A 71563-nucleotide genomic window follows, 5' to 3' on the forward strand; every position below is an offset into this window, starting at 1 on the left:
ATATACATAAACCAAGTTTAACAATGCGCTACAGTTCCTTTCGTTAATGAAATTTCTTTATTGGGCAAAAGAGTTGTATGGACACTACCTACACAAAAACAGTCACCAGACATACATCTAATATGAAATTGTTTCCAGAGAACGCAACACTTCGATACAGCTAAACTTGATGAATCATCCGGAAGCTTAATGGACAGCAAAAAGTTCAGTTAAAACGGTGTTAAAGGAAAACTTAGAGGTCATTAGAACTGAGCAAGCACAAAACAAAGGCAGCGAATTCCGAGAAATCAAACGGAAAAAAAAAATCAATAATTCATAAATTTCAAATCCTGTGTCACTCTCACGGCAACAACCGTCAAACAAAGCAGGCAAAAAATAATCAAAACATATATGAAATTAGAGATGCAAGTATTCAACCTAATCGGAAAGCAAACCACGTAATCCGTGGCCGGAAAATTGAAACAAACAACATGAAGAGAGAGAGAGAGAGGAGTTTACCGATCGGGTCGTCGGAGGTCGGTGGAAATGAAAGGATGGCGGTGACGGTGTGTCATGAACCGTGGATTGGAGATGGATGGGAAAGCGTCAAATGTGATTTGAGTAGTTGAACAAGGACGAAGCGATTTGGTTTTTAACTGAAAGGAGAATGAAGGAAATTTTGAGAGAGAGAGAGAGAGAGAGAGATTTGGAATTGGAATTTGGAGAAATGACAAGAGGGTGAGGGTGGGGTTGGGGCCTGGGGCGGTGGTTTTGTCTGTTTGGTCAAGGAAGTAGAATAGAGGCGGTCAAAACTCAAAACACGATAGAGGGAGAGAGAGACTGAGAGAGCCCAAAAATTTATGTGTGGATTTTCATAATTAATTTATTGATTTTGTCTTTCTTTTCAACTTTCAACAGTCTTGTTTGACCGTTCAAACCTCTGGGCCTGCCCGGCCCTGCCCCACTTTCCACCTCTTTATTGACGATTTATAATGGTAGTTGGACACTCGTTTTTGCTCCATGACTTTTTCTTGCTTCTCTCCTTTGCTGAATTTCTCGTCCAATTTTTTTGAAATGTTTAAAAACTTTAAAAAAAGAAGAAGAAGAGAGACGCTAACAAGTCTTGAAATCACTTTTAAAATTATTAAAGACATATTCTATATTATTTTTTTATAATTTTTTAATATTTATAAATAATTTTATTAATTCAAAAGCGCTTTTGTCTTTCGAATTACAATCTCAAACAAGTAGTTAACTTTGTTCTTAAGCACAACAATGTTAGTAGGTATGGGTGGGTTGATGCTTAAACTATCTTACCTGAACCGACCGATTTTGTTTTGTCACGCTCATTGTCTAGATGATACTTTGAGTATATATTATGATCATAACTAATGCATGAACTCGTCTACTTAATCTTCAGAATGTATCAATATTGATTTTGTTCATATCGTCAAAAAATATTGTCCAAAAAAATAAAAATAAACCATCAAAAGATTGTATAGACCTAATTACATAACTCATTTTTAAAAGATAATATCGTCAAGTCTTCATTTCTTAACTAGTTTGATTATCATTTGAGATAAGATGCCAATATATTGAAAATATTTGCTCTAAATCTTACATGATGTTCTCTTCACTGCCTCTCACGAGAGAAGTTTCTCAGCAGCGGCTCTATTCCTTCTACTGAGAAGGGGGTCTTTTGTCCTCCCTCTCGTCTAAACTATGGTGGTGATGGCGGGTTTTCTCGGCAGTATCCCCTAAACATAGGCTTTCGCCTCATTCCCTTCGCGACTGTCGTTGGTTGTGATGGCAGTGCTGCAAATTATATGGCTGATCGGACTTGGCTTGGAACAAGGGCGGTGATTGTTACACTCTATAGTGGTGGCTAGTTCAGCCCGAATGTTGGTTTTTAGCCTTCGTCTAAGGGCAGCGGCTTTTCCTAGGTGGAATTTGTTCCTTTTAATGTTGAGGTATGCGACGGTGGTGAAGGGTTGTTGCAGGCCTTGGATCTGGTGATCGGCGCTGGCCTCTGTTGGGCGCAGTCTTCTGGTTCTCCTTCAGGGCACAGTGGAACTTGGCCTTGAAGGCTCCTAAGGTTTCCCTGTATTGGCCTCTTGCTCATCGTTGGGGCTTTTGGGCTCGACTTTAGATGTTGGGCTCCTTGTGGGTTGTACGGGCCTCTTTTTGTGCTGAGATTGATTGGAGCTTCTCAATTTGCGTTATGCTGATGAATGAAGAGGGAGTGGATTGTGACACATCATCCTCTACTCCAAATAATATTAGCTTTGGAGTTTCTAGGTTTTTGTTTATAATAATAGTGCGTGGACTTTCTAAAAAGTGTGTACACTGGGAGTATGCCGGGTTCTTATTCTTGTTTAGAATAGAATTTTAGCATGCTCTGAGGAACGATTCTTTTTGTCGACTTCATTGGAGTGTTTCATTTTGTACAGCTTGTTGAACTTAATGAATGGATTGATCTCTTTTGATAAACAAAAAATCATTTGAGATAAAGTGGTTTCATTCATACATATATTACTATTTGGAACACATACAATATTATTTATCATAAAACTTCTAATCTTGCTTCTTTTCCTTCTATATACTTCGTCTATTCTTTCTACCACCACAACACATCATCCACCTCCACCTTCATATACAATAACATCAGTCTTCATCTTCGACAGTTATATATGGCTTTATAAAAGAATTGTATTTATCAAGCATGTAAACATTGTTACCATTGATCTACTATTCACATCCTATAGTATAACTTATTTAATGTTTCAGTCATGCAATTTGGTATGGTGGACCTATCATACATCTTAGTACAGTGAATCATTGAATCATTGCTTAAGAGTTAGTTAAAGGGTGTAGATCTATAGTATGGTGTGCTTTTCTTTGCTAGTACAATTTTAATGAAGAAGAGGGTGCAACTATATTTAATTTCACATATTGAAAAGTTTTTAAATTAAATAAAGGGTTAAATACTGTTTATTCCCTAAACTTTTACCCAAAAAACACTTCAGTTCCTATCCTTCTAATTTCACACGTTTACTCTTTGTACTCTCAATTTTGAACCAATAGGTCCATTCCATTACCCTCCGTCCAAAAACTCCGTCAAATTACTGACATGGTAATCATTTAGCATCAAAATGTCCATTTTACCCTCACTTATTCTTTATTTATTTATTATTTTTTTTTTTTCCTGTTTTCTCTTCTTCCAACACTCTCATTTTCTTCTGCTTATCGCCCCTAACCAAAGCCAAACCAGCCCACACTGCTCACTCACACCTCTACCAAAACCCACCTAGCCCCAAAGCACCGAAGTCTCGAGGAAGGTCGTTGTAGCAGGTTAGACCTCCGGAGCTTTTCCGATTCAATTTATTTCAGAGCTCTTTGATCAAGAAGATCGATATGGGTCTCGATTGATGTGGGACATGGAGGAACCGGATCTCAGGGTCGAATCCCCGCGTCGTCTTTGCTCAGCCGCCATCAAAAAATATCCCCAAGCCCACCGGTCGATTAATCTCTAGAAAACACTTGTTGACCACCGAGAGGAAATAGCTCCACCTCCACCGCCTCCATCCCCACCTTCGACCACTTTGCCTCACCCTTTTTGACGCCGAGACCGCCGACCTCACCTACAAAGATCCACCCGAATCAATTTCGAAGCTAAAGAAGAATAAGAAGAATTGAATCACCAGGGGTTCTATGTCGCTAAAGCTTCTGATGAGCATATGAATCATTTCATGGGCCTCCAAATTCTCGGTCTTCCGGGTGCCGGGTTTTCTTCTAAAGCAGGTCGATGTCGAGGCAGAAGAAGACTACTGTGGAGGTTTTGGTAAATGAATTTAAGAAGATTTGGGCATGGAGTTGTTTGGCTTGGGATTGGGATTTGATGGTACTAGGGTTTTTGAAGAAGATTTTAAGCAAGGTTTGGATGGAGCTCATGGGTTGTTGATGGAATCATTTTGGTTTTCTTTTCTTTTTGCCTAATCGATCTGGGTTTGGGAGAAGAACTGTTTCAGTTTTTCTTTTTCTTTTTTATTTGGATTCGGTTCAAGGATAATTTTCTGATTTTGTGAATGAAAAATTTAGTTGATTGTGTGTCCAGAAATAGAAGGACCAAATGATGTGAGAGTGTGAGTTGAGATCGGGAAATGTGGGTGGGAGGTTGTGGTTGGGAGAGAGAAGAGGTTGGGGGTTTTAGAGAGATGGTAAGCAGTAAATGAAAAAGATAAAAAAGAAAGAAAAATTATAAAATTAAAAAAAGAAGAAAAAATAAAGGAAAAAAAATGGAAGTGAGGGTATAACGAACATTTTAGCATGGGAGAGATTGTCACATCATCAGCTTAACGGAGATTTTAGATGGAGAGTAACGGAATGGACCTATTGGTTTAAAATTGAGAGTATGAGGAGTAAACGTGTGAAATTAGAAGGACATGGACTGAAGTGTTTTTTGAGTAAAAGTTCAGGGAGTAAACAGTATTTAACCCTTAAATAAATTTTTGGATAGATTACCATTTTTCTGGGTACATATAGAAAAATCTAAAACTAGACAAACAATTCATAATAAGAAGTAGAGAAAACCCTAATTAGGGTTCAACATATGAAAACCATAATGGTATCCACTAAGGCATAGACTTTTAATCTAATTAAAGTTGGCAAGAGAGAGGAGTGGAATATTGAAAGAGAGAAGAAATTAAAGTAGATATGCAGACATAAACTAAAAAGAGACGCAAAGTCTCAAGGATTTAAATGATCGACGAAAGAATATGTCATTGGAACCACTGCTCAAGAGACAACAACAAAGCGTTGGTAGCAGCTAGAGGTAATTTTGACACTAGATGCTGCTGCTCATGGGGTCTTGATATTTTAATAAGTTTTATACAATGATATTTTCCTTTTGAATCTTAATAAATGTTTTGTTCAAATCTCACAAAAGAAATGAGAGAATTTGTTAACCAAAACTCAAGCCATATTTTGGAAAGGTTAGTATTGAATAGTTGACAGACAACTATTTGGAATTATTGTCAAAGAGAGAGATAAATAGGACCCTAAAATCTCATCCAATTCATTCTCTACAAGTAACGATCTGTTCAAGTATATCTAGATTGTATGTCTGACCCAAACTCTAGTTATTTGTCCAAGTTGTAAAGGGTTATTCTCAGAGATATCTTATTCAATGTATGATTCAGTTTCCTTGTAAGACTCAAATTCTTTGGTTGTAATCCTCTATATAAAGAGGCTCATATTATCAATGAAAGACACAGTTTATTCTCTCCCAATTCAGTTTTCCTAAAACACGTTATCAGCACGAAGCTTTAACCCTGAAACAAATAGCTAAAACCTAAATCCGAATACAAAACCTTGAAATCCTTTCTTTCTCCACTGCACACCTTGAAGACCTTGACCCAAGAGTCCAGAACTGGCGGTGGAATTCGAAGAACTAGCCAGTAAATTACCGAACCGGCCCCAGAAGTAGAAATCAATCCTCTTCTTGCCACTAGACTTTGTCAGACTCAGTGTATTGACCTGAGGATTCCATAACCTGTCAAATAATTCCAAGAACCAGCCTAAAAAGCACCAAACTGGCCCCAGAGTCAATGAACCGGCTCTGTTAGCCTCTCTTGGATAGCCTCGCCAGCGCACCATGTGCTTGCCTTCGCGCGTTCCGACCCCTCAATTAGCCTCACCAACCCTCGCCTCGCCGACCCTGTCGCATAGCTAGCTTCGCCCAGCGCCCTTGCTTGTAGACCCTCGCCGGCCCCTCCTAAATCAATCTGTTAGCCTCGCCAGCGACAACCCCCATGCATGTCAGCGACAGCTCAGCACATTTATGCAGCAACCCCAGCACAAGCAAGCAGCAGCGTCGCTAACCCCTCGTCGATCCCCCACTAACCCCTTGGTGAGCCTCACTACCAGCAAGCACCAGAAACCTCCAGAGACTTTTTCCGGCTACCTCTGGCAACTTAGATTCCAACCAAATTTTTCGGCAACCTATTTTCATGTATTTTTTATAAAACGTTCCCTCTTTCAGTACTTTCAATCCCTTTTTCTTTTCTAGGGAACTTGTAACCTCCCTTCTTCTACCTCCATTTCATCTTTCATGGGGAGACCTAAGCCGAACTGTGAGGGTTCGTGCTATCTCCAAGCTTGGAGCTTGTTGAGAAATCTAAACTTAGAGTTTGTAGAGAATTTATAATCGACCACATACACATTATTGTTTCGATCTAATCCAATACCTCTTGGAATTGAATTTCTTGGGAGTGATGACGCTCAAAAATTCCTAATTTATTGGGAGCGATCATGCTCAGAAATTCTCAATTTCTTTGGAACGACTGCGCTTAGAATTTTAGGTTCCTCTGAGGAACAATTATTTTTGTCGACTCCATAAGGGTGTTTCGTTTTGTATAGCTTGCTGAACTTAATGAATGGATTGATCTCTTTTGATAAATAAAAAATCATTTGGGATAAAGTGGTTTCCTTCACATATATTATATTAGTATTTGGAACACATACAATATTATTTATCATAAAACTTCTAATCTTGCTTCTTTTCCTTTTATATACTCCGTCTATTCTTTCTACCACCACAACACATCATCCACCTCCACCTTCATATACAATAACATCAGTCTTCATCTTTGACAGTTATATATGGCTCTATAAAAGAATTGTATTTATCAAGCATGTAAACATTGTTACCATTGATCTACTATTCACATCCTATATTATAACTAATTTAATGTTTCAGTCATGCAGTTTGGTATGGTGGACCTATCATACATCTTAGCACAATGAATCATTGAATCATTGCTTAGAGTTAGTTAAAGGGTGTAGATCTAAAGTCGGGTGTGTTTTTCTTTGCTGATACAATTTTAGTGAAGAAGAGGGTGCAACTATATTTAATTTCACATAATGAAAAGTATTTAAATTAAATAAATTTTTGGGTAGATTACCATTTTTATAGAGAACATATAGAAAAACCTAAAACTAGATAAACAATTCATAGTAAGTAGTAGAGAAAACCCTAATTAGGGTTCAACATATAGAAACTGTAATGGTATCCACTTAGGCATAGACTTTGAATCTAATTAAAGATGGCAAGAGAGAGGAGTGGAATATTCAAAGAGAGAAGAAATTAAAGTAGATATGAAGATGGAGACTAAAAAGAGACACAAAGTCTCAAAGATTTAAATGATCGACGAAAGAATATGTCATTGGGACCGCTGCTCAAGAGACAACAACAAAGCGTTGGTGGCAGTTAGAGGTAATTTTGACACTAGATGCCGCTACTCATAGGGCCTTGATTTTTTAATAAGTTTTATACAGTGATATTTTCCTTTCGAATTTTATCTTAATAAATGTTTTGTTCAAATCTCACATAAGAAGTGAGAGAAATTGTCAACCAAAACTCAAGCCATATTTTGGAAAGGTTAGTAATGAATAGTTAACAGACAAGTATCTAGAATTATTGTCTAAGAGATAGATAAATAGGACCCTGAACTCTCATCCAATTCATTCTCTACAAGAAACAATCTGTTCAAGTATATATGAATTGTGTGTCTGGCCCAAACTCTAGTTATTTGTCCAAGTTGTAATATAGTTATTCTCAGAGATATCTTATTCAATGTATGATTCAGTTTCCTTGTAATACTCGAATTCTCTGATTGTAATCCTCTATATAAAAAGGCTCCTATTATCAATGAAAGACACAGTTTATTCTCTCCCAATTTAGTTTTCCTAAAACACGTTATCAGCACGAAGCCTTAACCCTGAAACAAATAGCCAAAACCTAAATCCGAATACAAAATCTTAAAACCCTTTCTTTCTCCACCGCTCACCTTGAAGACCTTGACCCCAGGAGGCCAAAACTGGAGGCGGAATCATTAGAACAGGCTAGAAAATTACCGAACTAGCCCTCGTAAGCATAAATCAATCCTCCACTTGTTCCCCGCCTTCCAGACCTCCTCTAGCCACCAAAATTTGTCAGACTCAGTGTATCGACCTAAGGATTCCAGAATCTGTCAAATAATTCCAAGAACAGGTCTGAAAAGCACTAAACTGGCTATGTTAGCCTCGCTTGGATAGGCTCGCCAGCGCACCCATGTGCCTGTTTTGGTGCGCGCCCCTTGCTGACCCTTCAGTTAGCCTCGCCAATGTTGGCCTCGCCGACCCCCTGTCGCACAGCTAGCCTCACCAAACTCCCTCGCTTGCAGCCCCTGCAGCGGCCCCTCCTAGATCATTATGTTCGCCTAGCCAGCGACATCCCTTGTGCACGCCAGCGACAGCTCAGCGCACGCATGCAGTAGAGTCGCTGACCTCTCGACGATCCCCCGCTGACCCCTGGGTGAGCCTCTTTACCAGCAAGTACCAGAAACCTCTGGCAACTTTTTTCAGCTACCTTCGGCAACCCAGATTCCTACCAAATTTTTCGGCGACCTATTTTCAGGTATTTTTTTATTAAATGTTCCCGCTTTCAGTACTTTTAATTCTTTTTTCTTTTCTAGGGGACTTGCAACCTCCCTTCTTCTATATCCGTTTCTTCTTTCATGGGAGACCTAAGCCGAACTGTGGGGGTTCGTGTTATCTCTAAGTTTGAAGCTTGTTGATATCTCCAAACTTGGAGTTCGTAGAGAATTTATGATCGACAACATTCACATTATTGTTTCGATCTAATCCAATACCTCTTGGAATCGAATTTCTTGGGAGCGAATACGCTAAGAAATTCTCAATTTCTTAAGTGCGACTACGCTCATAAATTTTTATTTTTTTCGTGGTAGCCTTTTTCACTCCGAAACTAACCTTTTTTCTTGTTCCTTTTTTAGGATGAGTAACCTGAACAAATTGGAATTTGCTCCATTAGGGACAACAAGCTCTAAATATCACAAGTGGGTTCATGATGTCTGCTAGCATCTCAAGGCTGAAGGAATCCTGGAAACGATTCTTGAGCCTAGCTAGGACGTGCTAACTGTTGAGCAAGCTCAAGCTTTGGAAGTAAATAGAGCAACCTTGGAGGCAAATCAGGCGAAAACCGTCATCCTAATGACCCGTCATATGGATGATTCGCTCTAGTATATGAGTATCTGAATGAAGATCGATGAAGGCTGTGGATCTCACTCGAAGAACGCTTTGGCAACGTCTGTGACTCCCTGCTTCCTGACCTAGAAATGAGATGGCATAATCTCTACTTTTGTGATTTCAAGATAGTTCTTGACTACAACTCGGAAGTACTTCGCGTTAAATCCTTAATGGAATTTTGTGGAAAAGAGATCACAGATGCGATGCTGATTGAGAGGACTCTTGATGAAAACAAAATTCTGTTGTGTGAGATTCATAACACACAACAGAAATAAAATTATCTCTATTGTTTGAATGAATCAACAGAAAAGAAAGATAATTCCACTTTGGTTGTGTGTTACTTATCTCAGACAATGAAGAAATAATTATAGTTGTTGCATATTATGAATCTCAGATAACAAAGAATGAATTATAGTTGTTGTGTGTTATGAATCCTAGACAATAGCTAAAATTCTTCTTTTGTTGTCTGAATGGCCATGTCAATACCGATACATCCCCGCGCATGCCATGCCAGGCACATGCCTACGCAGAATTCGCACAACAGAAATAGCTATTCTGTTGAGCTAACGATTATTGCACAATGCTGAAATCAATATTGTGTGATTGAAAAATCACACAACACTCGCTTAGATCCCAGTAAGGTTGGTCATCAAACAAAACAAAATCACCGTCATCTGATTAACTTATTGTAGTAGTGTACATATTAATCTCAAGTTGCACAAGTCAGATCTAATACGTTTAACTGTTTCAGATATAATATTTGGAAGCCCTTTCAGATCTACATTGGATTTTGTCAAGAGATTATGAATAAAACCATTTCCTACAAGCCACATTTTCTGTTTCCTAGGATGTCCAGCTGGAACATCAACTAAATATCTCCCATAATATAAACTAGGGACCACAAATAAAGTTGAAGGGAGACCATTTCTATATCCAAATCCTCCAATAAGATTATGGAAATGAAACCACTTAGATTCTTTGAATACTAGAGCAAGGACTTTAACACTTTCTGGGTTTTCAAGATATAATATATTGGGATTGTCAGCTGAAGCAGTTTTCTCTTTTATATGTGATCCATACTATTCTTCTATTAAAGCATCAAGGTATTGAAGCATATAATTTTCATTGCTTTCATAGAAAGCACTTAAACTATTATCTAAAATAACCTTATGTTTGAAGGCCAAATTTCTATCTGTTCTGTATCCAGGTTTCTGAAAAACCTTTAACAGTTGATTATGAACCACTCTTTCTTCCCATAGTTGCGGACTGGTTTTCCCAAAAAGGGTTTCACCTACTTTTTGGCAAAGCAGCTGCCATCAACGAACTTGATATGCCTTTATCGTCTGCCGTTTTAGATGGGTAAACCGATCCTTCACCCAGGGATAGATCAGTTATGGCTACTCTCATTGGATGCTGATAGGAGCATAATTATGCGATAATAATGTTGTTAATTCTCATATTTACTTTGTTAGTTTATCTTATTTTCTGGTTAATTTAGTTGTTTTTATGTTTATTAGGTTTTCCGAAGCAAGGAAGGACTGAAGGAGATATGTGCAAATGATGGAGAATTGTGGACTCTTGATGAATTAAGGAAGATTAAGGCAACAGGAAGAAAAAAATATCAACAATCAATTCTCTTGGCTGCTCCTATTGGATAGAATGATGTCAATGAAACCTAAATCAATCAGAACATTAATCAAGGAGCTTTCCATTGAAGCGGTCAAAGAGAACAAGATTGAGAATGAATTTTCTGATATATTATTCATCTCACAGTGGAGGTATATAAAGAGGATTACAAGAATACAATTGACTTACGTCACTATTCTCTACCACACATAGAAAAGGTAAGTACTAACTACGATACAATTACAATATATTACATTCCTAATATTATGCCATAACTCACGTTAACACTCCCCCTCAAGTTGGCGCATATACATCAATCATGCCCAACTTGCTTAGTGAGTCATAAAACGCCTTCCTGGAAACTCCTTTGGTAAGTATATCTGCAAGTTTCTCTTCAATTGGAACAAAAGGAAAGCTAATAATTTTGGCATCGAGCTTCTCCTTTATAAAGTGACGATCAACCTCCACATGCTTAGTATGATCATGCTGTACTGGATTCTGTATATGTCAATAGCTGCCTTGTTATCACAATACAACTGCATAGTACTTTTGAGTTTGAAACCCAGATCACGTAATAGATTTCTCAGCCACAACAATTCACACACTCCGTGAGCCATACCTCGATACTCGGCCTAAGCACTAGATCGTGCCACAACCTTCTGTTTCTTACTCTTCCATGTAACCAAATTACCTCCCACAAAGGTAAAGTAACCGGATGTCGACCTCCTGTCTGTAATGTTGCCAGCCCAATCTGCATTTGTGAAGCCACAAACCTCAAGAATGTTGTTGTGTTTAGAAAACAGTACTCCTCTTCCTGGAGCTGACTTCAAGTACTTTAAAATTCGCATAACAGCATCCATGTGACTCTCACTCGGGTTATGCATGAACTGACTCACTACACTCACTGCATATGCAACATCAGGTCTAGTATGAGCCAAATAAATCAAGCGCCCAACTAATTTCTGATAGCGGGCTCGATCAGTAGGTACCTGATTTGGATACTAAGCTAAACAATGATTCTGCTCAATGGGAGTATCAATAGGTCTGCAATCCAACAAACCCGTCTCTGTCAACAAGTCAAGAACGTACTTCTGCTGGCACAGGTAGATCCCTTCTCTCCCCCTGGCTGCCTCAATTCCTAAGAAGTACTTAAGTTCACCCATGTCCTTCATCTCCATCTCAACCATATCATTGCCAGTGATTACCATATCATCCACATAAATAATTAAAGTTGTTACCTTGCCTTGTTGATGCTTAAGGAACAAGGTATGGTCTGAGTTGCTCTGTCTGTAACCAACCTTGCGCATGAACTGTGAAAATCTTCCAAACCAAGCACGAGGAGAATTTTCTCAATTTGCATACAAAATCACCAGGAGAAGCAACTACATACCCAGGTGGAAGGCTCATGTACACTTCCTCGGCTAACTCTCCATGAAGAAATGCATTCTTGACATCAAACTGTCGGAGTGGCCAGTTTAAACTAGCAGCAAACGAGCAGAACCCGAATAGTATTCATCTTGGCAACATGAGCGCGCAAACATTTCATCGTAGTCTATACCATACGTCTGAGTAAACCCCTTTGCTACAAGGCGTGCTTTATACCGATTCACTGATCCATCTGCATTATGCTTCACGGTGAACACCCAACGACAACCTACAGCCTTTTTGCCTTGTGGTGGTGGCACAAATTGCCAAGTATTATTCTTCTGCAATGTCTCCATCTCTTCCTCCATTGCCTTCCTCCACTTTGGATCCCCCAATGCATCCTGCACTTTGTTAGGTACTGATACAGCAGAGATTTGATTTACAAATGATTCATATGACTTAGACAACCTCCTAGTGGAAATATAATTGGCTACTGGGTATTTTGATTTTGCAGTAAGAGTAGGTTCATATCTTTTGGCTGATTGACCTCGAGTGGTCCTATTTAGTAACACATATTGTCCAACATTAGACTCATTACTACTAGTACCAGTAGGTGGACATACCTCAAATGGATGATCTTCAGTACCAGGAAGTTGTGGGTCAGGGGTAGAAGTGATGGCAGGAGGGGCAGTTGTATCTTCAATCTCATGTCCAGTGACTGAAACTGGTGTCTGGATGTATGGAGTTTCTGCTTCTGGAAGAGACTAGCTAATGGTCTCAACTGGATCCGTCAAAATACCTACTAACCGCGTGATTTCTTCCCCTCTTTCTGATTCCTCCCCCTCTCCATGATACAACTCTTCAAAATATGAATTCTCCCCCTGAAGAGTTGTATCCGAAGAGGAAAAATAACTCATGTCCTCAAAGAAAGTAACATCCATAGTGACATAGTACTTTCTGGTAGGTGGATGATAACATATATACCCTTTCTGATAGCCTTCGTAACCAACAAACACACACTTAAGTGCCCGGGCATCCAACTTAGACCTTTGGTTTTTAGGGACATGGACAAAAGAAACACAACCAAAGACACGAGCTGGAAGATTATGAAATGAAGGTAAGGAGACATGAGATGCAAGAACCTCAAATGAAATTTTTCCCTGAAGGACACTGGATGGAAGACGATTGATAAGATGGGAGGAAGCATGTACGGCATCGCCCCAAAGATACTTAGGCATATAAGCACTAAAGAGGAGGGCACGAGCCATATCAACTAAATGACAGTTTTTCCTTTCAGACACGCCATTTTGTTCTGGTGTGTGTGGACATGTAGTTTGGTGAACAATCCCATGAGTTTTGAAAACTCTTGGAAAACATAATTAACATATTCTCCCCCATTGTTAGAACGAAGGACTTTAATGGTGCTATGGTATTGTGTTTGAACAAGAGGGCGAAAGGTTTGAAAAGCTGGAAATACTTCATCTTGGTTTTAAGAAGAGCAACCCACGACAATCTCATACAATCATCAATAAACAACACAAAGTATCTCATACCCGACACAGTGGGTTCTCTAGAAGGTCCCCAAATATCAGAATGAATCAACTCAAAAGGAATAACACTTTTATTAGAAATACTAGGAGAATAAGTAGCACGATGACTCTTCGCAAAAACACATGTTTCACAATGTAAAATAGACTCATCCACACCAATAAACAAAGTAGGCATGGTTTTTCTCATAAGACTAAAAGAGGGATGCCCTAAACGGAGATGCCACAACCAAATTTCACTTAGCTTATCAGAACTCGAAGTCAAAGCGGTGTGGGACTGTGCTCCTGGTTTCTCTCCTACATATGTCTGATCCATGTGGAACAACCTGCCCCTCAAATACCCCCGACCGATTATCTCCCTGGTGAGAAGATCCTGAAAAATCACATATATAGGATAAAAGGTTACGGAGCATTTAGACTCAGTATTCAACTGGGGAACAGATATCAAATGGTGAGACAAGTCAGGCACATATAACACATTATGAAGTTCTAAGGTGGGAGTAATACGAACTGACCCTGACCCTAACACAGGAAAGGCCTCACCATTGGCATTGGTTACATAGGACACTGGTGGGGAAGACAATTCAGTAAAGTACGATTTGTCATAAGTCATATGATCGGAGGCACCAGAATCAATAATCCATGTATCAGAACCAACAAAGTTAGAAACCTTTAAAGCCATACCAATTTTACCTTGACCAGCTATAGAGGCTGTAGGAGTAGCTCCTCCTGCTGTATGATGATCTTGGCCAGCCACTCCATAGAAATCTGGTTCTTGGACCAACTGAATCGTAGCCACTTTCCCCTTAGGACGATAACCTTGCTTTTTAGGTTTAAGGTGTGGGTTCAACTTCCAACAAGTCTTCCGAACATGCCCAAGATCATTGCAATAAGAACATTGAGGACGAGGGCGGTTGGTGAAGCCTTGTGGAAACCTTGCTGATGAAGTGGGGCTGAACTCTGCTGCTGAAGGAAAGGTGCCGGTGACTTGGCCTAAATGGCTTGGCTAGATACTTCAACCTGTACATGTTTGACACTTTCCTGCTGAGACTCATCCTTGCGGATGTATGTAAAAGCTGTGTTCAAACTAGGAGGGTCTGGCATTCTGAGCAATTCTCCCTTGGCACTGCTATGTTTCTCATCAAGCCCTCTCAGGAATACATGAACCCTTTCTATCTCCTTCTCCTTCTGGTACCACACAAGATCTTCCTGATTCTTGATCTTGCAAAGACGCTTCTGATCAATTTCCACCCATACATTCTTCAGCTTGGTGAAATACACAGCTACTGGTTACCCATTCTGTTGCATACTAGCAGCTTTACATATCAATTCATGAACCTGTATAAAATAAGACTCATTGGTATACAGATCCCCCAATGTCTTCCATATTGTTTCAACAGTCTCACACTCTTCTACCAACTGTAAAACATCTTCAGTCATGGGTTTGAACAAGTTAGGAGAGCCATCATCATCCTCCCACTTAGTATAGGCATCCACATCTTCCTCACTAGGAGCTTTGGTTGTTCCATTCACATGCCCCATCTTCTGTATGCCACGAAGATGGACAGACATAATCTTCTTCCATGTTCGAAAATTGGTACCATTGAGTTTTGGACCACCAAAAGAACCACCATCTGAACTTCGAACAGAAACCTCAATCTTTGGGACCTCATTGATCTTAGAACTCGGTCCTTCACTATCATCACCACCCATTGCAACAATACAGTAGTAAAATTCACACAATCACAGAATATGCAGCGGAATGAAAGAGACAGAAGATTCCAAAATAATACAACCTTTTTTTTTTTTTGAAACCTGTTGCACGGTTTGACTTATTGTTTGGGCGATCTGGTAATCAAGGGTGACTTCGGTCTTGAACAGAGGAAGGCCGAGGATGTTGGTCGGTCTTGTTGTTTGGGCGATCTGATGTTTGGGTGACTTTGGTATGAGAACAAGGGACGTGGTCGGGAATAAGGAACGGGGCCGGAGACTGGAGGATCGATTGGACTGGGTTGTTCTGATCGGACTGAAGGGACAACCGGACTCGATCTAGGCAGCGACGTGGACAACGGGACTCGGACACGCATTGGACAGAAGCAGGTGCGGCGTCGATCTGGGCAGCGACGGCGTCTCCGGAAGTGAAGTCAATCTGGGCAGCGGGGTAGAGGAGAGCGACGCGACCTGGATGAGCGATAAAGAGATCTGGGCAGCTCCTTGGTTTGACTTGACAAAGGTCGGTCTCTAAATGAGACGAAGACTAATCTTGAATTAAGGAGGGTAGAGAACGACAAAAAACAACCCTAACAAAGGGGTTTGGTTTTGATCAATTCCTCGGATTTGAGGGAAAAATTGGACAACTAAGGAGACAAAGTCCTCTCGGATCTTTGCTCTGATACCAAGTCAAAGAGAACAAGATTGAGAATGAATTTTCTGATATATTATTCATCTCACAGTGGAGGTATATAAAGAGGATCACAAGAATACAATTGACTTACGTCACTATTCTCTACCACACATAGAAAAGGTAAGTACTAACTACGATACAATTACAATATATTACATTCCTAATATTATGCCATGACTCACGTTAACAGAAGCCAAGGAGTTAGAGTCCTAAAATGAAAGAAGAAAAGTGTTACAAACTGAATAAAATCTCTCCTTGGACGTTCAAGAAACCTACCATCTCACATACAAAGAAGCAGAGATGCACCAGAGCTCAAGAAGAAGCAAGACTACAAAACCACACTAGAAACGATCGATCGTTGCTTTCCAGAGATCGATCGCTGATCCGTATTTTCCAATTTTTTGATTTTTGTTGTCTTCTTTTTCGATGAACTCCTTTGTGTGCTTTAGTCCGATTATGTGTAACTAAATTTTCAGTAGTTAGGGGGCAGTTAAAGCCACTAGATATGATCCATAACATGCTTTGACATTCAATTTGTTTTCCAATCAATAAAGTTGAGGTTTTGTTTACAGATTTCTCATTGATGAATTCTATATTTGTATGCTTTGGAGGCCTACTTAGTATGCATGCTAGGGTTCTAATGCTTTGATTGTTTGATGCATGGATCAATAGTTGGATTCCTTAAATTATCTAGAGAAGTAATTGGTAGTTTTCACTAGCAAGTAGACAAAACTCTAGATTTAGCAAGGCGCTAAATTATTTGCGATGCCTAGTGATTGCTCAAACTCTTTTCAAACTTAATGATCTCTGCATATTTAATCTAATAAACATACCTTTAGGTTGCATTGTTTGGGAATAGTGCAGGTGTAGAGCAATTCCTGCCTAGTTTACAAAGTAAGAAAGAGTAATAGGTTGTGTTCAAGCGTACTGAGCCAACCTGAGCGTACATCTTCAACCAAGTTAATTGGTAGTAAATTGGACAAAGTGTGTTGTGTGTGATTGTTGGGGATGGATACTTCCTTCCTAGCTAGTTTCATCATCGTGATATCAACCAATCTCAAATCTGTTTCAGTTTTATTTTTCTTTCTGTTTTCTGTTTTTCTGTATTTTATTTTCATAGTAAACGAACTCTAAAAATTCCCAAATTTTTTGTACTGCACGCCTTTTGTGTCCAGTACATCTCTGTAAATGTTCATATTTTTCTGGGTTGTTTTGATTAGGTTTTTAGTTTGCTTTTCGACTTCCGTTCAGTAGGAGCTGCAGTCACGTTTTTGTGACTGTTGTTCAAGCATTTAGTTTAACTTAATCCTCTGCGAGAGACCCTTATTTCCCTACACTACAATCGACATATTTGCAGGAGAATAAGGAAAATTAATAGCTTTAAATTTAGCTATCAATCGTTGCCGGGGATTACTTTTTATTCTAATTGCTTCTACTAGTTTGTATAATTTGATTTTTCTTTTAATTAGTTTCTTACTTAGTGTTTCTTTGTTTGTGTTTTCAGGTGTATGCTTACTCGTAGAACTGCTCAAGGAAATCTTACTCCCTTGGATTCAGAGATAGAATGCACTTGCAAGTCGAATTGGAAGCAAACGAAGGAAACTAGTTTGCCAATTGACGACACAATGGCAGGTTCTACTTCCTCACAAGGGGAGGAGGATGAGAAAACACTACCAAACTCACCTACACATTTAATTCACGAGGATGAAGAGGAACCCCCAATACTTGACATGGGTGAACTAAAGCCATTGAAAGAAGCTTTTGTTCCTACAGCTTCGGAATTCCCCTCATGCATAGTTTACACACCACCGGGCAATCAGGCCTTCTCCATTCCTGTGAAGCTCCTTAACTTGTTGCCTAAGTACTCGGGCACACTATCTGAGGATCCTAATGTTCACATTAGGGAATTCTTGGATATCTGCAAGCTGCAAACTATTTAGAACATCCAACCAAAAGAACTTAGGTCACTTATATTTCTCTTTTCTTTAAAAGATGATGCAAAACATTAGTTGTACTCGTTACCTACAGGTATCATCACAACTTGGGATGAAATGGTTAAGAAGTTTTTGAAACAATATTTCCCTCCTCAACTGACAAAACGACTAAGGAGGGTGATTCAAAACTTCACTCAAAAGGATGGAGATACACTATATGAGGCATGGGAGGAATTTCAGGAGTTACAGAGGAAGTGTCCCCATCACAACTTTAGTCTGAATGGCCTTGTCTAATTTTTCTATGATGGGTTGGACATAGCCAATAGGGGTAGCGTTGATTCTGCGTGTGGAGGTACTTTCATAAATAAAACCGGTCAAGAAGCATATAATCTGATTAATGATTTGGCCGACAACAATAGAAAATTCTACACAAGGGATAAACATACAAGAGGACATGGAGTGTATGAAGTTGATTCAAGGAATCAAATGGTGGTTGTGGAAAGAAATCTTGACATGTTAATGAATACCTTAGGCAATGGCATTAAGGCAACACCTTAGGTATGCTCTATTTGTTCCTATTCTGATCATACTACTGATAGATGTCCTATGTTTGCTATGTCTGAGGAACAAGTGAATTACATGGGGCCATAAAGGCCCAAACATGACCCTTTCTTGAACACGTAAAATCCGGGATGGAAGGATCACCCAAACTTCCTTTGGGCCGGTAATGACAACGTGGTTGGACCTACTCAAGGCGTCTACAATGGACCACCTGGATTCCAACAAGGGGCTAGGCTGTAAAAAATGATAATAGGTATATTGATAATAATTACAATTCTGTTGTAGAGAATTGGAAATATGTATTGTATTCATCTCACCATGAGGTTTATATAGGGTTACATCATGTATACAAAAGGCAATACATAATAACTATACTAATCAATCGCACATTACAAGTATGTTAATCGCATATATTACGAGTCTGTCAATCACATACATTACAAGTCTGTCAATCGCATACATTACGAGTCTGTCAATCGCATACATTAAGCAATTCCTATTGCATGAATAGTCATTATCATTCACAACACTCCCCCTTAGATATTCCATGTCAATAGTGTTGCCTCTGCCATGCGCTTCTAAGTTGCCTAGTCAAAAACCTTGCCAAGTAATAAAAACCCTATGGGAAAAAACAACCTTGATCGAAGGAGAACAAGAGCACAACGCGCGTGAATGTGGAGTACTCAACATCCTTCAACACTCCCCCTTGTGCCGCTCAAACTCGGTGATGACGCTTTGATCGTTGTCTCACTAAAAACCTTGTCAGGTAACAAAAACCCTGTAGGACAAAAATAACCCTGGTCGAAGGGCAAAAAGAGCACAACACATCCTTCACTCTTCGAGATCGAACATGCAGACATCATACCTCCCCCTGATGTCAAGGTCTCCCCCTGATTTCTACAATTATGGGAGTTCGGATAACTTTCTTAATCCGATGCTCTTCACATGTTTCTCGAAGGTGGATTTAGGTAACGACTTGGTAAACAAGTCCGCTACATTATCCTCTGAAAGGATTTGATTCACTTCAATATTTAGAAGTGTTTGTTGTTGCTGATTGTAAAAGAACTTAGGCGATATATACTTGGTGTTATCGCCCTTGATGAAACCTAACTTCATTTGCTCAATACAAGCTGCATTATCTTCATAAATGCATGTAGGTTCATCTATGGTAGACTTTAAACCACAAGTTCCTCGAATGTGTCTAACTACAAACCTTAGCCATATGCATTCTCACACGGCTTCATGTAGAGCGATAATCTCTGCATGATTTGAGGAAGTAGCAACAAGGGTCTGCTTTATAGACCTCCAAGATATCGCAGTGCTTCCCATGGTAAAGACATAACCTGTTTAGGAGCGACCTTTGTGAGGGTCAGAGAGATACCTGCACCAGTAAAACCCATCAAGACATCATTGTCATTTTGATGGAAGGGAGGAGGAGAACGGAAGGTGGCGTTTTGCCTTGTGGAGTCCGATCCCACACTTCTATTATTTCTTTTCTCTCTGTAGGGATAGAACAAGCCCATATCAATCGTACCTCTCAAGTATCAGAAGATTGTCTTTAGGCCAATCCAATGGTGGCGTGTTGGCACAGAACTGTGTCAAGCTAACAAGTTCACTGCGAATGAGATGTCCGGTCTTGTGCGTTGAGCTAAGTACAATAATGCGCCTATTGCACTTTAGCCTCTAATAAGTCTTCGTCCTCGTCCCTTGGATGAAACGGATCTTGTTCAGGCTCAAGACTACGACCGATCATGGGAGTACTCACAGGCTTTGCTTTATCTTCATTAAAGCGCCTTAATAATTTTTGAGTATATGCTGACTGATGGATCATAATCTCATCACTACGGTGCTCGAGTTCTAGTCCGAGGCAAAACCGTGTTTTCCCAAGATCTTTCATCTCAAATTCGGATTTCAAGTACTTAGTAGTTTCCTTTAACTCATCTAGAGTTCCAATTAGGTTCATGTCATCAACATAAACTGCTACAATTGCAAATCCGGAACTTGTCATCTTTATAAACATGCATGGGCATATTTCATTGTTGACATATCCCTTCCCAATCAAGTAGTCACTTAGACGATTATACCACATCTGTCCGGATTGTTTCAATCCATATAGTGAGCGTCTCAATCTTATTGAAAACGCGCTCCGTGGTTTAGAGCCACTTGACTTGGGTAATTGAAGTCCATCTGGAATCTTCATATATATCTCTGAATCTAGATCCCCATAGAGATATGCTGTAACCACATCCATAAGCTGCATGTCAAGTTTTTCGGAAACTACCAAACTGACAAGGTAGCGGAACGTTATAAGGTCCATTACGGGAGAATATGTCTCCTCGTAGTCGATTCCAGGGCGTTGTGAGAAACCTTGCGCCACAAGGCGGGCTTTGTATCTAACACTACAAAAAAAAATTGCAATGGCCACGGCGCAATGCCGTCGCAAAAGCCTCTTTTGCCGTCGCAAAAGAGTATTGGCGACGGCTCTGCGACGGCAATGCTTCCAACGCCGTTGGTGGCGTCGCCAATGTTATTTGCCACGGCAATTCCCCGTCGCAAGACTATTAGCGACGGCAAACGTTTGCCGTCGCAAGAATTTTGCGACGGAAAAATGCCGTCTCAAATACCAATGGCGACGCCACCAACCGCTACTGAAGTTTTTTGCTATCGCCAAAAGTCATTTGCTACAGCAAAAATGTCGTCGCAAAAATATTTTTTATGAATAAAAAAATTTTGACATGCAAATATGCATGCCAATTTTTTTTTATTATTATTATTTTTTTTATGAATAAAACTATACAAAAGGAATGAAGCTTATATAAAAAGAAATGTTACATTTTAATTTTCCTCATGAATGTTACAAAAGGAATGGAGCTTCTACCAAAATTTACAAGATTAAGCTTTACAAGTCAGTTATTTTCCTCTACTTCAAGATAAACTTTGCAGGATCTTCCTTGATCTACTTCACATACCAATTACTCTAGTGTTGTTGCAAGCCTCCTATAACAGAAAGTTAGAAATCTTCAAGCAGTCTTTTTTTTTTTTTTGAGATGAAAGAAACAAAAAGAAACAAAAAGCTAGAAAATTAATGGGAGATGTACATGACACAGATATTGTTCATACCAGTAAATACAATTAATACTTCACTTGAACTCTTAATTACTTTTTGACATTTTGAGTCAGCAAGTATGTGAAGTAGTTCACCTAGTCTTTCTTCAACATTAAAGCTAGAGTAGTTGATTTGAAGAATGCTAAATCCATAGTTCCATACTTACCTCGAAATATATGTCTGAATTTCCATTCATTATCATGAAGATCCAGGGTACCTTAAAATGAACTCGGAGATCGCTGCAACTGGCTTTTTGCAGGCTGATTCGTCATTACAAAACAATAAAACCATTAGATTTTCATGAACACTCAATAACTAAAACTTATACTAATTTCTTTAAGGCTAAGAAACAAACACGTTAATTAAAACTCATCATAAACCCACATCATATATAAGTGATCACTATAGAAACTAACCCAAAACCAAAACTCATTATAAACCCACATCAACCGAGCTCACAACTATCTTACCCTTCTTCAAATTTAAACACAAAACCCATTCATGGCAATTGTGGGATTCTGTATCTTGGCATATCATATAGTCATTGGATTCATGTTTAGTGTTTATCTAGGATGTGGTTAGTTTAAGAAGTGGGCCGGCCATGGCCAAGTTTACCATTCCGGGAATGCTACTGGAACTATGCTTGCTAGGCCAAAGCCAATGCTTAGAATAAACTGCAATACTTCTGAATTTAATTGAAAACCAGAAGAAAAGAAGAGAAAAGAAATAAGGAATGTTTTATTTCTTTTGACTTCTGCAATACGTTCTACATAGAAACAAATATGTAATGAACCTTGACATCCGGACGAATATGATTCAATTCATATGCATAAGTCTAAGTTACATGCACTGTAAATAGAATTCCAAGTTACATGCATAGGTCTCAAATGACAAATAGGACGTGCTCATAATAGTACATGTGTCTCTAGGTTGATGAAAGAAGAGCTAATAGTATAGTTATCACAACTCCCAATCGTATAAATGCATCAATAGAACATAAGTATTTCATGACAGATATGAATGAACAAACATGTATATTCAAAAAGTAAAAGTGTAAACATCAATTGATCTGTAGAAACGATCATGATAAAGGAGGTATATATTCACCTCTCTTTGATGAGAAACTCCAAATTGGACAGCCCAGAGATTCCAAATTCTACCAAAAAAAAAAATTAAAAAAATCCAACAATAAGTATTGTATTTGTATCATAACAAATGTTATATCATACAACCTAGCTCTGTTATATCATAATCAAGTGTTGCAAGGATACATTCAATCCGAGACTTAAAATTACAACATACCTCATACTTGTAAGGAAATGCTTACTCTATATTTGAGTACATTGGGTCGACGTTCTGATTTCTAAATTGACTTATCATTCTCTTTTATGATTCCATCTCCATCGAAGGAGGCAAAGTAGAAAGCCTGAAAGAAAAAAAATGTAGATTGTTTACCTTGGCAACTATTAGATAAATTGAAGGGTCCGGCTCTTTTTCCTTCACATCATCACCTGCATAAAAAACAACAGAAATTATTGAAGTTAAATATCTGACTCTCTTAAATAACCAGTTCGATCAAATCAGCTCAATCAGGAAGCGTTATTACTGAAACAAAAAGGTTCATGAACAGTGTCACAATCCATTAAGGTGGTGTTTGTTACGTGGGACTATTATCCCCCACCTTATTTCCTATAATAGTCTAGGACTCTTCTAACCTGGGATATGTTATGTTAATACTTGACCCATGTTTGGTACTGCTTAGGACTAAAGAGCAGAATAGTCAAAATAGTCCTATCCCATGTTTGTTTGTGTATTGGACTAAAAGTTGGTAATTTATAGAGACATAAACGATTTTATGAGTTTGTGAGAAGAAAAGAAAGTTGGAATGAGAAAGTTGAAGACAAATCCTAATCTGAAGACAAATTGGAATGAGAAAGCTGAAGACAAATCCAGAAATTGTATCCCTTACGTGACCAGTTACAGTTACTTGGTCAGTGACATGGTCAGTTACGTGACCAGTTACAGTTACTTGGTCAGTGACATGGTCAGTTACTTGACCAGTGACATGGTCAGTTACTTGACCAGTTACATGACCTGTTACAGTTACTTAGTCAGTGACATGGTCAGTTACTTGACCAGTTACATGACCAGTTACAGTTACTTGGTCAGTGACATGGTCAGTGACATAGTCAGTTACATGGTCAGTTACGTGACAAGTTACATGATCAGTTACAGTTACTTGACCCAGAATTGATCAACATCCAAAATCAATGAAAACAAACAACCAAAGAAGAAGATAAAAACACAGACGTTGTTAAAAGAAAGAAAAAACCCAGAATTGATCAACATCCAAAATCAATGAAAACAACCAACCAAAGAAGAAGATAAAAACACAGACATTGTTAAAAGAAAAAAAAAAACCAATCTTGAAATTGATCAATTCTTAGCAAATCAAGCTACTCAGACACCAATTGTTACAACCCATAAACAATTGTTAATAGAAAATCAATCCATAGTCTTTAATTTAACAAATCACAGTAGATACATGAGAAGAAGAAGCTAGACGGGGTTGAAGGGAAGAGGGAATCAGAATCACAGTAGCCCCACACACGTACACCGCAAGTTCAAAGGAAAAAAATCATATAGGACAGAACTTATCTATAGTCATGTTTTCAGTTTGAGGACCTAAGAACCTACACCAAAGATAAATACAAAATAAAAAAATAGTAGAGTTAAGTAACAAATAAATTACATTGCCCTGAGCTTAATATACTGTAAGAGACAGATAGAAGCACCTTGAGTCCAAATTAATTACATTCCATGAGAGAAGCCTTTGTCACAATAGCAATACTTGTGCAATTGTTATCATCGATCACCATGTTCGATAACAATTACAGCAATACTTGTGATATTAGACTTACATATTGATGTGAATAGCATTCTTCTAGACCCATGGTTGTTGTTTTCTCTACAAACCTGCTTAAGTGTTAACAAGAAATCCATATAAGAATTTTAATATTCAGTCTATTTTAACATACTAAAATTCAAGGACTGACAAAGGTGTGAAAGCCTTTCAAACAGATTGTTTCGTAACAAGGTTGCTGCAAATTTGAGAAAATTTCAGAAGACTGGTAGCAAGAAAGAAAAATTCACCAACAACTACTCTTTTCAGTGATTTCATGCAAAACTCTCCAGATTTGAAATAGACATGTAAAGCTACTATTTTGCAAAATTTCAGGTCATTCGCAGTTCAAATGAGTGGTCAAACAAGAATCCAAAGTAACAGAAAATACTGATTTCTGCAGAAATTCTGAAACAGTGCAGTAATTTCAAAATGGCATAAGTATTTCATTTTAACTCCGTTTTTCATGAAACCAATCTCAAAATGATCATTGAAGAGTCTATTTTAAGCTATCAAAAACCGAGAGTAAAACAAGAAGTATAGGGTTTTCGAAAATCATGGAATAGCCCACTGGTTCAGCTTGGGTGCTGTCTTTGAGGCATAACTTCAAACACATGGTGTGCAGTAATTGAACATTCTAAATAAGCAACAAACAAAATTGAAAAGAAAAATACTAGAGGGTAAGACATAATCGGAATACTAGTGGGTTCATGAAAGCCATACCTGAAGCAACAAATCGATATCCCTAGGCAAAGTGGGTTCTTGGCCAGGAAAGTAAGGATATTTACCAGCAGCCTAAAAACCCAAAATCCAATCCCAATTTAACTTACCCAAAAAGAAAAGAAAAAATCTACACTAGAAAAAGAGTAGAAAACTGAGTTGGGTTACCTTATGAGGAAAAGCCCAAACATGGAGATGTGAATTTATTACTTTGGTGCTCTGGGCTCCCCTACAGCCATTGTTGCAGCAGATAGTCTGGACTGGGTTTTTCATGTGAATCTATGAGAGAATAAACCGACCTAATTCTAATTCATGTGCCACCAAACTGAATTCAGAGGAAGATGAAGATAAAAGGTGTTAACCTAAAAGAAGCTACACTTGACGAACGAGAGAGGAGAGAGGTTACCGATTCGCTGCCAAGCTGGGTCGGGCAGGATACGACATGCACAGTGGCCATGGCTTCCTTTGGTCTGTGAGAGAGCCGCCAAGGAGGTAAAGATGGAGGTCGATCTGAGCCATTTGCAAGTATAGATCTGAGATGAGATGACATGAACCCTAAGGCCAGCGAATCATCAACTACATGAATTTCACAACCTGATTTGGGGTTTTTGATTCCGTTCAAATTTGATTCCGCAATGTAAAGGAAAATTGGTGAGATTAGGGTTTGAAGAACTTACCGGAATTGAATCAACGGCAGAGATTTTTAGGCGGCGGGAGAGAGAGGGCTCTGCTCTACGCCCTTCTCGAAGTCGTCGATCGTATCCGGAGAAAGGAGAAGAGGAGAGAGAGAAGGGGTTTAGAGAGTGAGCGTCACACCGATGGGAACCATTTCCTTAATAAAAATGAAAAATAAAAATAACAAAAGGCAACTAATGCACCTGAAGAAAACTAAAAAAAGGTACGGCAACTATAGCGTAGCAAGAATCGGGACAAATTTAACTACGGCATTAAAGATGTCGTCGCAATTGTATAAGTTTTTATGCCACGACGTTAATTTGCCGTCGCAAACCAATTTTAATTTTGCGACGCCTTGTTTCCCGTAGCAAATTTATGACCAATGGCGACGGCATTTTTGCGCCGACGCTAACTGCGGTGGCCATTGCAATTTTTTTTTGTAGTGTAACAACCTCATTTTTCTCATTACTCTTTCTAACAAAGACCCATTTATGGCCAACAAGCTTTATACTTGGGGGTGTTAGCGTTAGAGGCCCAAATACCTGTCTCTTTGTTAGAGAATCCAATTCAACCTGGATCGCATCTTTCCATTTAGGCCAGTCTGCTCTTCGTTGACATTCTTCAATGAAGCGAGTTTCGATATCATCATGTTCTATAATTCCTTGAGCAATAGAATATGCAAACACATCATCAAGGATAATAGAATCTCGGTTCAACGTCTCATGTACACTAGTGTAATTCATGGAGATCTCCCTATTCCCTGGAATTGGTTCTAACATTGGAGCGTCCCCCAATGATGTCTCTTGGACATAACCATAATCCGGAATATCTTCATGAGACGGGTAATTTATGTCGATGATTAATGGATCTTTCTGTGCCAAACTCACTTTCTTTCTCGGGCGAGAATCCATCGAACCTTTAGGCCTCCCACATTTCCTTGCTGGGAGCCCAGCCTGAGCCACATTGCCATCACTATTAGTGGTGGCGGCGCCATGCCCAATACCCCTAGGGGTGGCGCCATGTCCATGATTTTTAGGGACATCAATCCTTGCAGGCACGTTTGCAGCAGGTATATGTGATCTTGTCACTTTGGCAATATCAGAAAAGATCTTGTCACTTTAGCGATATCAGAAAACACATCAGACATAGAGTCTGCTACATTCTGAAGATCGAGAATTCTCCGTACTTCAATTTCGGACTGTGCGGTTCGGGGATCAAGATGAGAAAAAGTGGGGACAGACCACGACAATTCCTGTCGTTCCTGTTGAACATTATTGTTCCTATCTCCCCTTAACGACGGGAAGACTGTCTCATCAAAGTGACAATCTGCAAATCTAGCAGTAAATAGATCACCTGTCAAGGGTTCTAAGTATCGGATAATGGTTGGAGAGTCATATCCAACATAAATGCCTAATCGTCTTTGAGGACCCATTTTGATGTGATGTGGCGGTCCAATTGGCACATAAACTATACACCCAAATATGCGTAAGTGTGAGACATCATGCTCATATCCAGTAACCATCTAGGACGCAGAAAAGGGTTAAGTGGCAGTAGGCCTCAGACGAATGAGCACAGCTGCATGCAATATTGCATAGCCCCTAGCAGAAACAGGGAGATTGGTGCGCATAACCAATGCTCTAGTGACCATTTGAAGTCTTTTAATGGCAGCTTTTGAGAGACCATTTTGGGTGTGAACATGAGGAATAGGGTGTTCAACCGCAATCCCAATGGACATGCAATAGTCATCAAACGTTTTTGATGTAAACTCTCCAGAATTGTCAAGACGAATTGACTTAATGGGATGATCAGGGTGGTGAGCCCTTAATTTAATGATTTGTGCTAGGAGTTTAGCAAATGCAGCATTTCTTGTGGACAATAGCATGACATGTGACCATCGTGTCGATGCATCAACCAACACCATAAAATATCTAAATGGTCCGCAAGTTGGTTGAATAGGTCCATAAATATCACCTTGGATTCTTTGTAAGAATGGAATATTTTCCTTAGTGTCCTTTGCATAGGATGGTCTTGATCCTAATTTTGCTAAAGAGCAGGCTTTGCAAAACGAAAGATGGGCTTTAGAAGCAACCAGGGAAGTATCTGGTTGAGCCACGAAGTCACAATTGACTTTAGAAGTAGAAAAAGGAACCAAGGAGGTATTGGTGGCGTCAATACCACTTTTGGACCGCAGGGGGTAGGAGGCGCCAGCCCTACCTTGGATTGAATTTTGGTTCTGACTTCTTTTCGTTTTGAAAAATGGATGTCCGTGTGAAGTCTGTAATATACGGATCATCATATCACGACCTGGGTGTCCCAAACGGTCATGCTAAAGCCTATATGTGTCAGAATTCCATAAGTCATTTCTCATGACATGGTTGGATTCAATAATTAGAATAGTGGTTGCATACAACCCACTAGAGTGACACATAAGTTTCTCTAATACTCGTTTATGTCCGTAGTCATTAGAGGTGATGCAAAGGAACTCTTGTCCATTCTCACAATGTGTTTCCACATGAAAACCATTGGCTCTTATATCTTTAAAACTCAATAGGGTTCTTCCAGCCCTAGGAGCATATAGAGCTTCGGTGACATTAATACTTGTGCCATTTGGCAACATAAATTGAGCTAGTCCTCGACCATGAATCAATTGTGATGGTCTAGCCATCGTAGTCATAGAAGATCGACTAGGCGTCATCCATAGAAATAGTTGCCTATGTCACAATATAGTATGTGTGGTGCCACTATCAACAAGGCATTCCAACTCTCCAGGAAACATACTGAAAAATAATATAGTTCGGAATTAAAACATGTTCATGACATTGAATAATAATACGATACTTTATTAATAAAGATAGCCAATGATTACATCAAAGGTCCCAAAAAGTCTAATCCAAAATAAAATCAAACTAAGACACATTGTAGTCACTCTATCCTTTTGGTAACTCCAATCAAATATGACCAGGAGAGTAGAGAGAGATGTTGGTGGAGCGAGGCTCTCTTAAGTACCATTAATCTCAATGACTTTCCTAGACATCATATTTCATTGGGTGCACCACATAAGAAAGAGTTTAATACAATTGTCATTTATTGACTAAGGCATATTGCCATTACAAAAATTCTTGGAAAATAAAAGGACTATTCTAATCAAAGTCTGCAGCATCCTTGTGCACTTCATCTTCAGCTTTGAAGTCCTCTATGGTGAGATTGACATCTCCACCATCTTCTTCTTCTTCTTCTTCTTCTGCAAGGTACACTTCTTGCTCCCTCAGGTCCATGTATGCCCTGTATCTTGAAACTAGTTGCTCGCTTGCCTTGTATTGCTTGAACCAATGCTCACTTGATCCACATCGATAACACATGTCATTGTGGTTGCCTCCCTTTAATTGAGGTGCACGTCGTGGGCGTTCCCTAGGAGGGTTGGCGCCATCACCACGACCCATGGTGCCTCCACCATGAGCCATGGCGCCACCACCACGACCAGGGATACCCCGACCACCTCTCCCACGTGTGGCATTGCCACCACGTGTATTCGCACCAAACCTACGGTTTCCTTTCTTGTTAGGGCTGTTATATGGACCCATATGTCCCTCATATCCTTTATTATTAGGGTTCCGCTCCTTGCGCCCTCTTTTGGGTGCATTATAATTCGCCTTATGAACGCTCTTAGTTCCAATGGGCCTTGAATTATAATTCCTCACGAGTATGTTATCATGTTGCTCAGCTACAGATATGAGATTGATAAGTTGATGAAACCTTGTGATCCATCCAGCATTGACTTCAGTGCAGTATTGCTTTGATACCACAATGGATGAAATGGGGAAGGTGGAGAGAGATTTCTCAATTAGCTCTTGCTCTGTGACAGGTTGTCCACAAAACCTCAACATGGACTGTAGGCGAAGAGCTTCTGAATTATATTCAGCAACAGACTTGAAATCAGCAAAGCGCAGATTGTTCCATTGAACCTTCAAGTCAGGGAGGAGGGAATCTTGGACATTGCCAAAGCGCTCTTCTAGTGCTACCCATAGCTCCCTTGCATCCTTGATCGACATATACTCCAATCTTAGTGCCTTGTCCATATGGCGTCGCATCAAGATAACTGCTTGAGCATGCTTTGTAGGTGTTCACACGAACACACGATCCGGGTTAGGTGCCTGGATTATGGGTAATATTCCCTTTGAAGTGAGGTGATTCTCAAAATCGGTTACCCAACTATGGTAATCCGAACCTGTTGAATCAAGCATGGGAAAGTCGAGTCTAGGTTCATTCGACATCCTGAAAATAAGAAGAGAAGATATATTAGTTTCGGAGCTAAACTTCCACAAAAACTAAAATAATAAGATTTCCGAGCTATGCTACCAAGAAAACAATTTCCAATAATCTTTTTTGGATTAGACCAAAAAATAATGTTTTAATATGGTCACAATTTGATGCTTACGGACGCTCTTAGTCTGAGCATTATGAACACTCTTAGTTCATACGAACACTCTTAGTTCGTTAAGCGTGAATCCCCACAATTTCACTTTATTAAATAATCGAACCCATGTTCATATATTGAAAATCCTGCAGAAAATAAAGGAATTTAAAAGACAAGAAAGCAGGAACTTTAATCTTTAAAACTTATTTGTTGAAATTCGGAGCAGATTCACTTCTAAACAGCTCCCAATTCGAATGGTGTACAGATCTCAAAACAACTCGAATAGGGCTGAAATTTGGAGATCAGATAGAAGAGGCATAGACGAACAACTTTTATGAAGGAAGGATTTTGATCTGAGGTCCCGATCAAGACTTTTCGGCTCGTTCAAACAGGCGGATCTGCATAGGAACGAGCGTGCTGCTGTGCTGCAGGGGCAGCAGGCGTGCGACGATGCTGCAGGGGTAGTAGGAGGCACACGGGTGCTCAAGGGCTGCAGGAGCAGCACACGGTATGGCTAGCGAGGGCTAGGAGCTTACGGCAGTTTTTGGTGAAAGAAATTTCAGGTGTTAGGATTTTTTTTCCTGGCTAGGGCTTGGGTTAGAGTATCGTGTTGATAACGTGTTGTAGAGAATTGGAAAAATGTATTGTATTCATCTCACCATGAGGGTTATATATGGTTACATCATTTATACAAAAGGCAATACATAATAGCTATACTAATTAATCGCACATTACAAGTATGTCAATCGCATACATTACGAGTATGTCAATCGCATACATTAAGCAATACCTATTGCATGAATATGCATTATCATTCACAACACAGGCTGATTTTTCCTCCCATGTCTTCATAAATAGAAGCATTAGTGCTTTAAATTTGCTTGACAGCGGTGATAGATTCCATTCTCTTGGGAAAGAAACTTTATGCCATTGAGTGACATATTTTTGTTGAGAATTATTTTTTGGACTAGTGAGGACAGTATATTTTTGCTAGGAGTGTTTAAGAACCTGTTATTAGGAGTCACATTCAAACTCATCATCTTGTAATAGATTCGATAATCTATTGGAAGCTCCATCATTCCTTTCTTCATAGAGATACCATATGTCTTGATTCTCAATCTTAGACAGTGGGCTACATCTCTAAGATGAGTAGTGAAATTAGGGAAGACATTAAAATATGTAACTTGATTGCATAATGAAGCTTCCACAGTTCCTAATAGTTTTTTTTTTTTAAATCTATTATTCTATCGTCTAATAAGACACATAGAACATAGCAATCTATCCCATCTCTTGCCAAGAGTTTAATTCCAACTTGAACTGCACCAATATGCATATAGCAATATTTTTTTCTGAAAGGCTTCACTCACTTCTTTAGAAGTGATTAGTTTGATGTCTATCTCACCACCTGTGGCTGGGACAGTTAACTCTAAGATTTTGAACCTGTGAGAGTCTATATTGAAAGATCCTCTTTTGTAGATCTCACTAAATTTAAATCTAGGAGCGGATGCTTCTGCACACTAGATTCGATTTCATTGTACCCAAATTCTTGAGTATTAATTAACTGTACGGAACTGAATTGTACTTCTTTTGCTAAGAATCCTGCTCAGCATCTTTATATATCTTCTAAACTTCTTCCAAGTCAGGAGTTTACGTTCACTAAACTTGAGCTCTTTTTCTTCTTTTGAAGGAGGGGTAACAATTTTATTAGCAACATTTTGTGCTAATTTTTCTTCATCAATTTTTTCCCGACTCTTCCCTTCTTTTATTTTTTCTATAGCCTTCTTTAGACTTAATATTCTGCTACTTAACTCTCGAAATTGGATTTCGAAGTCTTTACCTATCTCTTGGAGATAAGCTATATTATAGTTTTGCTAATGTATTATTGTTTCTACATTTTCAGCAAGTTTTTTGGTGGGGTGACAAAAGCCTAATGCTTTGTCATCTACATGTCTTACTTTCATATCTACTCTCTGATTCATCCTATTTTGGATATGAGAGTTTCTAAAAGCTTTCTCAAGTTTTATTGAGTATTTCTTAATTCAGCTGCTTGCTGATGGATGTGGTTAGCAAGATTTTCAGTTCTTACTAATTTCTTTTCAATATCAGAAAGATATTGTTTTTCTTTGAGGTAATCTAGCTTGACTTCAAGCTAGGGCGACCGAGGTTCAAATTGGTTATAGGTATAACTAACTTCAAAACCAAAGCTTTCGGTTTCCAAACTGTGCTACCAATTTCCAACCAAAATTTTTGGTTTTTAATTATATCTACCAATTTCAGTTTTTGATATTACCAACTTTACAACAACTAATTCTTTGTAATATAAATTAGAATGAAAAATATTAGGTTTTTCAGTTTTATAATTGTAATTTTGTATTCATCTACTTATTATAGTTTTCTTTTGTATATATGGCATCAAGTTTTAGCCATTTCAATAAAATTAGGTTGTTTAACCATCTTTGACCAGGTTACCTACAATACATGTACTATTAATGTAGTATATGTAGTAATGTTTCTACTATTATGAAAATCTGTATGTTTATTTCTTAATATACATGTATGTGTATCAAAAACTAGAGCATATAAAGCTAATATTTAAATAATTGGTAGATTCGGTATTTACAAAAAACAAACCAACTTTTTTGGTAACTTTTGATTTTAGTTTTATCAGTCTTGGTTACTAAAGGGTCGGTTTTCCAAACCTAAAACATCGGTTGGTATTCGATCGGTTTGGTAATTGCCAAACCAAGTGGCAGCCCTACTTCAAGCTCTGCTTCTCTGAAATTTATTTCTTCGATTTGATTAATCCTTATATTAAATCTCTTGAATTGCTCTATAACCTTTTCAGAGTTCCTATCCCTAGATAGATGATCTAGGTATTAGATTAAGCTTGGTCTTGAAGAATCAAGTTCTTCTAATCCAATTTTTCTTTGGAGATGAATATGTTCGTCGTATAGAGTGTTTAAAACTCTTCACACGTATTCAATAGAGTAATTATTTTCTTGGATGTGCCTTGTATGAAAACACACTTGCCACTTTTCACTTCTTTTTTCAATACAAAATGCTTGATAATTCTTAAGTTTGGATTCACTTTCGCTTGTTAAGAGAATCCAACTCTGAGGCATAAGTTTTTCTTACTTGTTTTTTAGCAAAACAAGCTCTGATACCAACAAGGGAGGATCTAACCATTGCTCAGATAATCAAGAGGTTTTTGCTCTTCCTTAAAAGTTTCTTTAATAATTTTAATATCTTCCTCAACTTTGTAGATTTTTTTCTAGATTCAGAAGATAATATCCTAATAATTGAGAATATTTCCATCAATTTGCTTTGATCTAAAATCTTTTAGAGTTTTCAACTTTTTTTGTTCTTCTATCAATTCTTTACTAGTTTCTTTGCAAATAGTAAGCAGTTCTACTCTACTATGGATTGGAATTATGAATAATGAAAATTAATTGTTCACTTCGAATATAGATGATGAATTCTTACACCAATAAGTGCTTAAAATCATAAATTCAAGATTTGGACCCACCACACTCCATCTGAGTTAGAAATTTTTTTTCATATATATATATATATATATATATATATACATATCCTATCTAGAGCGGAGCTCCGCTTTGAAAATTAACGTGCGAAGTTCGATTTTTTGGTCACTTTTCAGTCGCATATCCACATCTCGACCGTTCAGTTTTTAGGTACTAGTGTATAGATCGTCTCTGCAAATTTTCAGCCAAAATGATGATCGTTAAGGCATTGATAACTGCCTTAAAGCTAGTACGGTTTAGGTTGACAGATTCAGTCCGTCCATTGGTTTAAGCGAGTTAGATACCTTAATGATCATCAATTTGGCTGAAAATTTGCAGAGATGATCTATACACTAGTACCTAAAAACTGAACGGTCGAGATGTGGATATGCGATCGAAAAGTGACCAAAAACTCAAACTTCACACCTTAATTTCAAAGCGGAGCTCCGCTCTAGATAGGATCTGTATATATATATATACTGGAGAAGTTTTTTATACATAGTCATAATTACTTAATGCACACGCCTATATTTTTTTTGTCATCAACTTCCATCTTTACCACTCCTCATTAATTAATAAATAAAAATAAAAACAAAGATCGCGAAGAATCCACCAAAATAACACAAGAATTAAATGCTTTATATATCTAAATATTAATTAAATATTAATTTTCTTCTCGTCTTCAATCATGATATAATCAACCTCTCTTCAAGATCATACATGAATGTTAATGCCAGATGAAATAATTGTAATCCATATGAAGAATTAGCAAGCAACCAAATTGGCTTAAACATATTGAAAGAGGTTATAAAACCATCAAATATATCTATGATACATGAATACATCATCATCAATCACTTCGTTTGCAAAACAACCACCATGGCTCATTGTTTACCGATTTTACTATTGACCATGACTAAATGGATCATGAAGATATGGACATATATTGAATTTTTAAAAATCTTAGAGACATGATGTTTTTCAACTTGAAGAACAACAAAGGTAAGAAAATTAAGTTATTCAATCTTCTAGCAATATACAAACCTTATTGATGTGAGAAAGAATAAATATAATTAATAATTACCATATTGATATGTGCCAGAATTAATTACAATTAATTCCACAATAAATAAATAAATTATAGTAAAAGAATGTATTAAATAAAAATTTGTGATACATAGCCGACTTAATTTTTTAAAAAGTTTTTTTCATTTATTTATTTAATGAGCAGGGGCATTGATGGAAGTTTAATGAAAAAATGAGACAAAAAAATATAAGGGATGTGTATTAAGTAATTGAGTGGGTGTATTTAAAATTTCTCTATATACTGTTCACAATAAAAATAAATGTGAATCAGTAAAAGTTAAAATGGTAAATAATGGTAAAAAGGGCAATAGTGGAAATATTGAAATAAGATGGAGTTTTTTTTTTATCATTTCCTCACCTAAAGTGTTTTTTTTTCTTTTAGAGAATTTGTGAAAATCAATAGCTGAATAGCGGCTCTCCTAGAGAAATCCTAATGCCGGAGCTTCCGTCTCCGAAATTGTTCTCGTCCGGTGGTGCTTGGACTTTGGGGTTGGTCTCTGGCCTCTCCGCCGTCATGGGTTTGCTGCCGGACGGGTAAATTGATGCTACTGCTCATGGGGCTCCGTCAACAGGGGTTTTCGTGGGGCTTTATCAGATGGTTTTCAGCTAGGCTAGTGCGAGGAGTTGGTTGTTCTGTACTGGACAGGTGATCGATCACCAAGGACGGTTCTTGGCCGACAGCAACATGGATCTGGATCAATTGGCGGTGTGGGTTGTGAGGATCAGGATCGGGGTTGGCTTTTTCGTTAGGGCTTTGGTGTGGCGGCGTGGCTCTTGGCGATTTGGGTCGCGGACGCTGAGAGGCCATGGCGGCGTGGATTGTGGCGACGCGGGTCGTGGCACCGTTGGTCTGACGGAGTTTCGCCGGAATGGTACGTACGACGGGTGATGACAACGAAGATGGTGGACTGGCCCAAACCAGCTTGATGGGCCTTGCGTGGATTTTTTGTGGTGGCTCCCTTTTGGGCTTCTAGTTTTGGGTTAGGGTTTATTTCCCTTAATCCATTAAATTATGTTTTAGTGTAGTCTTTTACAATAATTTTCTTTTAGGAAGCTAATGCACATTTTGTGCACTCTATGTTTCGATCTAGCGCCTCTGGAGTAGTATCAAAGGAGGATCTCAACTATGTCTACGTACATGAATGTCTAATGAGTGGGTATATTTCTATGTATCATTGTAGGTACTACCACTATCTTCTTGTCTATTTGTACATGGTAGCGAAAGGGTATGTAACGACATATTCTGACTTTAGATGAATATATTGGCACCCGCCCTTTGGGTTTGGGTTTGATTAAAAAAAAAAAGAAAAGTGTTTTTCTTTTTCTTTTTAATATATATATATATATATATATATATTGTCCACAGTAAAAATAAAACGGTAAAAGTTAAAAGAGTAAATAATGATAAAAAGAGCAGTAGTGGAAATATTGAAATAAGATGGAGTTTTTATCATTCCCTCACCTAAAGTGGAGTTTTTATTTTTATTTTTATTTTTTATCATTTCCCTTAAAAAGAATTGATGCTAGAGTTTTGGAGTGTTATACTATACATGATATTCCAATCGTTCGGGAGAGGTCATAGACTCATAGCGAGTCACACCCATATTATGTGATCTGCAAGTTTTGATGAATAAAGAATCTTATTCTACTACTCGTCGGCTATGGCGCTAGGGCCAACCAAGCATGAACCGTATCTACTATACATTGATAATAACAAAGCGTACGTCCAGTGGGGAATCCCACCAGTCAAGGTTTGGAAGGAGGCTAGGGCTCAAAGATGGATTAATTTAGCAATTATTGAGTCTTAGTCGTCATCATTCATATCCATCTATAATTGGTTTGTGACTAATTGAGCAGTCGGACCACCAAACCCACTGTACCGTAAATTTAAAACAGATGCTTGGTATGTGTCTGCATTCTGCAGCGCTGGACCTAATCTCATATTTTAGGAAAGAACTTGGGTGGAGATTTGGATATACTTCGATCGAGTTAGCTAGCCAGGCTCAAAACGCTACCTAATCTTCTACACACAAACTAATTAAGGGAGCAAATAATTGGACGTATACCTAACTATACCAGACCAATATTTCAGACCAGATCACCTGGATAAGAATTTAGAACGTAAATTATAAACTTTATAGCATGCAGTAGAATCCAACCAAGTGTAGCAGATTCCTAATGAATATTTATAGGAGTCCTTCCCGTGATGCTAATGATTACTTATATAAAGCTATGAACTATGAAGCAATAATGCAAGGTCTTTTTGGGTCAACCTACGTACGTAAAGGAATTTACTACTTGCAAGCTGCAATTAATAAACACATCAATTTACATTAAAAGACTAATTAGGGAATTATGGACTAGGGAAGGTGAACGAGATCGTTCTATAATATATTCTACTTGCATCCATCACTGGCCTAATTGCGTCTTTGAGAGAAACTCGTCTTTACTACTAAAAACCATGTCTTATCCCTTGTTTCTTGTGCATTAACACTTGCTCAAAATCTCAAATGGTATGCGGTCATAGGTCCATGATTTGCTTCCAAAGTTCAGCTACTAAAGATAATAACAGTACTAAAGCGAAAAACAAGATGCAAATGATCAATGATGACTCCTCTAAAGCGACTCTTTAGTGCTCAATATTTCTAGTAGATTGACTTACCAAAAAACAAAATATTTCTAGAAGATTGATAAGTTCAAAATTTGTAAAGCAAAATCTTAATGCTTAAATAATCCAAGGATCCAGACCCCTTCCACTCACCTATATTAAAATTGAATTTAAGATTTTTTTCAGAACTTAAGTTAACTTGCTGTTAGACTATTTATAGGGTTTGTGTTGAAGTTGTTTGATAAAATCATTATGATTAATTTTATATTAACAAATATTCTTTTTTTTTTTTTTTTTGAGATGAATATATTAACAAATATTCAGACCCTTAAATTATTTTTTTGAAATGACCCTTAAATTATTTAAGACATTAAAATTTTACAGCACTTTAGAAGACTCGAATTCCAAATTAACATTCTTGAGTTGACATTCAGATTCTTTTACAATTTGGAAATGAATAATTGAATTTCTTACCAAAAAAAAAAAAACAAATGTTGGGATTTTGAACGAGTTAAGTAGAGTTGACTGCAGACCGTTGGACGCGTCCAATTCCCTTTGACTAGGCGCGCAACCTTCACCCACACACCAACACTTCATCGCGTGCGCGTTTTACAATTTACATGCTTGATTTCAAGAAAGTTCGCGTCTTACCCTACCGAGGGGTATTTACGTCCTTTCCTACTAATCATCCCCCATTGCTACCGTCAGCAAAGCATCCCCAGTGTGAACGCCGACACTCCCAGCTTCAGAAAACGTAGCCACACATTTCCCAGACTGCCCTTGCTTTTGTCCACAATCCCAGATCAATCCCCATTCCCGCCTTACGAAAAGTCAACTCGGCGAGTTGGACAATTCACACACCTTCCCCGAAGGTGGAAGAAGAAGAAGAAGGGCGTTTGCGTAATTTCCAGGAAGCGTCGAGCGCCCCTCCGAATGGTCCAAAGGGTCACGCGTCCGCAAAGCCAGAGTGCCAAATCACCCCATGATCGTGTGCACTCAACAGAAAGCTCCAGAGAGCCGACACGTGTTACTTGGACCTATAACAGCCACCGGTAACCGGTCTCCTTGTTTCATATAAATACCAGCTCAAGCCAAACTCCTTAAAAAACTTTCAGCTGATTGGATCGAAAGAAAAACCCAACAGGAAATTCTCTAGAAACCGCGGGAATATACGAATAATCTGTTTATCTTCGCTGTCGTCGTCGGGAAAAATCTCTAATAATTTTGTTGTGGGATTTGTGTTTTGTGGTATGCTTGTGAGTGAAAATGGTGGCCGAAGCTAAGATCATGTGTCCGCAGAACGTTGAAGTGTTTGCTAAAGGGATGAACGTTCGTGAGGTTGAAGATGTAGTTGCATCGATTTCGCCAAAGAGTTTTGACCCAAGTCGCCCTCTGGAATTTGTCTCCCCTGCTGCTGCTTTGATATCGAACTCCCAACCTGTGAGTTGTCTGATCTTGAAGTTCTCTTCTTTTTGGATTATTTGGTCTTCTAGGTGTTAGTTACCATCTGGGTTTGAATCTTTTGTTGTTGTTGTTGTGAATAGGGGATGATGGCTTTGTTTCAGTTTTTGCTTGTGGAATTGATGTTGTTTCTGATTGTTTAAAAATAGGGCCTGGTGCTTACTCAGTAGCTTGATTTGTTTGAGATTTGTAACTGGATATAAGAAAATTAGAGTCTTGGTCAATTACAAAAATAGAAATATTTATGGCAATCACTCTTACCCTGCAAAGATAGTTCTTACCAGGTAAGGTTATTTTCGTTCTTTGTCAGGTACCTTTCAAAAGGGTTTGGTGTAAATGAGAGTGATGCTGATTTTAAGTCTTTATGAATTATGATGTCAGCCCTGATAGTTTTTAGTTTGAACTCCTTTCAGATTCTCTGTTGGATCATATTTTTAATTTTTTTTAATTAGGCCCCAAAATTTGAAAGAGAACTATGTTCATGATTATGTTGGTGACTTTATATGAGTGTTGAGTACTTGAAATCTGGACATTTAGTTCATCTTTCAATCTTATAATTAGTACCAAATATAATTGTGAAACATAGAACTTCCCTCATTGTCATAAGACTTAACCATACACATTGAACTTTAAAGTTTCAACTGCTGCTTATTAGAAATAATACTTTAGGGAAGAATTGTACTAGTTTAAAAGTGTCTAACATGTATTGATTGTTTTCTTTTACTTCTTTTTAGGATGTTAAACCAGCGGATAAAGTTTCAGACTTGGCTCCTGAACCAGCCGACCTGAGATTCTTTCCCAGGCTCCGTTCTGGTAGCTTCGCTGACATTGGACCGCGTAGATACATGGAAGATGAACATATACTGATAGACGATCTATCTTCACACCTGGGATCGCTTTTTAGTTTTCCCACCCCAAGTGCTTTTTATGGGGTAATGATATCTCTTTGGGTTTGCGAATATAATAAATTTAAATTTGGTTGTCTAGTTTTGAAGCTTACAGAGATTGGAAATGTCATATAGGTATTTGACGGACATGGAGGACCTGAAGCAGCAGCTTATGTTCGAAAAAATGTGATGAGACTCTTGTTTGATGATGTCAATTTTCCCCGAGCTAGTGAAGTTAATAAAATTTTCTCAGAGGAGCTCGAGAATACTCTCCGTAAAGCATTTCATCAGGTAGACCTTGCTTTGGCAGATGACTGTAGTGTAAGCAGTTCTTCTGGGACGACAGCATTAACTGCCATGATCTTTGGAAGGTATATATATGCTTAGAATTTCCATTCTTATTGCAACAAAAGAATAACACTCTTTCGTTGACCTAGTCTGTATTTTGAATAATCAATATTGATTATTGCAATCATCTGCTGTCATTCTACCGTCAGTGTTTTTTAATTAGTTTCTTGTGCATGATTCGGTCGATATTTCATAGTGATTCAACTTGGGCTGTGTGGGATTTGTTCTTGTATATATGTCCACTCCACTTTTAATTCTCTTCCGCTTATGATTAAACTTGCTTTCTTATTTTCAGGCTTTTGATGGTAGCCAATACTGGTGATTGTCGAGCTGTTCTCTGCAGGAAGGGAGAGGCAATTGATATGTCCCAAGACCATAGGCCAATATATCCCTCCGAACGGAAGAGGGTTGAAGAATTGGGGGGATATGTTGATGATGGGTATCTGAATGGTGTCTTATCAGTTTCCCGAGCCTTAGGTGACTGGGACATGAAGTTTCCTCGTGGTTCTGCTTCACCCCTTATCGCCGAACCAGAGTTCTGTAGGATGGATTTAACAGAGGAAGATGAGTTTCTCATTATAGGGTGTGATGGGATCTGGGATGTGATGTCAAGTCAGCATGCGGTTAGCCTTGTGCGCCGTGGCCTGCGGCGGCATGATGACCCAGAGCAGTGTGCCAAGGATCTTGTCATGGAGGCTCTTCGCCTCAACACGTTTGATAATCTTACTGTAATTGTTGTATGCTTCTCTTCTCTTGATCAGCGGGAACCATTATCACCGCCTCGGGAACGGAGATTTAGGTGTTGCAGCCTCTCTGCTGAGGCTCTCTGTAGCCTGAGGAGCTTGTTGGATACAAGTGGTTGATTGCACATACAACTTCTCCAGTAAACGTCTTCTTGGCAAGAGACTGTTCATACATTGTTTTGGCTGCTTCAGTTATGAGATGGCAGCTAGCAGTTTTGTCAGTGTTTCACTTTCTCGTCTCCGCCTCGCATTGAGCTTGGCTCAGGATTGATGTACATATATAAGAAAGGGGAGGCGGATGGTGGTTGTGTTGTAAAAGCTGTATGTTGAGGCATTCTTTTCGTTGGAAGTCCAGAGAGACTGTCCGTCTGTTGTAGATCCACTCATTTGTATACATGTAATCAGATAATTCTGAGTATCTTCATTTTTTCAGCTTGTCTCTTCATTACAAGTAGGCCTACTTTTCAGGACTTCAAACCATTAACACATATTCAGCATTATGAGCTTCCTGTCGACCTTACTAGTTTTCTTAGTAGGCATCAGGAGTTGGTTGCTTTCACGGGATGCAACTCTAAAACTGTTTTGGGGGCAACCTTAACCACTCATCCATCATTAGTTCTTTCCTTCCATAGAAAGATCATATCCATCATACAAATAGGAGTCCTGTTCTTTCAGTATGATGCATAATACCAAGTTGTTACAATAGCTACTGATGAGGCATAAATGCATTACACAATCTGAAAGTACAAATTATGGTGCAATATCTCCTGTTATGCGAGTTTTAGAGAGAGCGGTAATCCAACATCAACAATCTAAGCAAAATAAATTAAGAGTACGAAAAAAAAAACAAAAAAATAAGATGTATTCTTGATTATTTTCTTTCGATGTAATAACAAACACCGAAAAAGGTAGCTTCCTAAGAGATGGCTACTAAAATGAAACCACTTCTTTGCTTTGGTGAAAAATCAGTGGCATTCCTGCTCAGTAACAAAACTAAATGGACCGCAGAACTAGATTCCATCGGAAATATTTGCCGAGTTAAAATGAATAAATGGCAATTCGCTGAACATAAGAATGGTCACCCATTTACAAGTTTAGCTACCATTAACAATATTAAACAGTTGAGTCCGATTTGTAGCTTTTTGCAAATGTTGCAAACCTTTCCAGGCCACGTCCAAGTAAACTTTCAGTAAAAGGTTGCAGTGCCTGGACCATGCCATAAGAACCAAAATGAGGGACTGCTTCAAATAAACGACATTTGCTATTTTTCGTTAAGTAATGCAATCAAATCACATTTATTACCATCGTCAATCAAACCACGTAGCAAGTGTTCATTTCTTTTGGAGTTTAGAAATTCTCCATTTTTCTTTTCATTTCCTACTGTACTACCGTAATATTATCAGAACTGTTCATTTCATCATCTAAAAATAATCTTAGTAAAATATCAATTGAACATGAGATCATTTCGTATCAAAGAAATCCACAGTTTCAGCAATAGTCTGATTCTGATGACTCTCTCTCTCTCCCTGAGGGTTAAGAGGTTTCTTTTTTTGTTATTATGAGTTAGAGAGAAGGTTGCTAGCATCCTCTTTTATATAACTTGCATTGCATGGAGAATGAAATATTATCTGTAGTTAGAATACTTACTGACGCCACTGGAGCCAAAATTGCAGGAACTTCGTAAGAGACTGTTAACTGAAACAGAAAGGAAAGAAAAAAAAATGCAATGTGAGCTACCCAACAGAGACTGAGAAATACAAGTGTGCTTTTCCTATTTCTTCTTCCTCAGAAATGACCAGAACAGGAAAACCAAGTCAATGACACCACTGATTTTACTTTACAAGAAAAGAAACTGGGCTGTTCAATTGATGGCCAAGGGCAGAGAAATGTATTTTAAGTAATCAAACTGAAAATCATGTTCCACTGAGCAGCATGAATGGCCTTCATATGCCCTAAACACTGCCCATCTGTCATTGATTGGAATAGGAGTATAAAGAAGATCCATAACAACATAAACATAATTGTGAGAAATTCAAATTCAATAGAGAACAAAGCAGCCTCACTTCTACTATGCATGACGAAGGACCTTTTGGATAAAAACGAACAGCGCCTCTGCCATGCAAGTAAATCAGTATATCAAATTTCTGATATCAACAAAACACAGAAACTTAAGTCTATTGCATATGTTATGCCCAACATTTAACATTCCCGCTCAGTGTTATAAATTCCCTTGTTATAGCCTAGATAATAGGAGGATAACATCATCTTGTGACATACTTTATGACGGGTGTTCTGAACACTTTGAAGACTGAATTACATAAAATATTAACCTAACATAGTAAGATGTGGTCATTGAGCTTGTTAGACATGGTACAGACATTTAAGCTCCTAGTGCACTTTGAACCAGAACAAACTTACTCACACATGCATTTGTTTCAAGTAATTAACTTCACATATTTTCTTCAATAGTTTTTAACCAAATACCTAAATATGATAATTGATATTCTATCATAAGCTCTAGGATTATAAAGTAACAACGGCAAATAAAGAAAATTACATCCAATATTTATGCATTCTTTTAAATACATATAAAGCCTTAAATTGCACACACTTTTCCTACAGCTAGTAGTACACAGTTTCAGCTAATGTTTCTCATCTTCTCACCTGTTAGGAAGACCTTCCAGAGATCTCCAGTGGATTTTCTGATTTCGGGTGGGCTGCATGAAAGTAGTTGAATGACAGTTTGAAAGAGAGCATTGTTAGGATACATCATATAACTGCTTAGTTTTTTCAACCAAGGAAAGAAAAAAAAAAAAAAAGCTTAGTTCTGATGAGAGATGGACATATCATGATGGCAACAAAGAGTTTGAGTTAAAAGCATGGTATATGATTCTTACCTGCATATTTCGAGCAAGCCATGAGAATTCAATATCACGCCCAAAAGCTCTATACTTCAGTGACCATCGTGATAGGTCAGGCTTGTCTTCCAATACCTATATTTTTCAAATAAACAATTATATGGATCAAACTCCAGTTTACTTCAAATATAATTGAAGTTCACCTAGCGAGTGTTGGGTGACTTTTTTAGTACCTTTACAGTAGAAATAAAGGGCATCCACTGGGGAATGGCCTCACGATCAGAGTAACAATCATATGCGACTGAAATAGGCACATCAATTTTCGTCTTTACCCTGCATTTGATCACATTGTCTAGAAATTAGTAGAGCACATACATGCTAGTCCGATAGACCTCACTCAAGAACTCGTTTCACATTATTTATGGTCCCCTTGTACTATATACTACATTCTGAGTAAAAGCTAAATCATCATAAGAAGCACCAGCATAATAAAAACACAGGTGGGTCTTTATTCAATTAAGCTGCTAAAGTACATATAAACACTTGCAAGTGAAAACCATCGTGCATTCCTAATCGACTGAGAATCAACTTATAAGAACTACACTACGTTAAAAAAGTCAGATTGCCACAAAATCAGAGTAAATGAGGTCAGACCCTCCAATCAAAATCAATAAAATTGAAACTCGATGCAGCAACAAAAAACAGCTAACTAGTTGCTGATACTGAAGACCCTCATAGCCAAATAAAATACCAGACGAACAAATTAATTTCAGACATAAATAAGAATCTATATTCTCAAAGCAATAAGAGATGGAAATTACGTGCAGTCCTGCCATTCCATAACAGGGGAAAGAGGTCTGAATCCAGTGAAGACTGAGCTTCGCTTGGAAAACCCACATGGGATTTTGAAGAAGATGCGAGTAAGAGACGGCTGTGGTTTTAGAGAAGAAGAGCTTCTCCAAACGGGTACGTGGCTGAGACTGGTACAGTTTGGTCTAGAAATGTAGGCTGCTACAGCGGTTGCAGAAGCAGCAGACATAGTCAAACTGAGTTATAAAGCAGGAAGCAACAAAAGGGATACAGAAACCGAAAAGGGAACTGACCAGTCAAGACTCAAGAGTCTTAACACCACAAAATCTCGATCACGGAGCTGCCGGTCTGATTTGAACACCTCTCTGGTTTATTGCCATTGTCATGGGCCTCAAATTATGTCTTAAGCTAGTGGAAGTGAAAGCCCAAAGCGCGTTTTGCTCTTTTTTTTTTTTTTTTTTTTTATATAATCAGAATAAGAACTTTATTTATTTATTTCTTTGAAATGGGGTTTGGAGGAGGCTCATCCCCACGTTCGATAGGGGAAATGTCCATAAATCCAGATTTGAGTTACACTAACTTCATTTATCTAAACATCTCATAAGATTGTCTATTTACCCAACAAATTACATATTTTTTGCCCTCATACCCAATTAAGTTATTTTTTTATTTTTATTTTTGTTTATTTTTAGGACAATTTTGTCCTCTCTCCCTTTGTCACTTAAAAAGAAAGATTTCGCCGGACTGCGGAATTCGGCCACCTGTGACTGCCGTCTGATTTTATTGCCCCCCCCCTGTAATACTCAAGAAACTTTTTATTGCCCCCAATAAAAATTTATTGGGTTTTATTGGGGGTAACAAAAGTCTCTGACAACCTCTTTGCAAACTTCCAGCGACTTCCGGACCAGTGACAGGAGTCCGGCGTCCTGTTTTATTGTCCTCTAATAAACTTTTTATTGACCTTCAATAATACCCAATAAACATTTTATTGCCTCCCAAATAAAAATTTATTTTGAGTAATAAAAGTCTCCAGTGATTGGAGTCCGGTAAACTCTCCAATGACATTTTAATTATTTGAAAGGCAAACTTGTCTTTTTACATTAAAATTGGGTAAGTGGCCCCACAAATCTTTTAGTGCAGTCAGTGGGCATTTTTTGGTCCAAAATGGGTAAATGGTCAAGAGCCCCTGAATAAGCTATTTATGTCCACCTCTCTGCATTCAAAATTAGCCTGGAAAGGACTTCAACACAGAGCAAAAAAAGGTGAGGTAAAATAGAGTTGCCCTGTCTTAGACCCCTTGAGGGGAGGACATGCCCACTAGTTTCAGCATTAAGCACAAAAGAGTACGAAACCATCTTGACATAGCACATAATCCATTGAACCCAAACTGGACTAAAATCAAACTATAGCATTACAAACTCTAAGAAGCTCCACTCAACCATGTTGTAAGCTTTACTCATGTCAAGTTTCAATGCCCAAAAACCAGTATTTCCTCTCCTCTTGCATTTAAGAAAATGTGATATTTCCAAGTTGACCAAATAGTTGTCAGAGATCAATCTCCCTGGAATAAAGACGCTTTGAAATTGTGCAATAATATCCTTGAGTAGAGGCTTCATCCAGTTTGCCAATACCTTTGAATCGATCTTATAAATGACGTTGCATAAGCTGATAGGGCGCAAATGAATCACACACTAGATATTTTAGTACTTTAAGAACCAATGTGACATTAGTATGATTAAGCTGCTTAGTCAACTGCTCAGACCCAATAAACCCTCTAATTGCTTCCAAGACATTGTTACCAACCATGGACAAGAAATGTTGGTAAAAGCATGGTAAGAAAGCATCATGCCTCGGAGCCTTAGAAAGATACATTTGTTTCAGCGCTCTATTGACCTCTTTTGAAAAAATAGATTTGGTTAATTCCACATTCATAGCATCAGAGACCACTCTAGGGATAACACCATGAATCTGATCAAAATTTGTGGGCACCGAAGAGGTAAACAGGTTGTGGTAATATATATGAAAGCACCACATCTTCAATCTTCCCGTCCTCAATACAACAATTATTTTCATCATCATCAAAGAGACCCTTTATACATTCTTCCTCTTCCTATTACTAGCCATTTGATGAAAAAAAAAATTGTACTTAAGTCACCATCCTTAAGCCAAAACACTTTAGCTTGCCGCTTCCAAAAAATTTGCTCTTGATTAAGTAACTCATTTAACTCAACTTCCAACTCCAACCTTACGTTATCCAGAGGAGCAGATAAAGAAGTACCAAAGAAAACAGCCAACTTTCTTCTCACATCTTCAATCTTTCTCTTTAGACCTTCAACTTTGCTTCACTCCACTCCAACAGAGCACGTCTAGTGCAATTAATCTTACTATAAACCCTAAAAAAAGGGTTGACACCTCTCCCATGATGCCATCCACACCACCACCTTTAACACTGCTCGTCCCTAAGCCAAAGTTCCTCATAACGGAACCCCTTTTTTTTTTTTTTTTTTTTTTTTTTTTTTATGTTGCTGTTTCACTTCCACATTATTGAAGGAAAAAAAAAATCTTGTGGTGCAATCTCAGCCTTCGAAATTAAACATCGATTGATCTGGACCATCGAAATAACTTATAAGTTTTCGAGTACAAATACCCCTTGGATCGGATCAAAGCTCAGAAACTTCAAGAAAAGCACAGAACACACAATCTGATTTCAAGACCCGACAACCCGGAACCTTGACCAGACTATAACTTCTCCATTCGGGGACGATACGGCAGTAGACCACCAGCCTTGAACTCACCTTGATGGCGCCTACAATTTCTTGAATTTAGTTTCTCTAAAGGACGAGAGATGGAGTCGATTCGAAGGAGAGAAGCTCTCGATTTTGCCGCGATTCTGATGCTTTTTTCCGTGACTCTGGCCACCATCAACAATGCATGAGGTATGAAATGTGAACTACTCTTTGAGCTCTACACGTTGGTATACATGGTTTTTTATTTCGACAAAGTTTTGAACGAGTTGAAATTTTTGGGCGGTACGGGCGATGCTGAAATTCCTGTTCATAGCTGCCATCGAGCTGATCGTCCTCTTCGTCTTCATTCACTGTACAACCCACCTGAGATCTTGGGTTAAAGAGCAAAGCACAAGACTCTCACCTCTTATTCTAATTTGAGAATAGTTCAAGAAACTGTGGAAGCTTGTTGTGAAATCGTTTTGATAGGAGCATAAAATGCGACGTTTATAATGTTTATATTCCTATATTCTTTTAAGTTATTTCCTTTCACTTAATCATATTAACTTAATTTTCATTTTCTAGGTACTATGGAGTGAAGGAGATACTTTCGGAGGAAAATGAAGTCTCAAAGACAACAAATGATACAAGTAGGCATAAGTGGCCCAGATAAGGTTCTAAAAATCGGCAACACCGTTCCGATTCTCTCCTAGTCGAGCGAGCTGGGCGCTGGGAATAAAGTCGGCCGCCTAGGCGGCTCTGGGGGTGGGCGCCTAGGCGCTTTCTGTCTTTTTTTATTTTTTTAAGGAAAACCTAAAACTAAATGAAAACCAAAACGGGACGAAATCACGAAATAGGGTTTCATTTTCTGGGTTCGAAATCAAGAAGGAACGCCGCTCCGTCGCTCCTTCGTCCCTCGATCAGTCTATTCTCAGGCTCTCAGTCTCTCTCCAAGTCTCCGGCCAGCTCTCCAGCTCTCCAGTTCGCCGGTAAACTGGACTTCCAGCTCGATTTTGTATCTCTCTGGGTTTTTGTCTTTCAATCGAATTTCTGGGTTTCTATCTCACAATTTCTGGGTTCACACTTTTCAGGGCTTTCTGGGTTCTATTTTAGGTTCGATTTCTGGGTTCAAGGCTTCAAGCTCGGTGATTCTTCAACCACGAAGCTTGGTGATTCACTTATTCTTCAAGCTCGATTTCTGGGTTCAAGGCTTGAAGCTCGGTGAATCTTCAACCTTGAAACTTGATGATTCTTCATGCTCGATTTCTGGGTTCAAACTTCAAACTCGGTGATTGTTGAAGCTCGATCGATTTTTGGGTTTTGGATTCGGTGATTGATTCTGCAAGCTCGGTGATTCTTCAATACATTGTGAGTCATTGTCTCAAAGTATCAAACTGTGAATGTTATAAACTGTGAATGTTATCAAACTATGAATGTTAAGTTGCTGGGTATTGTATTGAACTGTGATGAACTGATGACCCGTGTTGTTGATGAGTAGATGACTCATGGTTTCCGTTGTCTTGTAACTCTTTTTGTCTTGTTGAGTTGTTGATGAGAATCATGAGATTAAGTTTGATTGTTTGGACTGTTCTGTTTTGGTCCTTTTGGACTAAGTTTCTGTGAGTCTGTGACAGGTTGTATACTTGTATGCTTAGATTAAAACCGCCTAGTCCCCGCCTAGGCTCCCGCCTAGGCCCCTAGACGCTAGTCCCCGGCATTCCGCCCGACTAGCGCCTAGCATTTTTTAGAACCTTGGGTGCAGAAATGAGCAAGAATGGCGAATTGATAGTATTTCCAATCCTATTAAGAAAATGAATCCAATTGGAGAAGGATTCAGAGGCTGATATCGCTGAACTAGGAGTCCTACTTGAATAAGAAAACCTAATCCAAGTTGGACTAGAAAACATGTTGATATGAGGAGTTCTGATGATGCTAGGAGACCTGAGTGGATTAAGAGACATCAACGAAAATTCATGAAACTTCTAGAAGATGTGTGAACGTCATGTGCAAAGGAGGTGGACGTGCAAGCAATATTTAATATGGAAAGAAGGATAAATATCAAATAAGGATTCCTGATTGCATGCCTATCATTGCCATGCATTCTAAATGGATCTAGGAGATTCATATGACGTCTAAAGCCATCAAGAGTACATATTGTACAAGTTTGGAGATGTGATGCAGATTTGATGATGTGGAATTATTTAATTGGTCCAAGAATTTGTCAACCTATCAAAAAATACCAAGGCAAACCTATGCTATTCTGGAGTTGGAAAACTAAAGTAAACATGGATTACAACTCAAGGCTAGATGCCTCAATATAAATACCCCTTTGTTAGACATCTACCTTCACCATTCACTCTACAATTTTAGTAATTCATCCATTGTTCTCTCTAGTTTCCAGTTTTCACATCATAAGGAAGCTTTTCCGTGACATCCACCTCTCCTAGCAGTCGTCACCACCTTGTGATGCCACCTTGGAGCTGCTTTGGATGTTTGGGACATCATCAAAGGTTGTTCACAAAACAATCATCATTTGTTCTTTGTACTAGAATTTCTGCTTTTGATTTTCTTTTGTTTAATATGAAATTATGAGGAACTAAACTCTTTGTTGGGGGCAATTTTGAAGCCCCACACTATGTGAAATTCATTTTTATGTGTACTTGAATGCTTTGGTATCCCGAGATTATGAGTTGATCAATTGATTTTTTTTTCATAGAAAACTTTTATATGTTCTTGTTCTTTGGTTGCAAACTTAGAATGATTGCATGTAATTGGAGATAGTAATTAGGTCAAAGCTTTGTGACCCTAATTCGAATAAGTAGTAAAGACTTTGGGCAAAGGTCAAAATCAATTGGTTTATTGAATAGGCATGTGTACTTACATGAGGATTTTCCAAGCATAATTAGCTATAATGAGCCATGCTCATGTTACCGCTAGTGGTACCAACTCCCACCAGCGGAGTGATCTACGGAAACACAGTGAAGCAGGCTACCACCTGAGCCCCGGCTCACCCTCAGATCACCGCCGACGCGCAGCCACGCACCGCCACGTGCAGCGTCAAGATAGCATCAGAAGCTGGGAACTGAAGCATATCAGTCCCACATCGAAAACATGGAAGAAGTCAGCCTCTTCCCCACCTATAAAAGGTTATCTCCTCTCTCCTCATTAATTACGCATTTACTACTTACCTACTGTTATTCTATCAACATAAATACATTGACTAACTTAAGCATCGAAGAAGAGAAGACCGCCCAGCGCGGTCTCCCTTTGACGCCCTGTGTATTTTACTTGACAGGTAGCGGAAGAATTGATTACATCACAAGTAGCAGTCCGCCCATCGGACCAGCATTAACAAAGATTTAGCCACCGCTGAATCTTAGACATTAACATTGGCACCGTCTGTGGGAATCCTTGAACAAAGGTCATCCCACCACAACAATCACCATGACTAACGGTAGAGGGGAAAATGCTGAGGAGCAAGCGGATCAATCTGCCAACCCCCATCCCACCAACCCCGCGACTTACATTAACCCAGCAGTTAACATTAACCGAGCACTATTCAACACTTCGGTCAACCCTAGCGTGGAACCCAGGGCTCATCCCAGGTCCCGCTGACCCAAACTGCAGAGGAGGCCCGACCAGGCAGCAGTCGCCCACCAGGCCAGGATCTCGCCTCTATGTATGAGCTGGCATTGGCGGGCCTCCATAAGGCAAACAGGGAGGGCGAACACGAACCAGAGAGAAGGCCGAAGCCCAAAAGCAGGTGGCCACGCTGATGTCAAAATTCGACGAACTAAAGAAGGCGCTGGAGGCAAACGCTAACCCATCACAGAGTGAGCAATCACAGAGCACTAGGTGTAGTCCACCCAATACCAGCGGATTGGTACCTGCACCAATTGTACAGATGCAGATACCGCTCAACCCACCAGAGTTAAGAGGGATGGGACCACCTCCCTTGCCCCGACTAATGTTGGAACAGGAGGCAGAGTCGCAACCAAGCACCAACCGCTCCGAGACCAGGGCTAGAACTGAGGGTAATCCGCCTAACCCCAGGCGGGAGCCGGTGCAGAGGAACTTCCAGGCAAGACCCGTTAGCGACGCAACCGCCCTAATCCTGGAAAAGATGCAACAATTAGAGCAAAGGCTAATCCGGGCGGAGGCAGGAGCCCTAGCGCCAATTCCAAATCCGCTATTTGCGTCCAGGCCATGGTCATTCACCGCTAGGATCCTGCATGCCGTCAGACCAGCACATGCAAAGACACCAAAAATGCCACATTATGGCGGCATGACTGATCCCTTTGTCCATATGGACACATTAAAAAAAGTCACTAACAACAAGGGATTTGATGATGCCACCCTCTGCTACTTGTTCAACGAAACGTTAGACAGTGAGGCAATAAGCTGGTTCTTTGAATGCCCCCAGGATCCATCGACTCATTCCACACACTGTCAAACGCTTTCCTGTCTCGGTTCTTCCTGTTGGTCACCAGACATCACAACACAACCCAACTGTTCAATGTCAAGCAGGGCGCAGAGGAAACATTAAAGGCATTTGTCACCAGGTGGCGAGTGGCAGCATCTTAGTGTTGTGATCTTGATAAAACAATGGCATTGGCATCCTTCAAGCAGGGACTTCTGAAGGGACCATTTCTCTATCATCTCAATTACAATCATCCAAACGCTGCGTATGACCATGTCATGAGCGAAGCCGTCATCCATGCCCAGGCAGAATTCATCACATGTGGAGAAACCCTACCATCATCGCCAACGCCAGAAAAGTCCACTCAGCCCTCCTCCAACCATCAGGAGATCGCTAACAAAACCTCTGCTAACCCACCAACTGATAAGAAGAGAGAGTGGCAACAAGACAATTACCAGAACAAGCGGCAAAAGGACCAGCATTACAACAAGGGCAACCGCTCATCCCACAGGGATAACCGTAACAAACAGACGGAGTCCTCCCAACGGTACGCAGTGTTTACAGTCCTCACCGCCTCGTATGAAGAGATATACGACCAGTGTAAAGACCAGATCCCACCGCCACCCTCAAGAAAGTACCCAAGAATGGGAAAACCAAGAAACACTGGCAAGTGGTGTAAATACCACGAGGACAGCACCACAACAGCAACAATTGCAAAGCTCTCAAAACGGCTATTGAGACTTTGTATTATGATGGTAAGTTGGAACAGTTAAAGGTGCGTCAGCCTCCACCTGTGGTCGCTAACATCGAAACCATGCACCGCATCAACACCATCGACGGCGGCGCTCTAATCACCAATATGTCTCATAGGGCAAGAAAGAGCTATGCACGCGCTAACCACCCCAAAGAAATTTGCAACATCTGCTATGAGAGATCCGCTAAGCTCCCAAAGTCTGGTTGGGAACCTATCACCTTCTCGGAGGAGGAGGAGGAGCGCGAAGTGCTTCTACCCCACGACGATCCATTCTTGATCGACGTCATGTTCGATAAATGGTCTGTGGGGAGGGTCATTGTTGACAGCGGATCCGCTGTCAATGTCATCTTCAATAACTGCTACAACCAACTCCAAGATTATGAGCCATTGCTCAGCTTCTCCGGTGACGTCACGCAACCACTTGGTTCTGACTACATGCGCCTAGCCATCAGCGCTAGCCCATGCACAGTGGAGATACTTACGGAGTTCATAGTCGTTGATTGCTTCAATTCATATAATGCCATCATTGGTCGATCGGCACTCAACAAGCTCAAGTGCATCATAGCCGGATACATGCTTCTCATGAAGTTCCCCATACCCAACGGGACAGGCTGTGTGAAAGGAAGTCAACAACTGGCACGAGAATGTTATTCAACGACTGTGGCACGGTCAACGTGCCGCCATGAGATCCTAGCGGTAGGAAACCATGCACCAGCACCAAATATCTTTGAAGACCCTAGGGATGACGAGGATAAATATGTAAAAAAGGAACCTGTCAACCCAGAAACATCCTTGAAGGTTATCAGTATCTCCGACGAGCACCCTGAGCAGACAGTCCTCATAGGTGCTCAGCTAGCCCCAGAGATAGCGGCAGAGCTCACTCAGTTTCTACGTGACAACGCCGTCGTCTTTGCATGGTCCTATGCTGATATGCTAGGCATCTCCCCTGAAATCATCACGCACAAGTTGAGCATAAAACCATCCTTCTATCCGGTCAAGCAAGATATCGTGCAATAGGGGAAGAGGTCGCCAAGCTGCAGGGCATTGGATTCATCCTCCAAGTCAATTACCCTCAGTGGATCTCCAACCTGGTCATGGTCAAGAAACCCAGCGGCAAGTGGCGGATGTGTGTAGACTTCAAGGGTCTTAACAAGGCATGCCCTAAGGATAGTTTCCCGCTACCCCGCATCGACCAACTGGTCGACGCTACAGCAGGACATGAGCTGCTCAGCATGATGGACGCCTTCTCAGGATATAATCAAATCAAGATGCACCCCGGCGACCAAGAGTGCACCACCTTCACAACCAACAAAGGCTTATACTGTTACAATGTCATGCCTTTTGGTTTGAAGAATGCCGGTGCAACTTATCAGCGGTTGATGAATGCCATGTTCGCTGAGCATCTCGACAAGATCATAGAGTTTACGTAGACGACATGTTGGTCAAAAGCATTAGGGTCAGCAGACATGTAGCAAACCTCCGAATCATATTCGCCATTCTCTTGGCCTATGGTATGCGCCTCAACCCAGAAAAATATTTCTTTGGCGTCACCGCTAGCAAATTTCTGGGCTACATCATCAATGAACGGGACATAGAGGCCAACCCTGACAAGGTGCAAGCCATCCTCAACATGAAGTCCCCAGAATGGAAGGTGCACGTACAGAGCCTCCAAGGGAAGTTGACCGCCCTTTCTCGGTTCATCTCCAGACTGACCGACATGTGCCTCCCATTTTTCAAAGTTCTAAAGAGGACCCACAAAAAAGAAATTGACTGGACCCCATACTGTGAGGTGGAATTCCAGAGCTTGAAGGAGTACTTGGCAGCAGTCCCACTTCTTTCCATTCCTGTGCAAGGGGAGATAATGTACATCTACTTGGCGGTATCACCATCAGCGGTAAGCTACACTATTGTACGACGAGAGGGCCAGGAGGAGCTCTCAGTATTCTACGCCAGCAGAGGCATGAACGGGGCGGAGATATGGTATACCTCCCTGGAGCAGCTCGCTCTCGCACTCATTGTCGCCGCCAGACGCCTCCGCCAGTATTTTCAGGCCCACACAATTCATGTCTTAACAAATCAACCACTAAGGCAGGTAATGCAGAGCCCTGAACACTCAGGGCACCTTAGTAAGTGGGCCATCGAGCTCAGCGAGTTTGACATTGACTACAAGCCAAGGACCGCCATGAAAGGCCAGGCGGTAGCAGATTTCATCGCTGAACTCACTAAGCATCAAGATGAGCCCAACTTGAGGACAGAGGCCAACATGGAAGTGGTAACTGCTGAAGAACCAGCCCCTCACCAACAGTCAGATTGGAACCTCCACGTGGACGGCTAAGCTTGCGCTAAGGCCTGCGGCGCCGGAGTGATCTTGACAGGACCAGGGGGACTAAACGTGGAATACGCGTTAAAATTCAATTTCAAAGCCTCAAACAACATGGCGGAGTATGAAGCGCTCATCACAGGCTTACTCCTCGCCATCGACTCAGGGGCTGACAGTGTCAATATATTCAGCGACTCCCAGCTAGTCGTTAACTAGGTCAACGACAGCTTCCAGGCCAAGGACCAGCAGTTAGTGGCATACTTGGGGTACGTAAAGACACTCCTAAAAAAATTTAAATTTCACATCATCACACAGATCCCCAGGGAAAAGAACGCCAAGGCTGATTCGCTGGTATGACTGGCAACCGCTCAACCACACCAAAGTCCAGAGGACAGAAGGGTGGAATGCCTTGACAAGCCAAGCATCACCAAAACCCTAGCGGAGATTTTTAATATCGAGGTTAATCCCAGCTAGATGGATGAAATCATCGAATATAAGCTCAATAGGACGCTGCCAGCAGACAAGGTCAAGGCGCGGCAACTTAAGCTTTACCGCCAGGGGTTCACCCACCCCAACCTCCGATGTCTGACCCCAGAAGAGGGAAAAGTCGTTCTTACAATGATACACGCCGGGGAATGTGGAAACCACTCGGGTGCCAGATCTCTGGCCAATAGCATAATGCGACAAGGCTACTTCTGGCCCACGCTCGGCGACGACGCCAGAAGGGTGTCAAGGTCTTGCCACAAATGTCAACAATACGCTGACCTCCCCCATGCCCCGGCGGAACCCCTGTTAATCATTATCGGCCCATGGATCCACTCCACGTGGGGCCTGGACTTGCTTGGCAAATTCCCAACTGCCAAGGCCCAGTTCAAGTACATCATTGTCGCCATCGACTACAACAGTAAATGGATAGAGGTGGAACCGCTGACGGCAATAACTACCGCCAAGGTAACTCACTTCCTTTGGAAGAACATCTATTGCCGCTACGGAGGTCTATCTTAACCGGGGAGTGGGGGACTCCCTGGGAGGGCCTAGCAGGGGCCCACCCGAAAGGGTATAAAGCGTTTTCTCAGTAAGTTCATGGTTGACAACGCACTGACACTAATTATGTTTTTGCAAGTCTAGCGGAAGTAACGCTTCAAACCGTTAGACAACTCCCCAACCAAAATTGCCCTCCTTGACTGGGGACTTGGGGGACTTGTACTTACATGAGCATTTGCCAAGCATAATTAGCTATAATGAGCCACGCTCATGCTACCTCTAGCAGTACCAACTTCCACCAGTGGTGTGACCTATGGAAACACAACCAAGTAGGCTACCGCCTGAGCCCCAGCTCACCCCCAGATCACCGCAGACGCGCCGCATCAAGATAGCATCAGAAGCTCTAGAAGCTAGGAACTGAAGCATATCAGTCCCACATCGAAAACATGGAAGAGGTCAGCCTCTTCCCCACCTATAAAAGGTTCTCTCCTCTCTCTCCTCATTAATTACGCATTTACTACTTACCTACTGTTATTCTGTCAACAAAAATACACTGACTAACTTAGGCATCGGAAAGAGAAGATCGCCCAACGCGGTCTCCCTTTGACGCCCTGTGTATTTTACTTGACAGGTAGTGGAAGAATTGATTACATCACAAGTAGCGGTCCACCCATCGGACCAGCGTTAACCAAGATTTAGCCACCGCTGAATCTTAGACATTAACAGCATGCTTTGTGTACTAGGATTAATGCAATTATTGACCAAACTTTCACTTGCTCTTAATGATTCAAATTTTTTTTAAGATATGATTGCTTTTATCAATATGTTAATTTAGTGCTTTGCTAAATTAATTGTGCAAAGGAAAGGCAAATAAAGGATATTGGTTGCTTTGATCTTTGTTTCTTGGTTGATATATATCTTCTCATGGAATTAGTAAAGGATTGTAGGATGCATATCATGTGTTAATGTCTAAAGTTCAGCGGTAGCTGAACCTAGGTTAACGCTAATCCGATGGGCGGACCGCTACTTGTGATGTTCTCAGGGCTTCCGCTACCTGTCAAGTAAAATACAGAGAGAGACCGCGTTGGGCGGTCTTCTTCTCTCCGATGCCTAAGTTAGTCAATGTATTTATGTTGACATAGTAACAGTATGTGAGTAGTAAATGCGTAATTAATGAGGAGAGAGGAGAGAACCTTTTATAGGTGAGGAGGGAGCTAATCTTCTCCATGTTTTAGATGTGGGACTGACGTGCTTCAGTCCCCAGCTTCTGGAGCTTCTGATGCTGTCTTGGCGCGGCGCGTGGCGGTGCGTCGGCGGTGATCTGGAGGTAAGCCGGGGCTCAGGCGGTAGCCTGCTTGGCTGTGTTCCCGTAGGTCACTCCTTTGGCGGGAGTTGGCACCTGCTGGCGATAGTATGAGCGTGGTTCATTATAGCTAATTATGCTTGCAAATGCCTATGTAAGTACAAGTCCCCCAAGTCCCCAGTCAAGGAGGGCAATCTTGGTTGGGGAGTTGCATAGCGGTTCAAAGCGTTACTTCCACTAGACTTGCAAGAGCATAATTAGCGTCAATGCGTTGTCAGCCATGGACTTACTGAGCAAAAGCTTTGTACCCTTTCGGGTGGGCCCCTGCTAGGCCCCCCAGGGAGTCCTCCACTCCCCGGCGAAGATAGATCTCCATTTGGTCGGTAAATTGTTTGTTGAGGGGAGCTGCGCTGAGCAGAGGGTGTTGGGTAGCGAGCCTAAGCTTTTGGTACCCGAGTGGCGGGGGTCAACGTGCCTGATCAGGGTTGTCGTAGACTGTTGACGTGTCCCCTTGTCCCGGAGGACATTGGTTTGACTGCAACGCCGCGTTGCGGTCTTTGTTAAAGTGAGGACCTGCCTGGCGGTAGCCTGGTGAATGGCGTTGCGGTCAGCGGTAATGGTCTTCCAAGGTGCCGAGGGAGAAGTCTCGCTAGCGGTGTTGCGCTTAGCGGAGGCTATCTCGCTTGCAAGATGGAAAGGGGAGAAGTTCCGCTAGCGGAGTTGCGCATAGCGGATACTATCTCGCTTGCAAGATGAAAGGGGAGAAGTTCCGCTAGCGGAGTTGCGCTTAGCGGAGACTATCTCACTTGCTCCCAATGAATGATTATTTTCCTTTTTGATGGTTACCTTGTACAGACTCTTCGTGTGACGGCGTTCGACATGTGGCCCACATGTATTGGGTTAGCTTGTGGATTTATGTCTGTGCAGCACGCCCGTCGCCTCGCCATAAATGCGGGTAATTATTGATTTTGTAACCGAGACGTCGTCTCGGTTAATCCTGAGAGTAAGTGTAAGTGTGGGGCACGTGTACGGTTATCGTGCGATGTCGTTTTTTAGCGGACGGTCAAGATTGGGTTGATGTTGACATAAAAGAGAGGGAAACCTGGTGGTTTGGCACTTTGCACTTTGATCTAGTATCGTCGTCTTCAAGCTTCGCTTTGCGTTCCGAGAAGCAGATTGCTACGATTCCCTGTAGTTATCGACCTTTGAAGCACGAAGATCTCCTTCAGTGAAGACAAGCGCCCTCGATCGCAACCAAGCCTTCACCTTTGAGATTGGTATCTTGAATCCCATCCCTGTTTTATTGGATTTCTGTGTTTGCTTTTGTTAGTTTCTGGGTTTTTGGATTTGGGGTACTATCTGTTCCTCCCCGGTGTGCTCTGAGGGTGTAAAGCGAGTTTTGGGGATGGGTTTTGGTGTTTGATAGAGAGTTGTGGTTTAGGGATATGCTAGATGGTCGAATATGGGTTGAGTACATGGGTGTGTTTTGTTCTTGTTTTGGCATTTTCTGGGCAATTGTTCTTGATGTTCTTGGATGCAACTGATAAAGGGATAGCTTAGATCCTGTGCAAATTGACTGGTTTGGGTTTTAGGGTTTTGGGATGGCTAGCGTCGTAGAGATCTCGAGCGGTGAGGATTCCGGGTCTGACGAGTCGCTCAACGTGGCGGATAGTGTGTTTATTGACTCGTTGTGTCCGTCTGCCCTAGCAGGAACCTCACCGTCCGAACCGCTAGACATTGTGCCGCTACGGACCATACCCTGGGAAGTTGCCATGGGTCGTGCTGGTCGTCTTGAGAGTTTTAGGGCAAGAGAGGATGCCGCTACTGGCAAAAGGCGGGAGGATAGGCTGGCGAGCAATAGCGCTGCTAGAGACTCCGCTGATGGGGTGAGAGAGGCTGGCGGGGAAGAGGTTGAGTCAACTTGGGTTCTCGGCGACGGTACAGTGGTTGATGAGGCGGGAGGGCCGATGATGGTGGCTGCCGTCAATCGTGTGAAGCGGGTGTTCCGCCTGCCAGGTGTTATGAAGCTACGACCGCCGCTGAAGGGTGAGAGAGCGTCGTTGTGCAGGAGGCGATTTTCCGCCAGTGAGTGACATTCCCGCTACTGCCCTAACATGTGGCAGTTGCTGATGGCACTCAACTCGCTATGGCGGTTGTCCGGCTGTGAGGGTCCAACTGTGGCGAAGGTGCTACACTTCTATCAATTAATATACATGAGGCGCCACGGTTGTAGTGGGCAGGTGAACCTGAGTCGTCTTCAGGGGGCGCCCAAATTAGTCGAGAATTTGAAGGATTCCATGTCACCTTGGCGGGGGACCTTCTGCGTTGCCACCGCCGGATGGGAGTATCAAGCGAGGTCAAATGAGGGGGAGCCGACATTCAGGATTAAGTCGGAATTCCAACCTATCCGAGGTTGTCGCTAGCTTCCGCTGCTCAGGGTTGGTTTTGGTTGCACAATAATTCCTTCTATTGTAATGACTTTCGTTTTTTTTTTTGTAGCGGGTTTGCGGTATAACCTAACGCATGGCAAGAATTCGAGGCTGTTGGCAGAACTGCAACCTGTTAGACCTTCGTCTACTCACCGGGTGGGAGCTGTTGGTCGATCAATAGCTGACAAGGGCTCTTGGTAAGTACCCTCCGCTGATGTGTGTTTTAGTTCGTTGTTTTGTCAGGCTAACTCTCTATTTTGTATAGATTCTCCGCCGGGCAACAGAGCGAGGCGTGAGGCGTTTGAGAAAGCCATGGACTGCGCCGAGATCAACAACTTCTTAGAGAGCATGTAGGCCTCTAGGCTGGTGACCCAGAAGACCGTCGTTGATCCCGAGACACTGGCGCTGTGTGAGTCTGAGACTCCTGTGGTGCTACCGATGCCGCACCACTCTCACCTTGGTGCTGATGGTTCGCCCGTCGTTCAGGCTGGAACAAGCATGGATCATGGGGCTGCCGACCGAATTGTGGCCCCTGCTGCAACTGTGAAGCAAAAAGAGAGAATGCCCGCTAACCAGCGTGGGTCGCAGAAGGAGAAAGTGGTGTCGTCGGCGGAAACAGTCACTATTGCGGGGTTGGAGCCGCAGAAGAGATCGAAGCCTGCCGCCGCTGGATCCACACTGGCGATGCTTCAGAGGAAGCATCGCCAAAATGACACCGATGAAGAGGAGGAAGAAGACGACGCGGAGACCATCGGTGCCCGCCAGCAGAAGAAAGCTAGACAGGCTCCGCCCAAGGCCCCCTTGGTCGCCGACAGTGAGGTGCAAGCGAGCGACCTGGACTCGTTTGCCGCTTACGTAGAGTTTCTGACCGACCATGAGCGGGGATTTCTTTTCCACCTTTGCGAGCGGCTGGGGTTTGGTGGCCTAGAGGGGATTGTGCGCTCGACTGCCATTGACCAATCGCCCTACAGTTCGCCCTTCGGGCACCTATCTTTTGGGTTGCACGAGATGTTCCTAGCGGCGTCGAGCCAGCCCCACGCTGAGCGGTAGTTAAGGGGGGAGCTCAATGATCTCTAGAGGGAGCTGGGGGAGGCCAGGGACAAGCTGGCGGAGGTGCAACAGCGGTTGACCAAGACCGAGTCTGATGCGGCGGATGCTCGCGGCAAGCTGAATATCGTCGTTGCGCGGGACATTGAGCTGAACAACCGTGTGGTTCAGCTGGAGCAAGACATGGCTCTGCTGCGGGATCAGCTGCGGCGAAGGTCAAGAAGATCGAGATCCTTCAGCGGGGCTCTGCCGCCAAGTCCGTAGAAGTGGCGCGGCTGGAGGGTGAGGTTGCCCAGTGGGAATCGGAGAGGAGCCGGATGGAGGTCGCCGCTGTGGAGGCTTTCAAGAAGTCGGCGGAGTACAAGAAGGCAATGATGGAGGCGGTAAAGGCCGGGGCCGTCGCCAACGTGGAACTACTAAACCAAAAGGGGGCCATCGACTGGGTCAAGGCCTCCCAGCCAGCTGGGCCGGCAGGTCAGAACGCACTGCCCGTGAAGGGTGTGGTTCCTGTTCAGGCTGAGGGTGCCCTTTTAGGTAGCGGAGAGAGTGGTGTGCGTCCGGCGGACGACACTTAGTGGACCCCACCGCCTACTCAGTTTCTGGCCTCCCACACCCTAGCGGATGGTACCATTATAACGCCGAGCCCTACCGCTCGTGGGTCTGATCAGATGAGCCTTCAGTCCGAGCAACAACCGCTGCCGAAGGGCGAGATTGCCGCTGTTGCCCTCCAACATCTATGAAGATAGCTCCATAGCCTGATGTAGTGCCGCTGAGGCCTGTCTTCCTCTTTTTTTTTTTTTTTTTTCTTTTTTTTTGCTCCTCCAAGGCCTTTTTTGTATTTTGACAATATATTTGGGCGGGTAGTCCCGACCTGTAATATACAGTTGGTTTTATTTTTCTTCTGAGATGAATGTGTTTATCGATTGTATTGTTTGCATATTTATGGGCCGCTAGAGTTTTGACTGCTGTTTTGTGATTCAATGAAACATTAAAGGGATTAAAATTGTTCCAAGTGCACGATGTAGCGGACGTAGTCCGCCGAACTTTGTTGGCTTTGCCCTTTAATTCTTGTGCTTGGACTTGGCGACAATGGTTTGAATAATTCCTTGTTTCATTGATAGCTGATATGTTAGCGTTTACAAAAAGCGGGGTTGTACCTATTGGGTAGCTTCCCTTAGCTAAATATTGAGTCAAAAATTTAGCTAAGCCAAGATACTCTAGGTTAGCGGCCTGATTATTTGTAGTAATACCGAAGGTGTTAGGTATTCCAAGGGTGGGTCATTGTGACGCCATCCTTGTCCATCAGGTAGAAGGTGCCGGGGCTGGCGACTTCTACAATTTTGTATGGACTTTCCCAAGTTGGGCGAAGTGCCGTTGGCAGTGAAATGACCTCCTTCATTACCCGGTCCCCCAGTTGGAGTTGAATTTTAACGCGTATTCCACGTTCAGTCCCCTTGGCACTGTCAAGATCACTCCGGCGCTGCTGGCCTTGGCGCAAGCGGAGCCATCCACGTGTAGGTTCCAGTCTGACTGCTGGGGAGATGGTTCTTCAGCGGTTACCATTTGCGTGCTCGGTTCAACCTGTCGCTCGGCAATGAAGTCTGCCATCGCCTGACCTTTCATGGCGGTTCTTGGTTTGTAGTCATTGTCGAACTCGCTGAGCTCGATAGCCCACTTGCTGAAGCGCCCCGAGTGTTCAGGGTTCTGCATTATCTGCCTAAGCGGTTGATTTGTTAAGACATGAATTGTGTGGGCCTGAAAATACTGGTGGAGGCGTCTAGAGGCAACGATGAGTGCTAGAGCGAGCTGCTCCAGGGGGGGATATCTTGTTTCAGCCCCGTTCATGCCTCTGCCTGCGTAGAATACGGGGAGCTCATCCTGGCCGTCCCGCTGGACAATGGCGCAGCTTACCGCTGACTGTGATACTGCTAGGTATATATACAATGTCTCCCCCTGCACAGGAATAGAGAGGAGCGGAAGTGCTGGCAAGTAGTCTTTCAAGCTCTGGAACGCTGCCTCACAGTCTGGGTTCCAGTTGATGACCTTCTTGTGGGTTGTCTTCAGGACTTTGAAAAATGGGAGACATCTGTCAGTGAGTCTGGAGATAAACCGAGAAAGGGCTGTTAGTTTGCTCTGGAGGCTCTGAACGTGTTTCTTCCACTCTGGAGTCCTCATGTTGAGGATGGCTTGTACCTTGTTAGGGTTGGCCTCTATGCCCGTTCACTGACTATGTAACCTAGAAATTTGCTGGCGGTGACGCCGAAGAAGCATTTTTCTGGGTTAAGGCGCATATCGTAGACCAAGAGAATGGCGAATATGATTCTAAGGTTTGCCATGTGTCCGCTGGCCTTTATGCTTTTTACCAACATATCTTCCACGTAGACCTCGATGATTTTGCCCAGATGTTCAGCGAACATAGCATTCATCAGCCGCTGGTAAGTTGCACCGGCGTTCTTCAAACCGAAAGGCATGACATTATAGCAGTATAGGCCCTTGTCGGTGGTGATGGAGGTGTACTCCTGGTCACCAGGGTGCATCTTGATCTGATTGTAGCCGGAGAAGGCATCCATCATGCTGAGTAGCTCGTGCCCAGCAGTTGCATCGACCAGTTGGTCTATGCGAGGTAGCGGGAAGCTATCCTTGGGGCATGCCTTATTGAGGCCCTTGAAGTCAACACACATCCGCCACTTTCCGCTGGGTTTTTTTACCATGACCAGGTTGGAAATCCACTAAGGGTAATTGACTTGGCGGATGAATCCAATGTTCTGGAGCTTGGCAACCTCTTCCCCTATTGCACGGTATCTCTCCTCATCAAAGGCCCTTCACCGCTGCTTGACAGGGTAGGCGGATGGTTTGATACTTAATTTGTGTGTGATGATCTCGGGGGAGATGCCTGGCATGTCGGCATAGGACCATGCAAAGACGGCAACGTTGTCACGTAGAAACTGGGTGAGTTCAGCCGCTACCTCTGGGTCTAGCTGAGCGCCGATGCGGACTGTCCGCTCAGGGTACTTGTCGGAGATGCTGATAACCCTCAAGGATGTGTCTGGGTTGACAGGCTCCTTTTTGACATATTTCTTCTCGTCATCCCTAGGGTCCTGAAAAGATGTCTGGTGCCCGAACATTGGTTCCTACCGTAAGGATCTCATGGCGGCGCGTCGACCGCGACACAGTCTTTGAATAACATTCCCGTGCAAGTTGTTGACCTCCCTTCACACAGCCTATCCCGTTGGGGGTAGGGAGCTTCATGAGGAGTATGTATCCGGCGATGATGCACTTGAGCTTGTTGAGTGCCGATCGGCCAATGATGGCATTATAGGAACTGAAGTAGTCCACAATGATGAACTCTGTATGGATTCCCGCCGTGCATGGGCTAGCGCCAATAACTAGTCGCATGTAATCAAAACCCAATGGCTGCGTGACGTCACTGGAGAAGCTGAGCAATGGCTCATGATCCTGTAGTAGTTTTCTATTCCGCTGGAGTTTGTTGTAGCAACCATTGAAGATGACATTTACAGCGGACCCGCTGTCAACAAGAACCCTTCCCACCGACCATTTATCTAGTATGGCGTCGATAAAAAATGGATCGTCGTGGGGTAGATGTACTCCGCACTCCTCCTCCTCCTCTGAGAAGGTAATGGGCTCCCAACCAGATTTTGGGAGCTTAGCGGACCTTTCATAGCGGATATTGCACACCTCATTGGGGTGGTTAGCTCGTGCATAGCGGTTTTTTCTCTCTGTGAGACATGTTAGTGATTGGGGCACCACCGTCAATGGTGTTGATGCGGCCCATGGGCTCAATGTTGGCGATCACGGGTGGTGGTTGGTGCACCTAGAATTGTTCCATTTTACCATCTCGGTACAAAGTCTCAATAGCTGTTTTGAGAGCATTGCAGTTATTGGTATTGTGCCCGCTGTCCTCGTGGTATTTACACCACTTGCCGGTGTTTCTGGGTTTACCCACCCTTGGGTACTTTCTTGGGGGTGGTGGCGGAATCTGGTCCTTGCACTGGTCGTATATTTCCTCATATGAGGCCGTGAGGACTGTAAACACTGCGTACCGCTGGGAGGACTCCGTTTGTTTATTACGGTTATCCCCATGAGATGAGTGGTTGCCCTTATTGTAGTGTTGGTCCTTTTGCCGCTTGCTCTGGTAGTTGCCTTGTTGCCACTCCCTCTTCATATCAGTTTGCGGTGTGGCAGGGGCCTTGTTAGCAGTTTCCTGATGACTGGATGAAGGCTGAGTGGACTTTGCCGGTGTCGGCGGAGGTGGTGGGGTTTCTCAGTATGTGATGAACTCTGCCTGTGCATGGATCACAACCTCGCTCATGACATGATCATACGCAGCGTTTGGATGGCTGTAGTTGAGATGGTAGAGAAATGGCCCCTTGAGGAGTCCCTACTTGTAAGCTGCCAGCGCCATTGTCTTATCAAGATCGCGGCACTGGGACGTTGTGACTCGCCATCTGGTGACGAATGCCTTCAATGTTTCTTCCGCTCCCTACCTGAGGTTGAATAGCTGAGTTGTGTTGTGGTGTCCGGCAGCCAATAGGATGAACCGAGAGAGGAAAGCATTTGACAGTGCGTGGAATGAGTCAATGGACCCTAGCGGGCACTCAAAGAACCAACTCATCGCCTCACTATCCAGCGTTTCGCTGAACAAGTGGCAAAGGGTGGCGTCATCGAACCCCTTGTTATTGTTGACTTTCTTGAAGGTGTCCATATGGACAAAAGGGTCAGTCATGCCGCTGTAATGTGACATCTTTGGCGTCTTTGCTTGCGTCGGGCGGATGGCATGCAGGATCCTGGCGGTGAATGGTCCTGGCCTGGACGCAAAGAGTGGATTTGGCATTGGCGCTGGGGCGCCTGCCTCCGCCTGGATTAACCTTTGCTCTAGTTGTTGCATCCTTTCCAGGATTAGGGTGGTTGCGTCACCGGTGGGTCCCGCCTGGAGGTTCCTCTGGGCCAGCTCCCGCTTAGGGGCAGGTGGATTTCCCTCAGTTCTAGCCCTGATCTCCGAGCGGTTGGTGTGTGGTTGTGACTCCGCCTCCTGCTCCAACATTAGCCTGGGAGGGGGAGGTAGGCCCATCCTCAATAGTTTTGGTAGGTTCAGCGGTACCTGCATCTGTATGATTGGTCCGGGTACCAATCCGCCAGTGTTGGGCTGACTGCGCCTGGTGCTCCGCGATTGCTCGCTTTGCGCTGTGTTGGCGTTTGCTTCCAGCGCCTTCTTCAGCTCATCAAATCTTGCCATCAACGTGGCCACCTGCTTTTGGGCCTCGGCTTTTTCTCTGCGCTCATGCTTGCGCTCCATATTTGATTTGTGAAGGTCCGCCAGTGCCAGCTCATACATTGCGGCAAGGTCCTGCACCGGTGGGCGGCTGCCGCTCGACTGAGCCTCCACCGTAGTTTGGGTTGGCGAGACTTGGGGAGCAACCTGGGGTTCCACGCCGGGGTTGGCCGGTGTGTTGAATAATGCACGGTTAACGTTAACTGCTGGATTAACGTTGATCGTGGGGTTGGTGGGGTGGGGGTTGGCGGATTGATCCGCTCGTTCTTCAGCGTTTCTCCTGCTAACGTTAGTCATGGTGGCGAGCCTAGGTTAACGCTGATCCGATGGGCGGACCGCTACTTGTGATGTTCTCAGGGCTTCCGCTACCTGTCAAGTAAAATACAGAGGGCGTTAGAGGGAGACCGCGTTGGGCGGTCTTCTTCTCTCCGATGCCTAAGTTAGTCAATGTATTTATGTTGACAAAGTAACAGTAGGTGAGTAGTAAATGCGTAATTAATGAGGAGAGAGGAGAGAACCTTTTATAGGTGAGGAGGGAGCTGAACTTCTCCATGTTTTCGATGTGGGACTGATGTGCTTCAGTCCCCAGCTTCTGGAGCTTCTAATGCTATCTTGGCGCGGCGCGTCGGCGGTGATTTGGGGGTAAGCCAGGGCTCAGGTGGTAGCCTGCTTGGCTGTGTTCCCGTAGGTCACTCCTTTGGCGGGAGTTGGCACCGGTTGGCGGTAGTATGAGCGTGGCTCATTGTAGCTAATTATGCTTGTAAATGCCTATGTAAGTACATCATGAATTGAGCATGCTTGGTGGTGGATAAATTGTCTTCACCATTTTCATTCATTCATCGTCAAAACCCTAATAATGTTTTGTTATTTTATGTTTCTAAAAATTTACGATTTTCAAACTCTAAAAACCCCCAATTCGTTCTTTGTTTTGTTTTCTTAAAATCAAAATTTTCATCTTTGTTTGCATATAGATTTTGTAATTTTTCTATGTTGTGTTATAGTTCTTTTTGCGTTAGGATTTGTGTATTTAGTATTTGTTTAGAATTTGTACTTCTTTCCTAGTTTGATTTAGTTTCCTACTTCGTATATAATTAGTGTTTGTGTTCTACTTGAATTAGGATTCTTAGTTGGACTGTGATTTGTATTCCTTATCTGCATTGGTTTCAGATTCCTAATGTGTGTCTAATTTGGATTTATTATTTGTACAGGATTATTATTGTTTTAATTCTATAAATACTTGTGATTTTTGTTTCTTTTGTATAGTTGTTCTATCTTCTTGATTTTTATGTTTGTTGATATCACTTATACCACATACCGCCAAGCATAAGCAACGACCTCTTAGGTGGGCCCCGCGGCATGGCTAGTCCCGCCTACGACATGCATCCGGTAGTCTGACACCCGAGTTACCTCGTTATGGTGGAGGTCGGCCGGTACCTTGCTAGGAGGCCACCCTCCCATGCTCTCCAAGAGGCTTCAAGAGAAGCAATATGTGTATTGTATCCCACATTGGAAATATAGAATAGATGGGGACTTCCTTTAGCTATAAAGGGAAGTCCTCCTCTTCTTAGAGAAGGATGGATCCATGATCCTTATACTTGTATCACTACAAAGGTCACTTGACCTCACTCATAGTAAAATATCTAAGTGGACGTAGCCTTGCCTCGAGGGCAAGGTGAACCACTATACATGCGGTGTCGTCTCTCTCTTTCTCTCTCTCCTCATCATGCTTCTTAGTTATCGTATTCTTCTGTAGAAACATTGGCGCTAGAAGAGGGCCCCTATGTTTGGGTTCGAACCTCCGACCTTGAGCAAGGGTCATGTACAGGAACCACCAATCATGTTGGCACAAGACACCTCTGACCTTAAGGGTCATGTACGGGTACATAAGCTTCCGGGTACATGGGGGTACATGCAGGACACCCTACCCTCAACCTCACCCAACCCTTCGAGCCTGCGGGTACTATAAAGCTTCCGGGTACATGAGCCTCCTAGGAGCCACAGGGTACTATGATCAGCGGGTACGTGAGTCACCGGGTATTTGCACATCCCCGTACCCTCAACCCCACTCCCAAGCCTTACCCTTCTCCGGGACTCTCATGAGTAGGCGGGTACGCACAGGACCCCGTACCCTTATTTCTACAACCAAGGTCCACTTTCAAAAGTTCCCGACCGGGACTTGTTGAGAAGATCCCGGTGACCCACGTACATTGAGAAGTTCCCTAAACACCGTTAGCATCCCGGTGACCCACCCAAGAACCATCTTTGTTCCGGCACCGAATCATCTTGGTTATGACACGGGCAGCTCCAGGATTCCAACCGTAGACCCACTATGTCTTGTCCCACCCATTGCGATCCTATCGGTACTGCAATTGACCCTCCCCGTGAGCAACCTCCACCGGTAATTAGTCTAATCCAAGATACCGGATATCCTCAATATAATCCCTGAGCAGCTTCGAACACGACCCCGGTCAAGGATCCATATGTCCGGCACTTTGAGTACTCGCACACCCTTCTGGGACCTTCGACTTTTTCCCTACCGGGATCGTCATCATCATTGTTACGGGGTGTCAAGCGCCATCCGGTACTCGCTAATCTAGCTCTCGATACCCGGTGGTTTACACCTTTGCAGAATCTTTGACGACTTCTTGGTCGAGCGGCCTCCGATACTCGCTACGCTTTCTCGGTTCATACCTGGCACCGGTACTCTACCGACACAACAATGATAGCTACCGCTAGAACTTCATTGCCTCGGTTCAAACAAAGGAAAAACCCCAGCTTTCTGGTAACGAGAGCCCTCTGCCTTCACCGGTACCCTTGCCATCACCGGTAACAGCAGACCACCGTGTCAACTATCATCGGTACCAGCTACCGAACCCGGAGATAAGTACCGGACTCGCTGGCCTCCTTCACCAACTCCTCCTCTCTTAGGCATGAGAGACAATCCGGGATTTTTTTGCAAATTAAATAAATAAATAAAATAAAATAAAAATCTTGGGACACCCAGACAATTGCTCTGGACATCCGAGAAGCTAGTTTGGAGACCAACCCAGAGAGCACAGGCCACCGGGGATCACCCCAGCAGGTTTTTGACCTGATAACACGCCAACCTCCATGCCCCAACCATCCGGGTACCCACCGATCTACGTAACCCGGAATCTTCCTCCTCCGGGTACCCCACTTTGAGCTTTGCCAGAATCCCAGAACTGTGCGTTGCTCTTGGCCGTATACGTCTGCCATGCAAATCTAAGTCTTCGCACTCACCATATCTCAAATCTATCAGTTATCATATCGATTGTTTTACCTCAATGCAATTTTTTCGTAGACTGAGTTCAACTGAATGATATCATTAATGACATATCAGACAAGGTATGTTGCTGCATTCCCTTAGTCATCGGATTCCTTGATAAATATTAACGCTTACTGTATCATTTTTTATTTACCTGAATAAATACTTTTCAATGTATTTGGTGTACGATTATATCACAGAGCTCAACTCATATATATCATATGAGCAATTGAAGAGTGAACGAGGAAGCCATGGATTGGAGAGTGATTACTATTTACTGGCATTGAACTTTTCCCTCAACGAATGAGCTTTTCCTCTGTAAAGGGTCTGATTCTCAATTTCTAATCTCTATTTACTCTAACGAAGACCTTATTTACTTTAATGAGGATTTTTTTTCTAATTACCACCCACATGTGTCCTCAAAGTGATTACATGAGTCCTCAGAGTAGTAAATATTATATAAAATAAAACATGTATGAGAAATGTTAATGTCCATAGTTTTACCCAGGAGAATTCTTGAGTACCTTGGTGTTTGCCATACCCTCATTTTGTTAAATATTTTGGACCATTGGATTAGTAATATATCTAATGGTTCAAAATATTTAACAAATTGGTAACTTGTTTAGCCCTTAGCCTTTCTAATTATGCTACTCATTTCCAATAAGCAAAAATGTTAACACAAACTACCAATTGAATTGAAAACAATAAAGCCAATTAATGTTTGATTATCAATTGACAATTGACAATTATGATTTTTCCTTTTTCAAAAAAAAATTAAAAGAACCTTCTATCCTAAGTTCACCGAATTACTATTAGTTAAATAGTCTATATTACTAATTAATTTTTTTATTAGTGAATTAATGTTTGATTAATGCTTGTTATTAATGGATAATTACACAATTGAAAATTATGTTTTTTCCCTATTAAAAACAAAACCTTCTAACCTAAGTTCGCAAAATTAGTATTAGTTAAGTAGTCTTTATTACCAATTAATTATATCATTAGTAGTTTCCTTAACCAAATATAATTCTTTTTACATGCATTTCATGACAACCACAACAATTAGTGTAAAAATAAATAATATTTGTTTTAAATGTAGTCAAATGAGAACCTACTTTAAGACTTATTTACTCAAATGAGAATCTACTTTACTTTAATGAGAACCTATTACAATTACCACTTTTAGGAATTAATTACTCAAATGAGAACCAACTTTACTCTAACGAAGACCTTATTTACTTTAATGAGGATTTTTTTTCTAATTACCACATGTGTCCTCAAAGTGATTACATGAGTCCTCAGAGTAGTAAATATTATATAAAATAAAACATGTATGAGAAATGTTAATGTCCATAGTTTTACCCATCCACATTTGTGTAATAAAGTTCTCCCTTGCGTAATGAAAGTAATATATTGTGTAATGTCCATCGTCGAATTAGTAATTACTTTTAATCGACGTAATTTACCACAAATTCCAACAATTGATGAAAAAAAGAAAAATTTTGTTCTAATTATAGTAATTACTCCACCTAAACTAATGTAATAATTTATGGACAATTTAACAAGTATGACAACAAATTTGTTGTCAGAGTGGTAAATCTTTATGTTTTTATCATTAATGAAATGATTACTACAATGACTACACATTTTACCACAATCACAACAATTGATGTAAAAGTGGTAACTTTTGTCCTATTTATAGTAATTACTCAACCTAAACTAATGTACTAATTTATGGACAATTTAACAAGTGCAACAACAAATTTGTTGTCAAAGTGGTAAATCGTTATATTTTTATCATTAATGGAATAATTACTCAATGACTACATATTTTACCATAACTCGAAACTATTGGTGTAAAAAAGGTAACTTTTGTTCTGATTGTAGTAATTACTTCAAAAACTATACCATTTACAAGATTACCAACTATTTTACAATTCCGACAACATTTGTGTTGTGAACATGGTAAAATTAAAATTAGACCAAAAGATATGTAACAACTCAGTATTGTAAGGAGCTTCTCCACTTGATAATCAAGGTTCTAAATTTGATAAAAGTTGTCCAAATATGATATTTACATCTTTGACCACTCAATTACAATAACCACAACAATTGTTGTCATAAGTCATAATTGTAGTTCAACTATGTGTAATTTATTATTTTGACAATACTTGTTACATGATTTTTAACAATGTTACATATCAAGAAAGAGTGTGTTGTTAATATGATAAATTTTATTTTTAAAAATGACACTTGTCAATATTTAATTAGGTAACCTGTTGACCAGTTCAGAAGGTTTCCACTATATTAATTTACTAAAAATAAAAAAATTAAAAAAATAAGGGTATGACATACATCAAGGTAC

At 41.3% G+C, this 71563-nt stretch overlaps 4 protein-coding genes, 2 long non-coding RNA genes and 1 other non-coding gene across 11 annotated transcripts in view; 2 read left to right on the forward strand and 5 right to left on the reverse strand.

The window, feature by feature from the left end:
- LOC112192836 (glycogen synthase kinase-3 homolog MsK-3) overlaps nt 1–785 on the reverse strand; it is a 4205-nt gene extending 3420 nt beyond the window's left edge. The window contains exon 1 of the mRNA XM_024332726.2: nt 499–785. The gene's annotated coding sequence lies outside the window, so the exon portion shown is untranslated. The remainder of the gene's footprint in view (nt 1–498) is intronic.
- A 17319-nt stretch (nt 786–18104) lies between these two features.
- On the reverse strand, nt 18105–18211 carry LOC112195590. Its single transcript, XR_002934643.1, has one exon. It is a non-coding gene; the product is annotated as a small nucleolar RNA R71 (small nucleolar RNA).
- A 3081-nt stretch (nt 18212–21292) lies between these two features.
- Nucleotides 21293–21848, reverse strand: LOC112192732. The gene is made up of 2 exons (XR_002933585.2): nt 21773–21848; nt 21293–21497 (listed from the first exon to the last, which is right to left on the reverse strand). It is a non-coding gene; the product is annotated as an uncharacterized LOC112192732 (long non-coding RNA).
- An 872-nt stretch (nt 21849–22720) lies between these two features.
- On the reverse strand, nt 22721–25505 carry LOC121052053. Of its 4 annotated transcripts, none has more exons than XM_040515918.1 (4): nt 25397–25505; nt 25232–25303; nt 24528–24582; nt 22721–23117 (listed from the first exon to the last, which is right to left on the reverse strand). In XM_040515918.1, exons 1-4 carry the CDS (start codon nt 25499–25501, stop codon nt 22993–22995), a joined length of 357 nt encoding a protein of 118 aa, XP_040371852.1. In that variant the 5' UTR covers nt 25502–25505; the 3' UTR covers nt 22721–22992. The 4 variants fall into 4 exon arrangements, with proteins under 4 accessions (XP_040371852.1, XP_040371851.1, XP_040371854.1 ...); XM_040515917.1 differs by having other exon boundaries at nt 24528–24585; XM_040515920.1 differs by lacking the exon at nt 22721–23117 and adding an exon at nt 24080–24299.
- A 13125-nt stretch (nt 25506–38630) lies between these two features.
- LOC112192017 (probable protein phosphatase 2C 49) lies at nt 38631–41419 on the forward strand. The gene is made up of 4 exons (XM_024331522.2): nt 38631–38972; nt 39728–39925; nt 40016–40251; nt 40524–41419. The coding sequence occupies exons 1-4, from the start codon at nt 38799–38801 to the stop codon at nt 41089–41091; spliced, it is 1176 nt and encodes a 391-aa protein (XP_024187290.1). The 5' UTR covers nt 38631–38798; the 3' UTR covers nt 41092–41419.
- Nucleotides 41420–41812: 393 nt separating this feature from the next.
- LOC112192018 lies at nt 41813–44992 on the reverse strand. The gene is made up of 7 exons (XM_024331524.2): nt 44651–44992; nt 44063–44162; nt 43869–43964; nt 43636–43688; nt 43035–43083; nt 42619–42666; nt 41813–42177 (listed from the first exon to the last, which is right to left on the reverse strand). Exons 1-7 carry the CDS (start codon nt 44866–44868, stop codon nt 42085–42087), a joined length of 657 nt encoding a protein of 218 aa, XP_024187292.1. The 5' UTR covers nt 44869–44992; the 3' UTR covers nt 41813–42084.
- A 24200-nt stretch (nt 44993–69192) lies between these two features.
- Nucleotides 69193–71563, forward strand: part of LOC112191316 — a 3803-nt gene continuing 1432 nt past the window's right edge. For both annotated transcript variants that reach the window (XR_002932916.2, XR_002932917.2), the window contains exons 1-2: nt 69193–69278; nt 69399–69523. This is a non-coding gene — a long non-coding RNA (uncharacterized LOC112191316). The remainder of the gene's footprint in view (nt 69279–69398; nt 69524–71563) is intronic.

Source organism: Rosa chinensis, chromosome 3, assembly GCF_002994745.2.
Source record: "Rosa chinensis cultivar Old Blush chromosome 3, RchiOBHm-V2, whole genome shotgun sequence".
Classification (NCBI taxonomy): Eukaryota; Viridiplantae; Streptophyta; class Magnoliopsida; order Rosales; family Rosaceae; genus Rosa; species Rosa chinensis.

Excerpts from the sequence above, each read along its gene's own strand:
- LOC121052053 (XM_040515917.1), bottom strand. The coding sequence starts at position 25,501 with ATGAAAAACCCAGTCCAGACTATCTGCTGCAACAATGGCTGTAGGGGA. Across the intron at positions 24,586-25,231 it reads ATATCGATTTGTTGCTTCAG|CAGGTTTGTAGAGAAAACAA; the intron begins GTATGGCTTTCA and ends TTAACACTTAAG. Across the intron at positions 23,118-24,527 it reads AATGCTATTCACATCAATAT|GTGATGATGTGAAGGAAAAA; the intron begins GTAAGTCTAATA and ends TTTTTTATGCAG.
- LOC112192018 (XM_024331524.2), bottom strand. The coding sequence starts at position 44,868 with ATGTCTGCTGCTTCTGCAACCGCTGTAGCAGCCTACATTTCTAGACCA. Across the intron at positions 43,689-43,868 it reads GGCTTGCTCGAAATATGCAG|CCCACCCGAAATCAGAAAAT; the intron begins GTAAGAATCATA and ends ACTTTCATGCAG. Across the intron at positions 43,084-43,635 it reads CTGGAAGGTCTTCCTAACAG|AGGCGCTGTTCGTTTTTATC; the intron begins GTGAGAAGATGA and ends CTTGCATGGCAG.
- LOC112192017 (XM_024331522.2), top strand. The coding sequence starts at position 38,799 with ATGGTGGCCGAAGCTAAGATCATGTGTCCGCAGAACGTTGAAGTGTTT. Across the intron at positions 38,973-39,727 it reads TGATATCGAACTCCCAACCT|GATGTTAAACCAGCGGATAA; the intron begins GTGAGTTGTCTG and ends ACTTCTTTTTAG. Across the intron at positions 39,926-40,015 it reads CCCCAAGTGCTTTTTATGGG|GTATTTGACGGACATGGAGG; the intron begins GTAATGATATCT and ends AATGTCATATAG.